At 41.8% G+C, this 72,089-nt stretch overlaps 1 gene segment (V, D, J or C); it reads right to left on the bottom strand.

The window, feature by feature from the left end:
- Positions 1 to 36,094: 36,094 nt before the first annotated feature.
- On the bottom strand, positions 36,095 to 57,208 carry LOC132808841 (Ig heavy chain C region, membrane-bound form-like). The segment is given in 9 exon segments: positions 36,095 to 36,485; positions 36,625 to 36,752; positions 39,586 to 39,915; positions 40,371 to 40,679; positions 42,378 to 42,689; positions 45,780 to 46,088; positions 56,224 to 56,279; positions 56,647 to 56,950; positions 57,079 to 57,208. Coding segments are annotated over 9 exon segments (1,806 nt in total).
- Positions 57,209 to 72,089: the final 14,881 nt, after the last annotated feature.

The raw sequence follows: 72,089 nt of genomic DNA on the forward strand, positions 1-72,089 counted from the left end.
ACATCATGTGGTACTGGTTGTGTGGACTCAACAGGCCAAATGGCCGGCTTCCGCATTATAGAGGTTCTATCAAACCTTAGGTTGCTCTTCGGCAATTCTCCAGATGCCTTACCATTAACTGTGAAAGTCTTGCCTTGTCCAGCTAAGCAAAATGGAACATCTCACATTTATTAAAACTAAACTCCATCTGGCCCACTTGATCAGGATACATTTGGAATCTTTGATCACCTACTTCACTGTCCACTATACAGCAAACTTGGTGACATCTGCAAAATCACTAAACACAGAGTTACAGAGATGTATAACATGGAAACAGGCTCTTCAGCCCAACTCAATATGCCAACCACATATTCTAAATGTATCCAGTCCCACTTGCCAGCACTTGGCTCATATCCATCAAAACTCTTGCTGTTCGTATTTCCATCCTGATGCCTTTTAAATATTGCAGTTGTACCAGCCTCCACCACATCCTCTGGCAGCTTGTTTCATACGTGCAACCATGTTTCCTATATTCTCAATGCTAATCCATTTACAAAAATGACAAATGGCAATGGACCCAGTGCCAGTTCTCTTATTCATCACAGGTCTCCAGTTTGATCAACAATCCTCCACTCTTCTAAAACCAAAGATGTAAAAGGAAAGAAACCAAGAACACCTGATATTTCCTGCATCAGATAATCCCAAGACAGGCACAGCACCAGGTGAAACACTCTGCTCTTTCAAGACTAGGTGGGGCCCAGTGTTGGAGTGGGTTCAACAAAGCTAAAAATCGCTCAACACATTATCATCCACCATGTTCATTTGGAAGAACTACCAGCAGCGTTCCAAAAAAATAGAATTTCCAAACAAACATTTGGATGAACCTGGTGATTTTTTTAAACTCTGCTACTTCAAAACAAGAATTAAAGCAACTATCAGTGTGTCAACCAAAAATGAAGACACAATGACTCTAGGGAACGGCAAAAACAAACACACACACAAAAATTGGCTCACTGTTGACAATGTCTGCAACAACCAGTTTTAGGCAGTGGCCAAAGGGGGGCCAAAATAAAAATAAACTCAAGCAAATATAAGAAAACAAACGATAAATGAACAGCTCTGATGAGGAGTCAGCTAGACTCAAAGTCTTAGCTTGCTCTCTCTCTCATGGATGCTGTCTGACCTGTTGCAACCTCCAGCATTTATTCTTTTCAACTGAATAAATGAATCCTCTCTGCGCTGTCATGATTGAACACTCCATGGAAAGGAACACTGATGCATAAAATCGAGAGGAAGTACAGCTGTACATAACTTACAGCTCACACTGATCCCCATCAAGAGCTTCTGGGACAGCGACAATGTAGGACTACAATTAAAGTCCCCTTGGGTCAACAGTTGTCAGCTTGTCGGCATTGAGATCCTGCAGCAATAGTTTCAGGACAGTGTTCAGGTGATGACTTGGCCCTGTTCGACACTGGTTCAGAGGGGGAAATGGGCAGGTGGTGACCCTGTTTGCCATTATAATGATTTACACTTTGTTGTGGTTCAGACCAAAGACCGCAACTAAATTGGAGAAGAACACTTCACAAATGCTTCTCAATTAATTGTGTCAAAGGGCTTTGTAAGCTCCATGAGGGTCCAAGACAGCAGTGAAAAACATGTCCATTGTAACTTTCTGGGGCTAAAGCCACACTGAGACTCCAGAGAGGAGTTCCTCAAACGCAGGGAGGAGCCACTTGAAAAGGACCTTGGCGATGAGTTTTTCCAATGGTCGACATCAGGGATTTTACCTTGCAGTTACCACAATTTGACATGTTCACTTTGTTGACAAAGCTAATAACTTTGGCATTTGCGACCGACCCCCCTCCCCCGCCACCCACCCCCGATGAAGGGCTTATGCCCAAAACGTTGAATTTCCTGTTCCTTGGACGCTGCCTGACCTGCTGCGCTTTTCCACTAACACATTTTCAGCTCTGATCCCCAGCATCTGCAGACCTCATTTTTTCCTCAGACTCTAGCTTGGTTACTGTCGCCACGTGCTGGACTGTCAACCACCATTTGCATCTCAGCAGAAATGTGTCTTCTTCTGAGGTTGGTAATGACATCAAGGCTGCCACATTTGCCCTCAAATCTTCTACACTGGCAGGATGAGGAGAACCCACAGGCAAGAACATCCTTGCCACATGTTCTGAGGAGCTGGTTATGCCGTGCTCTTGGCCACTTGCGGGTTACAGCTATCATGAGATCCTCACATTTGTTCAGGACCGCCTCTCCGACATCATGGGACCTGCCCTTAACTTCGACCATGAGCTGAAAAATGTGTTGCTGGAAAAGCGCAGCAGGTCAGGCAGCATCCAAGAAGCAGGAGAATTGACGTTTCGGGCATAAGCCCTTCTTCATTACTGATTCCTGAAGAAGGATTATGTCCGAAAGGTCAATTCTCCTGCTCCTTGGATGCTGCCTGACCTGCTGCACTTTTCCAGCAACACATTTTTCAGCTCTGATCTCCAGCATCTGCAGTCCTCACTTTCTCCTTTTACTTCGACCATGCCCCTTCCCCATGCATGCCATTCCAATGGTTTAAACAGCACATTTTGTCCAATGTAGTAAACTGCCTCACGCGCAAAGAGGGGTCTTGTGGCCGGCATTGAATTTCCTGATGCAGTTGAACATTCACATTCATATTCACAATCCAATCCATTACCGAAATGAAAAATGGCATTACACCCAGCACCAATCCCTGCATTTGTCACAGGCCTCCAGTCTGCAAAACAACCCTCCATTCTTTTCAAACCAAAGATGCAAATGAAAAATAAAACCAAGATCCCCTGATACTGCCTGCATCAGACATTCCTGGAACAGACACATCACCAGGAAAAATGGTGTGCTCATTCAAAACAGAAATTAAACTGCTTTCACTTTGTTTATTTCTTTCTGGCTTTCCACAGAGCAATAGTGCCTTTTTTGTTTAACAAGCAAAAATTGGCTTCCCCTGCCCCACCAACCACTTGTGGGCAGGGGCTACAGGGGGCCAAAATAAAAATATACTCAAGCAAATTAAACAACACATGAACAGCTCTTAGGAGGAGTCATTTGGTCTTGAAATACTAGCTACCCTCTCTCGTGGATGTTCTCTGACCTGCTGTGATCTCCAGCATTTGTTCTTTTCAACCAAATAAAAAACTAAACAATTAAACGTTCTTTTCAATTAAATAAATCTCTGCTCTGTCGTAAATTGAAAACTCCTGGGAAATGAAGAATAACGGTTTAAAATTCAGAGAAAGTACACCTGCACATTTCAACTAAAAATAAGATATCACTCACACTGATCCCCACTGAGAGCATCTGGGACAGCAATGGTTCAGAACCACAACTAAAGCCCCCTTGGATCAAACATGGGCAGCTTGTCGGAAGTGAAGTTGTGCAGCGAGGTAGATTCAGAAGTGTTGCGGTGATGACATACCCTGCTCGACACCGGTTCAGAGGGCGAATGGGTAGGTGTTGAAGCTGTTTGTCATTTTGATGAATTATACATCATTGTGGAGCAGGTGAAGGATGGTGACAAACATCATGGTGCAACTAAAGCAACGAAGAACGCTCCAGAAATGCTTCCCGATTGATGATGTTAAAGGCCTTTTTAAAGATCCCAGAAGGCCATATACTGCAGTGAAAATCATATTCAATGGATCACTCTCTGGCCGAAAACCGCATTGGGATCCTGGGGGGGCTCAGCCGAGGGGAGGGGAGGTGAGGGGAGGGCGATGCGATACGTGACGTGACGTGACGCGATGTGCAGAGACGCGAGGCGAGGCGATGCGATGGCATAGTCAAAATATAACTGAATCCAGGTTATATCTGGCCAGTCAATTCTTGTCCCTATTGGCACTCAGGAGACTGCCCCACCAACATGGCTATCACAGCATCCAATCCTGGCCACCAAACATAAATTCTTATCAACATCCTAATTTTGGAAATCACAGGACGACCCTGCTGGAGCTGAAGAAGGGCTTATGCCTGAAACGTCGATTCTCCTGCTCCTTTGATGCTGTCTGACCTGCTGCGCTTTTCCAGCAACACATTTTTCAGCCTTGCTCCCCATATTAGTATGCAGTTTTCAGTGGCCATCTGATCTCACCAGATCCACAAACGATTCAATCCTGCTTATGATGATCTTTTCGTTTCTAACACTGCAGTTGTTTCTTTTTTCTCACCAGTACAGGACCTTGTTCTAATCGGAGATTGTCAGAGATGACTGGAAGGGTGTGCAGAAAGTTTAAAACCAGAACAGACTTTTCCAGTGTATCCATCATTGGGAGTTGGCTTCAGGCATTAACCACTTGACCGCCTGCTTGGTGTTCCAACTTGTAATTGTATGCAGTTAATAACAGCTAACGGCTGAATTTGACCAGAACCTAGAAGTGGGATGGCCCTGTCCTCTTCAGCTCATCTTAACAAGTGTTTGGGTCCATTACTCTTTCAAATGTATGCATAGAAAGGTATTGACTGAACTTTCTCACACAAAGATTCCTGCCAAACTTTGTTTCTCTATGCGATGCATCTTCATTTGGCATCAGCTGAAGTCTGGGAAACGTACACTAATCGGACAGTCCTCCCTGTTGAGCCATCGGTGAGCCAGACACTGGTACAGTATCGGAACGCTGCACATGTCAGCGACACATCTCACTGGGGATTATTCTTTGCCAAGACTTTAAACAATGAAATCCGTGTTTTCACTTGCCAAAAGGCTACTTCTTGGCAACGTCACTATTTGTAAGGCTATCCCTTTCTGAATAGCATACCTAAGCTGCCAAAATGGAGGCTCGGTCATTTTCCGTAACAATTCACTAACCCAAGGAAAGATCAAAGCTCAGATGCTGACATGGGAACAGAGGAACCACAGGGAGGAGACAGTTGAGAAGGATTTTGGCAATGATTGACGTAAGGGATATTCCCCAGTAGTTACCACAGTCAGACATGTTCCATTTCTTTGAAAATATTCATGGTTGTGGCATCTGTGAGCTCCCCTAGGATATTCTACTCTGTCCAGACAGTCTTGTCAATTTCGTCCAAGGCTTGGGTATTGCTTATAAGTTTTGGTCTGCAGACTGCTATGTGGACAGTAGATGATAATGACCTAGTTTTCACAGAGTCAGCTGCTTGAATGAGCAGTCAGGACTCCCTGATTGGACCAGATTCATAGCCCCAACTTGGGAAATTCTGTTCAATGATGTTCAGCTGGCTGACCTCGCTCCAATAATTACTTTCCTCCACCTCGAAGTCCTAAGATTTATGCCTATTCTTCTTCCTGTGGCATCTCCTGGGATGTTTTCCCAACAGGTCGGGTTCCTCAAACTCTGGCTTGGATAGTGCTGGCGCATACCAGACTGTGACTGCCTCTTGCCCCTGGAGCATCTGACCAGACATTCATCATCGTCTGCCAGCAATGTTGTGACAGCTGCTGTGTCCATCTTTCCCCTCAGAGGTTTCTTCGACACTGGGAGGATGGGGAGAATTAACAGGTTTTGACAGCCTTGCCAGATATTCGGAGTGACCGGGTACAGTTTGCTCTTGGCCATTTGGAGAGGATGTGGTACTCTCTACATTGGTGGGACTAAACAAAGTAAAATAAGGGTCAGCCTGGCCCCTACTCACCATCCATTTCAATTCCGCCTCCCACTCCCTCCCTTACACGTTAATTCTCGACCTCCATTGTCGCAGTGAATCAGGAGGAACACCGCATCTTCCACCGGGCAGCCGACAGCCTGGAGAACTCAACACAGTTCTCCAATTTCAAATAACCTGCCCACCCATGCCCCAAATCCCCTTTCACATTTATCCTTTTTGGTTGCAGGGTCCCAAGGCAGAATATGAGGCGTTTCTCCACCAGGTTTCGGCTGGTCATGGTATGGCAGTGGAGAAGGCCCAGGACCTGCATGCCCTTGATGGAGTGGGCGAGGGAGTTGAAGTGTACAGCCACGGGACGATGAGGTTGGTGCATGCAGGTGTCCCAGAGATGTTCTCTGAAACGATCCGCAAGAAAGCATCCTGTCTCCCTGATGTAGAGGAGACCACACCAGGTGCAACTGATGCAGTAGATGTTGCTGGTAGAGGTATAGTTAAATTTTTGACAGATGTGGAAGAATCGCTCGGGGCCTTGGATGGAGGTGAGGGGAGTGGTGCGGCCATAGGTTTTGCACTTCCTGTGGTGGCAAGAAACAGTGCCAGGAGTGGGGTGTAGGCTAGTAGGGGACGTGGACCTGACGAGGGAGTCACGGAAGGAATGGTCTTTTTGGAAAGCTGATAGGGGTGGGGCGGGAAATATATTTCTGATTGTGGGGTCCATTTGGAGGTCCATTAGTTCAGTGGGACAAGTGCAGGTTGAGACAATGGGTCGACCAGTGCAGTCAGGTTTGAGTGTCTTAGGAAGGAGGTGGAATCAGGCAGTGCGGGGTTCATGGACGTTGAGGTTAGAGTCTGTGGATGGGTAATCCCCAGAGATGATGAGATTGTGGATGGTCCGGGGGATAATGGCTTGGTGATGGAAAGTGAGGTCGTGAGCAAGGGGGCGGTCGGAGGCGGAGTCTGCAAGTTGGTGCCTGGCTTCAGTAGTGTAGAGGTCAGTGCACCACACGACTACTACGAACCCCACCACACCCCCACCCGCACGTTTGATGGTGAGGTTGGGGTTGGAGTGGAGGGAGTGGAGGACTGCATGTTGAGAGGGAAAGAGGTTGGAGTGAGTGAGGTGGTTGGACAAGTTGAGGCAGTCAATGTCATGGTAGCAGTTTGAAATGAAGAGGTCAAGCATAGATAACAGGCCAGCATGGGGTGTCCATGGATGTGGTGTGTTGAAGGCGGGACAAGGGGGTCCCCCGTGGATGTGCCGGTGTCTCGGTTAAAAAAAAGTGAATACAGAGGCAGAGGAAGAAACATTCAAGATTGCAGCTTGTGTCAAACTCATTAAACTGGGACCGTCGAGGGATAAAGGTGAGGCCTTTACTGAGGACGACACATTTGTCCCTAGTGAGGGGAAGGTCTGGAGGAATGGTGAAGACACTGCAAGGATGGGAGCTAGGACCCCAACTACCTCCCTCCCTATCTGTAGCACCCCTTACCCCCACCCAGGTCCTGAAGAAGGGTTATACCTGAAACATTGACTTCTCCACCTCCCGATGCTGCCTGGTTTGCTGTGTTCTTCCAGCCTCCTGTTTGTCTACTTCGGATTCCAACATCTACAGGGTTTGTTTTAAAGTCTCTCGCTAGTCACTGAAGCAGTATAAATTGTAATTGCACTGTGGGGTCTATGGAATTTTTGGAGATGTGGCTGAAGCCAAGGGAATTTCCTGAAAAATTGAAAATTCTGTCAGGGTAATCTCTGTGCAACTGGAAACTTTAACTTTCAGAGGATTCTAACTTACTCAAGCTTAATAATTACACAACAAAAAGTTCCGAGTTGAAAAACGTTCTCCAACTGTTTGGTAATCGTGAAATCCACTTTATCTCTGGGCTCCAGAGCAACATTCCCATCCCACTCCCCCATTCCAACTCACACCCCCCACCCCATCCAGACTCCTCCACAACCCTCATCTGATCTGAACCCAACTCAACATCTTCCTCAGAGCCCACACTGACCCTGACCTTCTCTCCCTCACACCCCACCGACTACACAATATTGTGCTGGTTGGAGTGGAAACCAGCCTCCCCCTTGCCCCCTCCTCAGGAGCTCACCCTGACATCTCACTGACTGGAGCAGACACGTTTCCCTCGCGACCACACCCAGCCCTGATGACGTCACTCACCACGTTCCAGAACTTTCCGTTAAACCGTTTAACCTTCCCGCTCTTTGAATAGGGAAAGGTTGAGAGACACTGATGTACATGTCTATAATGCCATCTAATATGCATTGAAGCTGTCACCTAGATAGGAGACAAAAATGTCTGCAAATCAACTTCCCAGCTCAGCGATCATACCCACAACCATGGCAACAGGCACCTGAGCTACAAATCTTTACACAAACCTTGAATACCTAACATTGTGTCATCAGCAAATTTGGATATATGGCCATTGTGTCATTGTCCGATTAATCAATAAATAATGTGAATAACTGAAGCCAAACACAGATCCCAACAGGACACCACTGGTCACATCCTGCCAAATCTGAGTTCCTATCCATTATCCATCCATGTGCATGCGCAGAGCATGCGCAGTAGGTGGTGGCCTGGGAGGGAACATGCGCAGTAAATGCCTTCCCCCGCCTGCCGTTCCTTGCCGAGAACCGGCAGTGGCAGCGGTTGTTGAGCGGCGCTGGGTTTAGGATTAAGTCGGTCAGTTATCAGGAGAACTCTGGTAATAAGGGAGGTAATGGATTTAAAGAGTGGAGATCCCCGGGATTTGCTCGTTACCATCCGAGTGTGTTAAAGGAAATTCCCTCATTATAATCATTGCAGAGTATTCTCGATCGGAAAATAACACCACTCCGAGGAAAACCAGGGACACACTGAGCAGTTAGTCTAAGTGTTGGAGTTTATCATCAGGGATGGGGTCACTGAATATCTTGTACATTTTTAAGTTAATCAATGAGCGTCATGACACGTAGGTCATGCCTGACAAACTTCTGAATTGTTTGACGAGATGACTGAGGTCGGACATGGCAATGTCAACAGAGGCAGTGCTCACATGGACTACCAGGAGGCATTTGATGAATCCCACATAATAGTCTTAGTCAGAAACCTATGAAATTGAAGGCAAATTACTGACATGGATGGATAATGGATAGGAACTCAGATTTGGCAGGATGTGACCAGTGGTGTCCTGTTGGGATCTGTGTTTGGCTTCAGTTATTCACATTATTTATTGATTAATCGGACAATGACACAATGGCCATATATCCAAATTTGCTGATGACACAATGTTAGGTATTCAAGGTTTGTGTAAAGATTTGTAGCTCAGGTGCCTGTTGCCATGGTTGTGGGTATGATCGCTGAGCTGGGAAGTTGATTTGCAGACATTTTTGTCTCCTATCTAGGTGACAGCTTCAATGCATATTAGATGGCATTATAGACATGTACATCAGTGTCTCTCAACCTTTCCCTATTCAAAGCCCCCTTCTTATCCTTGAAATCATGCAACGCCTCCCAAAAGTAAAGCTTGAGTTCACATATAGTACTTTCATCAATCAGTTTCTTTCAATATCAAAAGGGAACATAATTTATCCTCAAGATTTGAGGCCATTTCATCGATGCACCTTCTCACGGAAGGTGCAAGAAGAATATGCTTGATAGTCATTGATAGTTCCTGATGTAGCACAGTTGATAATATTTTGGCAATAGCTGGAAGCACCAACAATTCACCCACGGAATGAGGTTTACCACATTTTGCAATAAGCTTTGCTATGTTGTATGATGCCACAAGGCCATCCACATTTGTGGCTCCTATCTTTGAAAAAGCAATGGAAATCGTTGGTTGTTGATTGAATTTATTCTTAATGCTTGAAAATATGCCAAATCTTCGTCCTTTTTGTCACTATTTCTTTTCCAAATGTTTAATAAGATAGGAACGCTTCATGGCCTCATTGGAAAAACTTTGTTCACAGACAGAGCAAGCACAGTGGTAATTGCTTATTAGATAGAGATTGAATAAAGCCATATCACAAATAGTCCATACTATACTGCATGCTATACTCCACTTTTTCTTACTCAATGAGGCCATTTTTACACTGTCGCTCGAATACCCGAATGTTATCATGGGTATTACCTTATCACAATTATTTTAAGACGCTCAGACAAGTGGCAAAATTTGATTGACTAATTAGCTGTAATGTGCATTCATTCTGCCACCCGAGCAGAATGCCATCTTAGAAACGACACGAGTTAGGTGATATTGATCTCAGCAGTAGAATCAGTGCCAACTGCGAACGAGTTCAAATGGTTTGCTATTCACGGAAAAGACTATCAATAATAGCTCAGGAACCAATCAGAGCGCACTCCTCCATGGGTGCAGGGAAAATAACAGACTCGTGTTATGCGACTGTCCATCTGCACCCAGCAATGTCCTTCAAGGACATGGCAGTCTTCCAAGTGATTGGTAAGCTCTCTACAAAGTCGTTCAGTGACCCCTTGCCGTCCCCTTTGACTTCAACGCCGACCGAAGGAAGGGAAACGCCCCTCAGGAGGCACTTCCACCCCCGTTGAGAAACACTGGTGTACATGATGGCATAAAATTACAAGGGGATATTCATAGACTAGGTGGACGGGCAAAACTGTGATAGAGAGAGTTCAGTGTGAGTGTGAGGTATCAATTTTGGACTGAAGGAGGATAGATCATGATGTTTTCAAAATGGTATGAAGTTAAGTATAGTGGAAGTCCAAAGAGACTTTGGTTTTAGGTGAATAGATCTTTAAAATGCCATGAATAGATGCAGAAAAAATTATAATCAAACAAATGCCAGCTTTTATAACGAGAGGAAGACAGTACAAGGATGCAGAAGTTACGCTGTGAGTATTCAAAACTGTTCGAACCTTACCTGGAGTACTGAGAACAGATTTGGGCATCAGGTCTTAGGAAGGATACATTGGCTTGTAGTGAGTACAAAATATGTTTACAAGAATGAGACTTGTAGTTTATTCACTCATGGGATGTGAGCTTTGTCGACTGGTGAGCACTTATTATCCCACCCGGGATGCCTTTGTGAAGACGGTGGTAGTATGCCTTCTTGAATTGCTGCAGTTGATGTTGCTGGTTCATCCATCATAAGGTCAGAAGTGGAGATGTTCACTGATGATTGTAGAGTGTTTGGAATTGGCGACTCCTCAGGTACTGAATAGTCCACGTTCAAATGCAACAAGATCTGGACAATTTCCAGAATCAGGCTGACAAGAGATAAGTAATATTTACACTAAACAAATGCAGGGCTATAACCATTACCAATAAAGAAAATCTGACCATCATCCCCTGGTATTCAATTGTATTATCATCACCAAATCCCCAACTATCAACATCCTAGGCGTTACCATTGACCAGGAACTCAACTGGACTTGTCACACAAACACAGTGGCTATCGGAGCAGATCAGAGATTAGGAATCGTGTGGCAAGTAACTCAGGTTGTGACTCCCAAAGCCTGATTATTATCAATATGGCACAAGTCCAGAGTCGGTTGGAGGGCAACTTGCCTGGATGAGTGCAGCTCCCACAATGCTGAGAAAGCTTGACACCATCCAGGACAGAACAGCCTGCTTCATTGGCTTTACATCCACTCCCTCTGCCACTTATGCTCAATAGCAGTAGTGTGTACTGTCAACAAGATGCACTGCAGAAATTCACCAGAGATCCTCAGACATCACCTTCTAAAATCATGACCACTTCTATCTCAAAGGAGAAGAGCAGCACCATCACCTTCGAGTTCCCTTCTTAACGTCCACTTAATAGTCTGACTTGGAAATACATTGCCTTTTCTTCATTGTCATTGGGTTAAAATCATGGAATTCCCTTCCTCATGTCAGTGTAGGTCAACCTACAACAGGTGAACTGCAGCGGTTCAAGAAGGCAACTCACCACCACCTCCTCAACGACAACTAGGGACAGGCATAAAATGCTGGCCAGCCAGTGATGCCCACATACTGCAAATGAATAAAAGGTCCATAAGCTGTTGGTGAATCCACAATGCACTTAGGGAAGAAATTCCAGGGTTTTGATCCAGTGATTGAACAAATAGTAATATTTTTCCAATCCTGGATGGCGAGTCGTTTGGAGGGGAACTTGCTGGTGTTGGTGTTCCCATGAATCTGCTGCCCTTGTCATTCTGGATGGAAGTGGTTTTACATGATGAATCATGTTAGGCACATATGAATTTGATTGTGATTGTTGGAGGCCAGTCACCTCAGCTCCAGGACGTGTCTTCAGGAGTTCCTCAGTGTAGTGTCTGAAGCCCAACCATCTTCAGCTGCACCATTAATGATGTTCCCTCGATTGTAAGTGCAGACTAAGGATCTTTGGTGAAATTGTGCAGTTCATGTTGTTGCAGTGTATCCTGGGTGCCTGGTATGACTTTACCCAGCAGAGAATTTGCCACCCACCCCTCGTATTCCAGTTTTCCTACAGCTCCTTGATGCCAAACACAATTGAACATAGTCTTGATGTCAAGGGCTATCACTTTGGCTTCACCTCCATGTTTGAACCAAGGTTGTAATGAGGTCAGGGACCTATGTGGCCCTAGTGAAACCCAAACTGGGCTTCATTGAGCGGATTATTACTTGAAATTTTCTTGAGAATTTAGAAGGTTAAAGGATGATCTGATTAAGGTCTTTATGATATTACCAGGAAAAGACAGAGTAAATTAAGATAAACTATTTCTACTGATTGGGGATTCTAGAATTAGGGTACATAGTCTGAGAATTAGGGCCTGACCACTCAGGAGAGATGTTCAAAAGCACTTCTACATACAAGGTGGGAGATATTTAGAACTTTTTTCTCAAATGGCAGTGAATGTTAGATTAGTTGATTTTCAATCTGTGATAGGTAACATTTTGTTATGAGGGGATCTTGACCAAAGGCAGCTTTGGCACTTAAGTGTAGGTAGGCTATGGCTTATCACAATTAATACGATATTAACAAAATGTGAACTAACAATTTACACTATAAATCTAATGAACTGTCTTGTGCTTTAGCTTAACTCTAATTAACCTTAGGATGCTGACGTCAGCGTGTACAAGGGGGCATAACTACAAATTGAGGGTGATAGATTTAAAACAAATGTCAGAGGCAGGTTCTTTACACAGAGAGTGGTAAGGGTGTAGAATGTCCTACCTGCTAATGTAGTCAACTCAGCCACATTAGGGATTTAAACAATCCTTCGATCAGCACATGAATGATTTTGGGATAGTGGAACGAGCTGAGAATAGTTCACAGGTCGGCGCAACATCGAGGGGCGAAAAGCCTGTTCTGCGCTGTATTGTTCTATGTTCTATGTTCTCTATGTTCTATAATCTACATGATGATGATCATCTAGTCATCTTCTCCTGCTGGTTTCAGGCATGTCTTCACGTGGTTGGTCTCAGGTTACCGCTCCTGAGGATGGTCTTGCAATGATCCTTACACTTTGAGGATTCTCCCAAAAGGGTATAAAGACTTCAGCATCCACCAATACATTGATCAGGAAGCCATCTCTAAGTAAGGGCTAAGGCGCCCCTGCGTATGGTAAGCAGCTTAATTTTTCCAGTTGTCCTGGGGATGATATTCAGGTAAATTCAACTCAGTTGAAATTCAAGTGTATATTGTATTGTCTACAGCTGCTGAGTCAATTGTATACTGTCTGTCTGTAGCTGCAGTCTCCCTGGATTCTGCACTTTTGGTTAAAGCTTGTCTCAATTTCCCAGCATGCCTCACTTATTGTCCATTTCTCATAAGTCCACCATTTTGAGTGGCCTGCCTGGCCACAAGGTCCTTCAGCTCTCCAAGTCTGCGCCAACTCATTTCGCCCTTCTATACTAAAACCGTCCTCACAGAACATAGAACAATACAGCACAGAACAGGCCCTTCGGCCCACGATGTTGTGCCGAACATCTATCCTAGATTAAGCACCCATGCATGTACCTATCCAATTGCCGCTTAAAGGTCGCCAATGATTCTGACTCTACCACTCCCACGGGCAGCGCATTCCATGCCCCCACCACTCTCTGGGTAAAGAACCCACCCCTGACATCTCCCCTATACCTTCCACCCTTCACCTTAAATTTATGTCCCCTTGTAACACTCTGTTGTACCCGGGGGAAAAGTTTCTGACTGTCTACTCTATCTATTCCTCTGATCATCTTATAAACCTCTATCAAGTCACCTCTCATCCTTCGCCGTTCCAATGAGAAAAGGCCGAGAACTCTCAACCTATCCTCGTACGACCTATTCTCCATTCCAGGCAACATCCTGGTAAATCTTCTCTGCACCCTCTCCAAAGCTTCCACATCTTTCCTAAAGTGAGGCGACCAGAACTGCACACAGTACTCCAAATGTGGCCTAACCAAAGTCCTGTACAGCTGCAACATCACTTCACGACTCTTGAATTCAATCCCTCTGCTAATGAACGCTAATACACCATATGCCTTCTTACAAGCTCTATCCACCTGAGTGGCAACTTTCAAAGATCTTTGTACATAGACCCCAAGATCCCTCTGTTCCTCCACCTGACTAAGAACCCTACCGTTAACCCTGTATTCCGCATTCTTATTTGTTTTTCCAAAATGGACAACCTCACACTTGGCAGGGTTGAACTCCACCTGCCACTCCTCAGCCCGCTCTGCATCATATCTAAGTCCCTTTGCAGCCGACAACAGCCCTCCTCACTGTCCACAACTCCACCATCCTCACTGTCCACAACTCCACCAATCTTCGTATCATCTGCAAATTTACTGACCCACCCTTCGACTCCCTCATCCAAGTCATTAATAAAAATTACAAACAGCAGAGGACCCAGAACTGTTCCCTGCGGAACTCCACTTGTAACTGGGCTCCAGGCTGAATATTTACCATCTACCACCACTCTCTGACTTCGGCCGGTTAGCCAGTTTTCTATCCAATTGGCCAAATTTCCCTCTATCCCATGCCTCCTGACTTTCCGCATAAGCCTACCATGGGGAACCTTATCAAATGCCTTACTAAAATCCATGTACACTACATTCACTGCCCTACCCTCATCCACATGCTTGGTCACCTCCTCAAAGAATTCAATAAGACTTGTAAGGCAAGACCTACCCTTCACAAATCCGTGCTGGCTGTCCCTAATCAAGCAGTGTCTTTCCAGATACTCATAAATCCTATCCCTCAGTACCCTTTCCATTACTTTGCCTACCACAGAAGTAAGACTAACTGGCCTGTAATTCCCGGGGTTATCCCTATTCCCTTTTTCGAACCGGGGCACAACATTCGCTACTCTCCAGTCCCCTGGTACCACCCCTGTTGACAGTGAAGACGAAAAGATCATTGCCAACGGTACTGCAATTTCCTCTCTTGCTTCTCACATAATCCTAGGATATATCCCGTCAGGCCCGGGGGACTTGTCTATCCTCAAGTTGTTCAAAATGTCCAACACATCTTCCTTCCTAACAAATATCTCTTTTAGCTTACCAGTACGTTTCACACTCTCCTCTTCAACAATACGGTCCCTCTTGTTGGTAAATACTGAAGAAAAGTACTCATTCAAGACCTCTCCTATCTCTTCCGACTCAATACACAATCTCCCACTACTGTCCTTGATCGGACCTACCCTCGTTCTCGTCATTCTCATGTTTCTCACATAAGCATAAAATGCCTTGGGGTTATCCTTGATCCTATCCGCCAAGGATTTTTCATGCCCTCTCTTAGCTCTCCTAATCCCTTTCTTCAGGTCCCTTCTGGCTATCCTGTATCCCTCCACTGCTCTGTCTGAACCCTGTTTCCTCAACCTTATGTAAGCCTCCTTCTTCCTCTTTACTAGACATTCAACCTCCCTCGTCAACCAAGGCTCCCTCACACGACCATTTCTTTCCTGCCTGATAGGTACATACATATCAAGGACACGTCGTATCTGCTCCTTGAAAAAGTTCCACATTTCCACCACATCCTTCCCTGACAGCCTATGCTCCCAACTTATGCTCCTCAAATCCTGTCTTACAGCATCGTAATTTCCCTTCCCCCAATTGTATTCCCCCACAGGATCCATATCCCTCTACAGTGGAACCTCGATTATCCAAAGTCCTTGGGCGAGCAGGTTTTCATTCAGGTAATTGGTCATTCGGTAAATTGATTTGACGTTAAACAATTGAAGCTGCATTGCCCATAATTGCATTAAAAAGCATGCTAACAGTGTGTTTATTTCATTTGATTGCTAAAATCTGCACAAACACTGCATATTGCTTAGAAATTGATGACATTTTACAACTCAGATCACTTTTTATGTACTTGTACAATTAAAAAAAATCATTGAGGTGGAGTTTATTTATTATTTCCGAAGAAATTATCCAGTGGCTGTTGTTTGAGGAAGTGCTGTCTCTTTTTTGTTTCCAAACAATAACATGTGACGAAGATGCATCAGTTTAACAGCATCAACTTCATCTTGTGTTTCATACCACTCCATGAAAAGTCACAAACTGTCAATAGCTTCATTAACTGGAGGTGGTGCCGGTATCAGAATTTCCTTACTATCCACACCATTCATACAGTCCTGCTGTTCCTCTGTGACTACGTTGACTATTTGATCATCAGAGAATGTGTCTGTTTCAATTTCATTGTCAGAGTTCACCCAAGCATCAATCTCTGTCTCTGCAAAGTCTCCTAAACCCAGGTGTCTGCAGTTTTCAGTGATTTCAGTGGTTATGCTTTGTTCTGAACGGGTGTCCACTTCACTGGCACGGCTCCCAATACACAAGCTATTGTACCAACAGTCTGCAATTGTTGATGGCTTGATGTGGTCCCATCAATACTCTCCTGATGTTCTCTCTCTCTCCTCTCTTCTGAACCTTGCTCTTTTGGTTTTTAGTTAGAGGAGGAAGGGGGCTGACCATTCCTTAACACCAGGTTGGTCCACGATGCTCTGCAAAGTCCACTCCCAAAATAGTTTTTTTAATTTCAAAAATAAATTTATTCATAAGAAATCTCATAATGTCTTTATAAATACATTGGCACAAGTGCGGTTCAGTTCTATACAGTTGCATATCAAATAAGCAAACAAAACATTGGACTTTGACCTGTCCAAATACCCAAAGACTTCTCTTATATATGCAATACTAATAGTTACATAAATGAGGCAGTTTCTCAAATATATCTACCTATTAGTATTTGCACACAAGAGTGGATTTTGCTTCTGTTTTTTGGCAGAATCCAAGTCCAATGTTTTGTTTGTTTATTTGATGTGACACCGTACAGTCCACTTCCAGAATGCAAATGAGAAATGTCACAGCTCCTCCAGTTAGATGCACTTCCTCCTGCTGGTCACCTGGGGTGGTCTTCCACGATGCTCTCCACATCCATGCTGATTGTGAAGTCCACTCTCAGAATGCAAATAAGTGATGTCTCCACACCTTTAGATTGAACATAGAACATTATGGTGCAGTACAGGCCCTTCGGCCCTTGATGTTGCACTGACCTGTGGAACTAATCTGAAGTCCATCTATCCTGCACTATTCCATTTTCATCCAGATGGTTATCCAATGCCCATTCTAATGCCCTAAAGGTTGGCAAGTCTACTCCTATTGCAAGCAGTGTGTTCTACGCCCCTACTCCTCTCTGAGTAAAGAAACTATCTCAGACATCTGTCCTATATCTATCACCCCCAATTTAAAGCTATTTCCCCTTGTGCCAGCCATCACTATCTGAGAAGAAAAACTCTCACTGTACACTCTATCTAACCCTCTGATTATCTTGTATGTCTCAATTAAGTCACCTCTCAACCTTCTCTCTAATGAAAACAGCTCAAGTACTTCAGCCTTTCCTGTTAAGACCTTCCCTCCATAACAAGCAACATCCTAGCAAAGTTTCTCTGCATCCTTTCCAAAATTCCCACGTCCTTCCTATAATGCGGTGACCAGAACTGTAAGTAATACTCGAAGTGCAGCCGCACTAGAGTTTTGTACCGCTGCAGCACAACCTCATGACTCTGAAACTCCATCCCTCTACCAATTAAAGCTAACACACTGAGTGCCAACTTAACAACCCTATCAACCTGGGTGCCAACTTTCAGGGATCCATGTACATGGACACCGAGATCTATCTGCTCAGCTACACTACCAAGAATCTTACCATTAGCCCAGTACTCTGTTTTCCTGTTGTTCCTTCCAAAGTGAATCACCTCACGTTTTTGCATTAAGCTCAATATGCCACCTCAGCCCAGCTCTGCAGCTTACGTATGTCCCTCTGTAACCTGCAACATCCTTTGGCACTGTCCACAACCCCATTGACCTTAGTGTCATCCATAAATTTACTAACCTATCCTTCTACACCTTCATCTAGGTCATTTATAAAAGTGACAAACAGCAGTGGTGGCAAAACAGATCCTTGCGTTACACCACTGGTAATTGAACTCCAGGATGAACCTTTCCCATCAACCAACACTTTTCAGCTAGTCAATTTTCAGTCTTTCAGCTAGCCAATTTCTGATACAAACCATTAAATTTCCCTCTTTTCCGTGCCTCGCTATTTTCTGCAATAGCATACCATGAGGATCCGTATCAAACGCCTTACTGAAAACCACATCAACCACCTTACCCTGATCCATCTGTTTGGTCACCATCTTAAAGCACTCAAGAAGATTTGTGAGGCACAATCTCCCCTTCACAAAACCGTGTTGTCTACCCCTAATCAACTTATTCCTCTCTAGGTAATTATAAATCCTTTCTCTTATGACTTTTTCGGACACTTTACCCACAACTGAAGTAAGGCTCACTGATCTATAATTACCGGGGTTGACTCTATTCCCCTTCTTGAACAAGAGGGAGTTGTCCTCCAGTCTTCTGGCACTATTCCTGTAGACAATGACAACACAAAGATCAAAGCCAAAGGCTCTGCAATCTCCTCTCTGCCTTCCCAGAGAATCCTGGAATAAATCCCATCCGACCGAGGTGACTCATCTACTTTCACACTTTCCAAAATTGCTCACACCTCCTCTTTGTGAACTGAATTCCATCTAGTAGCCTGTTTCTCAGTATTCTCCTCGACAATATTGTCTTTTTCCAGTGTGAATACTGATGAAAGATATTCATTGAGCAATTCCCCTACCTCTTCAAACTCCACCCACAACTTCCAACTCCGGTTCTTGATTGGCCTTAATCTTTCTCCAGTCATTCTTTTATTCCTGATATACCCAGAGAACGCTTTAGAGGACACTGGTGGTTCTTAGCCTTCTCTTTAGGTCTTTTCTGGCTGACTTGTAAATCTAAAGTGCCCTAAAGTGTCTCATCCTAATAGAAGCCTTTTTCTTCTTCTTGACACGAGATTCAAACTTTTTAGAAAACTATAGCTCTATCGCTCGACAATTTCCTCCCTGCCTGACAGGCACATGCTTATCAAGGACACGCAGTAGCTGTTCCTTGAAAAAGCTTCACATTTCAACTGTGCCCAACCCCTGCAGTTTCCTTCCCTATCCTATGCATCCTAAATCTTGCCTAGTCGCATCATAATTGCCTGTCCTCCAGCAATAACTCTTACACTGCCGCATATACCTATCCCTTTCCATCACTAAAGTAAACATAACTCGAATTGTGGTCACTGTCACCAAAGTGCTCACCTACCTCCAAATCTAATACCTGGCTGGGTTCCTTACCCAGTACCAAATCCAATGTGGTCTCGCCCCTTGTTGGCTTGTCTACATACTGTGTCAGGAAAACATCCTGTATACATTGGACAAAAACGGACCCATCTAAAGTACTCGAGCTATTGTATTTCCAGTCAATATTTGGAAAGTTAAAATCCCCCGTAACAACTATCTTGTTACTCTTGCTGCTATCCAGAATTATCTTTGGTATCCTTTCCTCTACATCACTGGAACTATTCGGAGGCCTAGAGAAAACTCCCAGCAGAGTGTCATCTCCTTTACTGTTGCTTACCTCAGCTCGTGCTACCTCAGTAGTTGAGTCCTCAAATGTCCTTTCTGCCACCATCCTTGACTAAGTGCACATCTCTCCCTCTTTTAGCATCTTCACAGTTGCATGTGAGTAGTTTTGGACCCAATATTTAAGGAAAGCTATTATTTCATTGGAGGCAGTTCCAGAACATTGATGTGGGTGATCCCTGATCAAGAGGAAAAGGCTAAACAGGCTGAGAATTTAGAAGAATGCGATATGATCTCATTGCAACATATAGGGTTCTTAAGGGACTTGACAGGGTAAATGCTGAGAGGATATTATCCCTCACGGGAGAGTCGAGGACCAGAGGGGATGGTCTCATAATGAAGGGTTGACAATTTAAGACTGAGATGCAGAGGAATTTGTTCCTAGGTTTGAGAGTCTTTGGAACTCCTCATTACATAGAGCTGTGGGAGTAACGTCCCTGTCTATATTTAAGGCTGAGATCAATTCTTGAGCAGTAGGAGAATTGAGGTAATAAGAAAATACAGAAAAGTAAATAGTGTGGAATGTCGTGTCAGCAATGATCCTAATGAACGATGGAGCAGACTTAATGAGCCAAATGGTCTGTTCCTATTCCTATTTCTTATGGTTTAGGACCTTGAGCTATAATTAACCTATATCATGTTCTCCTTTCCCACAACATCACTCACATTTTCCATTGCTGTGACCTCAGGCACATTAGTCGAAAGTGGATGCAAGGAGAACATCTACAGAAGTCTGTGCCTGGCATTAGGAACCTATTGGAAGTAGATTGTTCCTATTGGACACTGGCCTATGTTATATCTCAGCAGGGGCCAAGTAGCTGGTGTCATGGAAGTTAAATTGACTCGACTCAAATGCTAGCAAGAGCATAGACAAAGCTTTATTGTAACCTCTACAGGGGGCTAATAGATTTGGCAAAAATGTCTTATATAAGGGCCCTGAACAAGTTTCACATATTCTCTTTATACTATTTTTTGCTTATTCTTATCACAAGCTCAAGCACAAGGGTTGGGAACATTCAAGCCTCTTCCTGCCCACCCCCCATTCTTCACTCCCTCCAAAATCATTGCCATGGGTCTCCAGAGTCTGGTGACATTTGATGAAATATGCCTACATATTTGAAGAAATATGGCTATGGATTAGGACCGGCTCCTGGTCTCCTCGCCTTGGTCTATCTCCCATACAATGTCGCTATTGAATGCTTTGCACTTTTTATAATTTAAGTTGGCCAGAGGTCATGTAAATCCACGGAGTCAGGCACATTCCCTAGTAATAGGTATTTGTTTGAATCAAGCTTATAAAGTGTTTTCATGGCAAATTCAATACAGGCAGCATCACATCCACACCGTTTCACTGATGTCATCAATTAACAGAAGTCTAAATACTGAAGTGATTACACTGCTCTGGGTCAGAGACCTGTAATTATTCCTGGGTTTATTATGGTCAGATCTTTCAGTAAACTGCAAATGGATGAAGGAGCAGGAAAGGAAAAGGAATAAAATTCTCTTTTCAACAAAACAGCCAATACTGACTAATATGACATGAACCTTCAGTAAATTTGAATAATGAGAAATTACTATGTTTGGATTCTGAATCAAACATTGAGTTACAAATTGTGCTTGTAAGGGTTAAATTAGCAATCGTGTATAAAGACCTTGAGCTTCTTGTTCCGAGATAAGGAAGTTAAACTTGAATCCTTGCATTTGCGATGTTTTCCCTCTGTCCGAGTGCAGACAAGTCTTTATTTGACCTCCTTACTCCCCACCCACCAGCTCCTGCCCTCACAGCCAAAACTCTCGATGTTGATAAGAAGTGCCAAATATTAACTTTGTGATCATGCACATATTTAAAATGATTTAACTGGTATTTTATGACCAGTTGCGGCTGTGAAAATGTTGACACCTCACACTGTGAATTAAGTGGAAATCTAAGTTTGTCAGAAATTAAAGGAAACAAATTGGCAAGTAAGTTTGGTCTAATATCAGATTAAATCTGCTATATTAGGGATCCAATAATGAGAAAGGGAAGTGCTGGCAGTTGTTGTCAGATTATGTCAGGATTGCCTCACGAAGGCATCCCACGGCAGCGTGGTGAACACAAACACAGATGAGAACAATTACAGAAAACAACTGCTTGACTGGTTCAGAAATGCTTGGCTTATTTTGAGAGACCAATCTTAAATCAGCATAAAACATCCAAAGTTTTTCAATGGTCTGTTGAATTTTGCCTGTCTTTCAGTATAAAGGTATTGCATAGCCCAGAAATGGCTTTAAACAAGGATGACGTACTGTGACATACTGAAGAAATGGTTTTCTCTTTTTTTCGCTCTGTGCTGTCTCTTCCACACCCCAACCCCTGCATTCCCTCATTGTGGTGTACTGTAGACATCCTGTGGAAGTCAAAAGAACCCCATACCAACACGACCAAGATGGTTCATGATGCATCTTGAAAACAAATAAAATCCCAGCAGCATTTTTTAGATCATAGGACAGCATTGTCAATACACTCCAGGGGGATGGGTGGTGAAGACAGCAATAACTAGTTACATTAGCAAGATTACAAGACTGGGATACAAGGTATACTGCTTTGTCATTACCCCCTCATTAACTTCACCATTGCAAGGCTAAAATCGGGAGCATTGGAATCCTCACTGCTCACCTGGTGATTTGTTTAATTGCAACAATAGTCAAGAAGCTCAATATGATCAAAGAGAGAGCAGTTTGATTGACTGGCAAAAGAACTAACGTACCTAATTTCCACTCCCTTCACCATCACTGAGCTACGATGTTGGGCTACCTAGCACTTACACTGTACGGAATGAACTGCAGCAACTCATTAGACTTACACTGAAAGGACCTTTCCTGTCTATAATCTCTATTTCTGAACAGAACAATAATCAGCTAAAGGTCTATTCCACCTGATTCTGACTTTGCATGGATATCTCTGTTCTTTTATTATCACTATGGCAAAATAATGCGATTTATTAAAATTGCAGTCATTGACTAACTTAGGAAAACTAGTCGACCAGGCTTGGAATATTGAATCTCAAGTCTGTGATTTCTTTTTTTGTTAAATTGCTTTGGACTTAATTCTGAATAAGTTTACTGATGTTAAATGAGTTAATTTGTGCTCTTTGATGAATTGCAGTTCTGGAAACATTGTCAGTGCAAACAGTGAGGAAAATGGGAATGCAGATTCTCCTGGATCAAGTGAAGTAATTGCAAAGTAAGCTTAGTTGCATGCATGACTAAGTTAGTCATTATATCAGAATATGACAAACCATTAGGAAATAACTGGTGAGCTGGTAGTTTATGCAATGTTATACAACGATCAATGGTAACAACTCGGAGGCAATGATTTGATCAGCTCTCAAAGAGGAACTTGCCGATGTTCACTCCCAAGTCCTTTTACTATGTGATACTGCAAAACCTCTCCTTATGAAAATTGTAGATTCCTTTTGAAGACCTCAGTTGAAGCTGCCTCCACCACTAAACTATCAGGCAGAACACTCCAGTTTCCGAGCAATGCTGTTTTTAAGAACAGTTTTCCTTGTAACCGTTGTTTTCTTTTTTTTGCTGATCAAGTTAAATCCACTGATCCTTTTCTTCTCAAGCCTTTTTAAAATATAATCCGCACAGTATGGAAACAGGCCACTTGGCCCAACAAATCCACACCAACCCTCCAATCCAAATGCATTCTCCTACCCTTTTACGCTACTCTATCCAAATCCCTCATGATTTTGAACACTTTTAAAATGAATTCTTCATCTTCTGTTCTCAAACTATCCACATAGTTCTCCAGTTGCTCATCTCTGGTACCATTTTTGTGTACCTTTTGTGCACCTTCTCAAATCCCTTCCTGAAGCGTGCTGCATAAATACTAGACATGAGGGAAAAGCATGTTTATAACTATTTGTCATAATTTCCTTCTTTTGCATACCACTGTCTTATTTATAATGTTCAGAATCCTAATGATATCTTCAATCTGCAATCTGAGGAAGTTGACAATTTAAGTTCACGAGAAAAGAAAGTGACAGTCAACAAGTAAGTTTGATCCAATGTATGACCATGTTATGCTTCAACATGTGTTCAGTCTCTTTCTGAACCTGTGCCACCCTTCAAAGGTTAAGTCCATAGGATGTTGCTTGATTGGAACAGCATTTCCTCAATCAATATTATGTGCAGTGAGATTAGTAATTCCCAGGTTATTCCCACATATCTCCCCATGTGATTATAGTAACTCTTTCAGGTCATTTCGATTTTCATCTGGAAGGTAACTCAGCAGTTTATCCCAGTTTTCCAGAACTTCCTCATTATTCAATTTAATTTGAGGAATGTCCAATTCACAATCATCTGAAATTGTTTCGTCACTCTGTGTTGTAGCCAGTAACACATTCTCTTTTGTTTTGCTATCAAAATAGCTTTTGAACAAAACACATCTCTTTAAGCCACAGAATGGTCACAGAAATAGGTGGAGCAGTAAGCCATTCAGCCCCTTAAGCATGCGCTGCTGTTCAAAATGACAATGGCTGATTATCCAACTCAATATCCTGTTCCATCATTCTTTCGATAAGCTTTGATCTCTTTAGCCAGAAAAAAAACTATTATGTTTTGGACTCAATCAATTTCTATGACTGTGAATTCTAAAGAGTCACCACTGTCAGGGTGAAGAAAGGTTTCCTCATCTCAGTCCAAAATGCCCGAGCCAGTATCTGTAGACCGTGACCCTGGTTCTGGACTCCCCAGCCGTGGAGAGCATCCTTCCTGGTTATCTAATTCTGGATATAAACACTGACTTGTGCTGCATCTTGTGATCTTAGCCTGGGTCAATTTGGGGAGGGTTATTCTCAGTATTGCCACACTTTGACAGTGCAAGTTAACCTCTTGCTGACAGCAGGCTGGAAGCAAGGTAGCCATTTGTTGCTAAGGAAGAGAGAGGGCTGAGTGCTCACTGCCCATATTCAAAAGGGAAGAATGACCCATTGAGGAGAGATTTTAGAGGACTTTTTGTAGCTGTAACGGTGGACACTGATAGAAATTACTGACTCCCGTATAACACACAGAGAATCAGCAAAGGTGACTCAAAGTGCTGATTCCTAATTAGCACTTTCCAAATGACAACAGCCCATTGGTTGAAGAAGCTTTCCTTTTTAACATTAAAATGTTCAGCAATGTATGACATGCCTCTGGAATAGGTAGGACAGGAACTTAAACCTACTAAGTCTAATCTAGGAACTTAAGCCTACTGATCTAGGGGTAGGGAGACTATCATTCGACCATAAGAGACCTGTTTTGCATCTCATACAGAATCAATGCAATTTCCCTTAATTGCTTCATTAATTCCTGGGGATGTAAATAATAAGCCGCCTGTCAGAGTATTGGGTGTTGCTCAGGTGTCACTGAGTAGTTTGCTGATCTTTGAGTCGGAGGGTTCAAGACCTACCATCGGGTTTAGAATAGACTAATTGATGCTGCCACAACAGTGCAGTCCTGAGATAATCCTACGCATCAGATATATATGAGGCATTAAACCAAAGCCACTCTGCCCTCTGAAGGGACCCTTATTTTGAATTAAAGTGAGGAGATTATACCTGGTGTCCCGGCCAATACTTATCGCTCAATCCCGATGAGCAGATGATCTGGTCATCATCTCCTTCCTGCTTTTCTCATGGTACACAAATTAGATCTCACATTTCTGACATGTGACTACATGATCAAAAGTACTTCAGTTGTTGGAGAGAACATCTCTGATTGAAAATTGACTTTGTCAGAACCTGCATGGATTGTTACTCAACTTGGTTGTTCATGTTTCACTCTCTGCTGTAAGAAAACACTCCTTCCCAACTTCCATCAAATGAGAATGAGATAAAGCTCAGTGCTGTAATATTTCACTTTGTACTAACATCTGGATCAAACTAATATACCATTCAATGCAAATATAAAATAAATGGAACCAGTTTTAAAGTATCAAAGCAAATTATATTTTCCACCAAAGGAGTGTATTGAAATATTTCAATAGTTCTCATTGTGTCAAGTACCAGCAAACCGTGGAGTCTGTTCTTGTCTTTTATCTTGTCTAAAGAATAGGCTGACGAAAAGAACAGTGCATGAGGAGAGCAGTACAGTGTGGATCAGTGATTAACAGCAGGAGAATTATTCTCCAGATTAGAATAGATATGTAGTGGAATATACTAAAATGATAGAGTAAGAGAAGCTAAAGTGAGGTGTTGTCAGCTGAAAGTTTTATAAGCTTGTTAAAATCGGGTCAGCCAGGATCTTATTGAATAGTGGAGCAGGCTCGAAGGGCCAAGTGACCTGTTCCCATTTATTGTTCATGCCGCGAAACAATTTTGCTAGTTACTCAAGCGAAGGTATTAAACACACATTTTAAACTGTTGCATGGGCACATGCTGACATTTCCATCTATGATTCCCAGGGTTTGATAGCATGTAGTTGACAGTGGCCCCAGGGGTTCTGCACTTGTTTCAGAGATCTGGAAAGAGATGTTTAGGATACTGTGAGATTGCATTAAGATGTTATATAAATGCACAACTTTTCTACTTGCCTTCCTGCTGGGGTAGAGGGTGTTTTGCTCTTCATCAAACCTGTGCATCATTTGACTTCAATTTGCTTTTCTTTGTTGCATTATTGTATGGAGTTTATTCTCTTAAGTCAATAGCCTGGATTTTGCCCAAAGTTTAAGAGGATTTTACTCACATTGGTGAGTTTCTGTATCCCATGAAGTAACTTCATTGCAGTCAGTAATGGGAAATAAAGCAGATCAAATATAATGTTGTTAATTGTTATTAGGTCAATTAATAGGGATAACTATATGCTGTTCTATGAGCCTCAGGATTTAAAAGCCTTTTCAGTAGGGCCACTGCTGATTTACCCAACGCGCTATATTGGTGAACTCACTGATACTGAAACCTCTATAATCTGGGACAATGATGAAATACAAACTGACTGGAACCGCAACTTATCAGAAAAACTAGGGAACAGAGAGAGATTGGGGCCGAAGCTCAGAACACAGAGGCACTGCAAACCCAAGCACTCATTGACACAGCTTCTCGAGATGAGTTATGATGTGGTTCTGCACTATTCAGTTCTGATCTGTGATCGCAACCAATGCTTCTCTGTCAAGCAGATGTGGTTTATTGATAAAAATAATGTCTGCTAGAAGGTAACTACAAAGCTCTCTTGCGATAATGTGACACAGACTCAAGTGAAATGTGGAGTATCTCCTTTTCGGTCTTCTTGCATCCTTTCAAGTGGCAGCTGAATTTGGTGATCAGGTATCAGTTACTATCGAATTGAATGAAATCTTGTCAATGGTTCAGTTATTTACATTTCCCTATCTCTGAGGTTTGCTCCATTTCGTTATTAAAGAGCCAATGTGTGTGAGATCTCTTTAGTGCTGTCCATAGGATAGCCGTACTCCTGCCACTGTGCAACTGCATATTGATAGCTGCCTTTAAAAACAATCTGAATCTATGGTCGCATACTGGTGTAGGAACTGAGCGGGGCCCAGAACAGAATGAGCAACTCTTCAACTGCTGCAAACCAATGTCATTATCACAAGGGTGCTTTTGGTGCCATCTTCACTATTCAGAATAACAATTAGTTTTCCTGCTGGTGCAGCATTTCTCTCTATTACTTTACATAATAGTATGCTGTGTGTATGTGCATGTGGTTTGTTTCTATTTATTTCTGTTCCTCAATGACTTTGAAATTGTTGCTGTATAGGATCAAAGGTAAAGTAATGTCTCCACAAGGACATTGTTGCTGGTTTCCCTCTGAGACCAGTGCAGAACTTTACCAGTTCATTGTCGGCCTGATACATTATAGTGATGTTTCCCCTCTGCCAGCTGGGACAGCATGGACATTTGAGTATTGATGGAAATAAAGGTTTTTTTATTTCGGTCTTTAGTATTGTACTTATCAGGACACTCTCAAGAATACCAATGGGAAGGGAGAAAGCATTTAATCTGTCTGGGTAATGAGTGCTTATTGGTAAAGGCATGGAGAATGGACCAGGTGATGATTGCCAGTTAACAGCCAATGCTTGTTGTGATTTGACTAAATTGGTGATGGCCATTCTCGGACTCATTTGGCAGGGCAATACCTTGACCACAAAGGCAACCTACCAATTGAAAACTTAACAATGTTTAGCTGTTAACTGTCCGTCACCATCTGACCAGTCCATTTCCATTGGGGACATCTCGGTCAATCATTGTGCACTTTCCAAAGCATCAGAACTCTTTTCTTGTTCAGTGTAAAATGTTGTTTCCCTTCATATCAAAATCCTTGCAGCTATCCTGATGTATGCAAGACAAAAAAAAAGAGCATGTCCTATTTTATAGCAATATCCAATTTCTATTTAAAGTCTATTTAAACCCAAACTCTGGATCAGATACGTCGATGACACCTTTGTAATCATCAAAAACACAGAAATAGAAAAAACACACCGAATCATCAACGCCACACTCACAGGAATACGATTCACGAGAAAAGAGGAAAAGGATAGGCAACTCCCATTCCTAGACGTGTTAGTAGAGAGAACAACCAACGGAGAATTCACCACAAGGGTACACAGGAAACCAACACACACGGACCAAGTCCTAAACTATGAAAGTAACCACCCCAACACACACAAACAAAGCTGCATCAGGACACTATTCAAAAGAGCCACAACACACTGCAGTACACCAGAACTGCGAAAAGAGGAAGAGGAACACCTATACAAGGTATTCGCCAAAAACGGATACCCATGCAACTTTATCACCAGATGCCTAAGAGATAGACCACGGAACGAGGACATGCCACAACCAAAAGGACTAGCCACACTACCATACGTCAGGAGCGTCTCAGAACTGACAGCCAGACTACTGCGACCCTTAGGACTCATAACAGCACACAAGCCAACTTCCACACTCAGACAACAACTCACTAGAACAAAGGACCCAATAGCCAGCACGAGCCAAACTAACGTAGTTTACAAAATACCATGCAAGGACTGCACAAAACACTATATAGGACAAACAGGAAGACAGCTAACAATCCGCATCCATGAACATCAGCTAGCCACAAAACGACACGACCAGCTATCCCTAGTAGCCATACACTCAGACAACCAGGAACATGAATTTGACTGGGAAAACACTACCATCAAAGGACAAGCCAGACAGAACAGCCAGGGAATTCCTAGAGGCATGGCATTCATCCACAAACTCCATTAACAGACACATAGACCTGGACCCCATATACAAACCACTACAGCTGAAACTGACACCCGGAAGCGGCAAGAACATCCATCAACAGACACATCGACCTGGACCCCACATACAAACTAGTACAGCTGAAACTGACACCCGGAAGCGGCAAGAACAAACCACTATAAATACTGGAAGAAACATCAAAGCAGCGCTTCACAGGAGGCTCGAATAGCACTGATGATGTTCCCTAGCCAGGGAACGAAACGTTTGCAGCAAAAACTTCCAGCTCGGCGAACAGAACCACAACATCCAATTCCTATATTTGCAAACAACCGTTTAATATGGGAACCTTTTGTTAATGGAGTATCCAACATCCAGCTGATATCATTAAAATGGAATCTAGTTTTCGAATTTGAAATGATTTAACCCCCTGACACGCCCACTTTGTGCATGCAGATCCTTTTTGAATATTGTATCAGTCTGGCTGTTGAAAGACAGCTTTGGAAAGTTGTTTATTTCTGTCAACTTCTATTTAATGAATTGCTGAAACGGTAGATAATGCATCCTATTGCATTTACAAAACTGAGATATCGTGTGAAATCAGGAGATGTGCACAGTGCAAATAAAAATCCCATTTAATGCTGTCCCGGACAAGACTGGTAAACTTAAACTTGTGCTTATAGAGAAAGGACTGAGATCTTAACTGGCTCATTATCATCTAATGTATTGAGTTTAAACTTATGTCTATCTCTAAATTCTTGATCCACGCTGTCTCTTGTACCCCTTATATACACACTCTGTTCTCTGGTTCTCTGATTGCTTTTGTCCGTGAGTCTGGTCAAGTCCCCTGAATTAGCTGTACTTTACTGATAAACTTCCTTACATGCCCTCTGTACTCATTCTCACTTTGAAAGCTTGCTTAAAAGCCGGTTTCATGTCATTGGTCCTAACTCTTCTGATACATGCCAACAACCTTCTCCTGTTTGGCATTCGGTGCATCCTTTTCCAGTTTGGAAGGTCAAACTCGAATGCTGAATATAGGGTTAAAGGCAGGATTCTTGGCAGTGTAGAGGAACAGAGGGATCTGGGTGTGCAAGTACATAGATCCCTCAAAGTTGCCACCCAAGTGGATAGGGTTGTTAAGAAAGCAGATGGTGTTTAGACTTTCATTTACAAGGGAATCGACTTTGAGAGCAGCGAGGTTTTGCTACAGCTCTACAAGTCCCTGGTGAGACCACACCTGGAATATTGTGTCCAGTTCTGGTCACCCTGCTATAAGAAATAGATAGAGGCTTTGGAGAGGGTGCAAAGAAGGTTTACCAGGATGCTGCCTGGACTGGAGGGCTTGCCTTATGAAGAAAGGTTGAATAAGCTCAGACTTTTCTCTCTGGAGAGAAGGAGGAAGAGAGGAGACCTGATCGAGGTATACAAAATAATGAGAGGAATAGATAAAATCAAAAGCTAGAGAATTTTCCCCAGGACAGGATTGACTGGTACGAGGGGGTCATAGTTTTAAGATATTAGGAGAAAGGTATAGAGGAGACGTTAGAGGTAGGTTCTTTATGCAGAGTGTTGTGAATGCATGGAATGCTTTCCCAGCAGTGGTGGTGGAAGCAGAGTCATTAGGGACATTTAAGTGACTGCTGGACATGCAAATGTTTAGCAGTGAGTTGAGAGGTGTGTGGGTTGTTATTATATTTTACATTAGGATTAGACCTCGGCACACTGTCGTGGGCCAAAGGGCCTGTTCTGTGCTGTATTTTTCTATGTTCTATGTTAAAGCATCTCATAAATGTGAGTATTAATATCCACTTTGGCAGATTTAATTGATTCTCATTGGAATGTATCTGCCAAACCTTTAGCAAAACCGAATCAGCAAACAGCTTCAGACTGTGCACACGTCCAACACAAAACATTGCTGCTCCTCATTCACTTTTCAAATGCACTGCTCCATTCCAAATAGCGGACCACCCATTCCCATTCATAGACATTTGTTTCTGATGGATGGAAGTGGTTGTTTCTGTACTTCTGCCATTTTTATTGAACTAATCTCAAGTTACACTTTAGAATTTGACGGTCTGGCCAAGACTGTTTGTGTTAAGCTTTATCAATTTTGACCAGGTTGCCAGCTCTTCATGTTCTTGAATATTGGAATGGGACTGGGTTCTATCAGCCCTCTAGGGACAGGCTGCAAGGTCATTAGGTGGATAGTGGAGTGGAAGATGATAAGGGAAGGAAGGAGTTTCCACCTCCGTAGTATTTTATTGATCCCAAATTCGGGAAAGGATGACCACTCAGGTGGCCAATGCAGAGTCTGTTCCTGCCAATGCTGGCAGTTTATTAGCAGTAAGGTCCTCCGTTGTGTGGGAGACTTCCCCCTGCATCCTAGTGACACACCTGGAGGATGTCCCTCCTAATGGAGTACCTTATGGCTCACAACAGGGTATCCCATCTGCACACTGGAACAGTCCCCTATCCATGGTGGCGATCATTACGGGAACTGGAAATCAGAGTAAGTGAGTGAAAGAAGCCGTGAGGGCTAGAGTGTTCACAACATTCCCAGGACCAGGTTGGCAGCTCCTACTGAGGCCATTAATAAGTCATTGAGATCCCCCAATTGGTGCATGGACAATGGGTTACTCCTACTCCTAGTAAGAGTACTGTGATTACTGCTTTTTCAGTCTATCAAGCAAATAGTGAAGTGGGGCCATGTGATAAAATCATTTACTTTCAGTGCTGGATACTTGAGACTTTTTTGTGAGAAACTTTATAATTCTTCTAAATGTTCTTAATGCACTTTTTGTTTCATACAATGGTGATTTTCTACATAGGATTACAGAGGAAAAACAGACCGTTTGGCACAATCAGTTTATGCCAGTGTGTATGTTCTACTCAAGGTGTTTCACATCTTTCCTCATCTAAATCGCCCGTTGTAATTCTCTATTCCCATCCCTTCCAAGTGCTCCCCTAGTTTCCTTGAAATACATCTAAACTATTGATTTCAACTATTCCGTCTGGTCACATATTCCCCATTCTCATCATTCTTTCAGTGAAGAGGTTTCTTCTGAATTCCCTTTTGGATTTCTTGAGGTACCGTCTTATATTGACAGCCTCGAGTTATATTCTATCCCACAGTGAAATGTTTTCTCTGTACCTTCACTTTTCAAAACCTTTCATAATTTTAGAACTGTCAGCCTTCTTTTCAAGAGAGAAGTGAACAGCACAACAATTCTTCCTTGATATACACAGCCAGAAACTTGTGTATCATTCTCATAAGTCATCTCTTCACTCTCTCTCATACATTCTACAATATGTCAACTCGAACTGCAGGCAATACTCTGAATTATAGTCAACCAAATTTTTATAGTGACCCTACTTTCAAATCTATCCCTTTAGAGATAAAACTTAGAGCTTTGTTTGCATTTTTATGGCCTTTGAGACTTGTGGTGAAATTGTTAGTGATTGATGTAATTGTCTGAAATCCCTTTGTTTGTCTCCCTCACTTAGACGTGCATCTTAAATAAGTGACCTGCACATTATTCCTACCAAGCTGTAACATCTTACGTTTATCTGTGTGGATCTTCATTTGCTAATTATTTGAACATACCATCAATTAATTAATGATCTCTTGCAACTTCTTGTAGTCCTCAGAATTGGCTACATTTCAACATTCCTTTCCAATTTGGTGTCATTGAATTGCTAATTTTTTTGTCGTAATTAGACGCAATATTTAATTTGCAGTTTTACTTTATTTTGTTTTGAATTTTTAGAGAGGTGCAGTAATCCACACGTTAACTATAATAACTAAATGTAGAATGACAGATAGATGAAAATTATTACCAACACAGGACTAATTAATAAACTCTATTAACTTCACGGTCAAAACAGCGAATTATTTTTTACACAAATGATATGGTGAGATGATCTGTAGTGCAATAACTTTTTGTCCATTTTTTTTCTTGCAGTTTATTTCCCCAGGCCTTTCTGTGCTACTGATATGAAATTGAAAAGGCACCCATTCTCCACTTTAAACTAAATGATAATAAAAAAAACAGCATTTATAGAAAATGCAACATGATTTATGAAGCCATCCCTCTAGGCGTATACATTTTCACAGCCATGTAGAGTTATATAGGGAGAGGCTGAAAAGGCTGGGGCTGATTTCTCTGGAATGTTGGAGGCTGAGGCATGACTTTATAAAGGTTGATAAAATCATCAGAGGCATGGATACGGTGAATAGACAAGGTCTTTTCCCTGAGGTGGGTGGAGTCTCATCTAAACCGTGAGTATAGGTTTAGAGTGAGAGGGGAAAAAGTTGAAAGTACCTAAGGAGTAACTTTTTCATGCTGAGGATGGTGTGTATGGAATGAACTGCCAGAGGAAGCGGTGGAGGCTGGTGCAATTTCAACATTTAAAAGGCATCTGAGAGTGTATAAGAATAGGAAGGGTTTAGAGGGATATGGGCCAAGTACTGGCAAATGGGACTAGATTAGTTTAGGATATCTGGTCAGCATGGGCAAGTGAGACTGAAAGATCTGTTTCCAAGTTGTACATCTCTATGACTCTATGATCTACCCCTTTGCTCTTAATGTACTAGTCGAATCTCCTTGGATTATCTTTAACATTATCTCCCAAGGCTATCTCATTTTCCTTTCTTGCCCTCCTCATTTCCCTCTTTAGAATGTCCCTGCACCTCTTGTACTCTTCGAGATTCACTTGATCTCATTTATCTATATCTAATATATGATTCATTCTTAATCTGAACCAGAGCCTCGATATCTTTATTCCTCCAGTGTTCCCTCCTCTTACCAGCCTTACCTTCACACTAACTGGAACATCACGCCTCCGAACTCTCGTTATCTCACTTCTGAAAGCTTCACTCTTGCCGGCCGTCCCTTGAGCTGCAAACAGTCTACTCCAATCAACTCTTGAATGATTTTGTCTCATACTATCAAAATTTGCCCTAGTTAAATTAAGAACTTTAACTTATACATAATGCCAATCCTTTCCATAGATGTTTTAAACTAATCAAATTATGACCCCGGCCCCAAAAAGCTCCCCTACTAACCATTCAGTCACTTGCCCTGTCTTATATCACAAGAGTAGGTCAGGTTTGCTCCTTCTGTGATAGTTACATCTGCATATTAATGAAGAAAATTGACTTTAACACTTACCAAATTCCTCACCATCCAAGCTCTTAAGACCATGACTGTCCCACTTTATGTTTGGAAGGTTAAAATTTGCGATTATTACAATCCTATTATTCTTACGTATAAATAAGATCTCTCCACGTATTTGTTACTCAATTTCACTCTGACTACTGGGGGGACTATTACAATTGCATCAAAGTAATCATGCCCTTCTTATTTATGAGTTCCATCCACATAGCTTCACTGGACCATCCCTCAGAAATACCTTGTGGTAGAACAGCAGTAATGTTTCACCACAAGAAAAATTGACTCCAATCTCCTTCTAGCTCTTCCTACTTCTGCCGTACCTTTGATGGTGGGAGTGGCTTTGAACATAAATTATTCAATTTACTGGTGATGGTTAGTAGCTGAAAATAAAGATACTATGGGGGACTTGGGTGATGGGAAATAAAAGGTTGCATTGTGTGGAAGGAAAATTCTGGATATAATCAAGAATTTTAAAAAACTAACTCCACTCTGTCTGCCCAGGTCTTCCCTACACCGCTGTACCTCCAGAGTACTTTCCTTTTATTTTGATGAGTTCAAGTTAATCTCACCCGCTGTTTTGTACTTGTCAACCATTTGTTAACGGGTGTTTGCTGTTTCAGAATGTAGGTTGCCTTATTGTGTATGTTCTCAGAGTTCAGTGTTTGGAGTCCTTGTTGTTCCAACCTGTGCTTTGGTCTCTAATGCAAAATTACAGCAAAATATTAACAGCAATTTAAGGTAAAATGTTAGGATATTGGAAGAACAGCATAGAGCATCAAGTTTGACAGAGGGGTTGTGGGAAAGGACGTGGAAAGCAGCAGGGTTTCCAGAACTTCTGATCTCTGCCTTCTCTGATCGAAATCAACCTGTGATTGATCATTTTTGAGGATTGTTATTCATTAATATCGGTGTGTCAGATAGATCTCCGTCTCAGGGAGGGGTGACGTGCTCCTTTGTTTTGTGATGAACTCAGGGGAACATACAATAGGAAGGGGGTAAACCCAAAGGGGTGAAGGAGCAGAGGATCCTCCGTGTGTATGTGCACAAATCAGGGAATGGACCATGACACGTGGACAGAAGAGCAAATAAACCCTACTTCATCAATAACACCGCAGAGAACAAACACAAAGCTATTATGTTACACTGAAATCAAACAGTCTCTTGTCTCACCTGGAATATTGCAGCTAGTTTCAGGTGCCACATTTTTGACAAAATGCGAAGTTATGAGATTGGGTGCGTGACTGATTCACAGTACTGTTCCCGGGATGATACACCTCACCAACTCTGAGAAATTGAGAATGTTCTCCTCTGCTGATAGTTCCCAGACTCTGTGAACAGTTGCTATGATTGGTTCTCAATTCCGTCTTGCATCATATAGATCCCAATGGCTGAATATTTCAGGGACTCATGAGCTCTGCCTTGTCTGATCAACATCGACCTCTGATTTATTATTTTTGAGGGTTGCTGTTCAGTAATATCCCTGTATCAGATAGATCCCAGTCTCATTTCCTGGGATTTGACAGGTGTGGTGTGTCAAATAGATCCCAGGAATTCTGCTCCATGAGATTTATGTGTGAGAAAAACACCAGTTCTGAGAATCCGCCCTTGGATTGTGCACATGTTGCTGTCTGACTACCTGACTGAACGTTGACATTTTTGGCTGATGAATGTTTCGTTGGGTGTTTTAGGTGGTGAGTTATGCATTACTAACCCAGGCTGTCCGGACATTGGGAGTACATGTAGTTTAGACGGTGTAGAGTAAACTTTCAAACTCCTTTGCCTGCCTTTTATAGGCTTCTGGTGGAGCAAAGCTCCTAATTTGTATCATTACGTGACCCGAGGCCGTGACCCTTGGTGCATAAGAGGAAATGTTCTCTAATCATTCTGCCTCTGGAGTGTTCCATCAGGCATATCGTGTGAAAGATGTATTTACATTAGTGGGCGGCATGGCAGCGCAACATTAAACTAAATGACTGGATGAAACACAACCAAACAGAACAAGTGAAAGTATTTGGCTGGGAAAGGAGTAGGATGTGGGAAAATGTATGATTACTGACTGGCCTTGAAGAAAGAATGAAGCAAACTCAAGGTTAGTGCATATTCATTCGAGATTTATTAACCATTTCAGAAAGCATTTTCATCCAAAAAGTTGATGTAAAAGCTAACAGAAGTGAATATAATGGCTGGTTGCCACATTGAGATGAGAACACATGCGCTGTGAGGTGGGAATTTTCTGTACATCAGTAACAGTCACAAGAAAGGGAATACAAAGGCTGATCAGAAAGGGTAGGCAACCATTAAGGAACAAATAAAAACAAAACAAATGGGCTTCAAACAACAGGGAAGCTATAAATTCTTCCAACCACAACCATCTCAAAGATATCAAAGTAAAAACGAAAATCCATCAATAATTGTCTCAGTTACACACTGATAAACTGCAGTGATCTCACTGTTAGAGTCAGCAACAGGACAGATTGTAGATTGGGAATTCAGAGACCTTGATAAGCAGATCAGGAAAATCAAAGGGGTCCACAATTCATTCACTTAACCTGGAAAAGAGAGATAAAGCAATGACGCAGATATTTATGATCAGGGACTTTCAGAATTAATGTTTATTCAATGGCACACTTAGAGATTTCACAAAACATATTGGGCTGCTTGGCGTGAGAAAGATGTGATTATTCTCACCTTCACCAGAGTGACGGCAGCGCTGTAGAAAATACTCAGGAAGAACAAGGTGATGAACGTGGAAGCAGTTGTCCAGATGTTGCTGTTATCATCCTCATAGTCTTCAATCCAAGTGCGATCTATTGAATCTATGAATATAAAGCCGAGAGAACACATTTAGATCGTTTATTGATCCAGATCGATCTATGTGCATCCAAGTCATGTAATTAGAGACCATTACATCTTCATAAAGCAGTCAGGTATTTCTCAAGTGTGACTCTTATCTGTATCCATCAGTGCATTATTGACTCTCAGCAAGAAATTACAAATACTAACTGCACATGTTCTTTCGTCATTGTCCATGTCAGAATGTTTTAAATTATTTTTCTTTTAATCTATTATTTAAGGATATTATTATTTGAGGAATGCTTATTACGAATGATTCTTTTAATTATATCATTATATTTTAAGTATAGGCTGTGACAGCACTTTAGTTGAAAATTGTGGCCATCACTGAATAAAAGTTCAAATGTGATTCTCACCTTTATGTATTGGTGACCAATTGCTTGGCAAATCGTGAATATAAGTGACATCACAGTCAGGACATTGCTTCACATTTTTGTTTGTAGGATCTGTATATTTAGGAATAAGTTTTTGTACATGTGTCCCTTAATTTATTTGACCTACTGCTTGGTGTGTTTGGTTTCCCTTTAATGTTTGTGTATGTGGTTATGAGAGTCTCTTACTTCACACTTGCCCATGTTGGAGTCTGTGCATGTATAAACATATTCCTGTTCCTTTACTGCTGGTGTGCTCATGTGTTTGGGCACCGAAATTTTGGTCTTTTCACATTGTGTAAGCATCATCATGCTAATATGCCATTTTGTTGCTGCCTATGCTTATCTTGTAATGTCTTTGTGAGTGTTCACTTTTCATTAGTGCTATCTCAAATGTGCACTTATGTGTCTGTTTCAGGTCCTACCTAAACGAGGTTATTTTCATGTTTATGCTTAATAAATGTTAGCATGCAATGTTATGTTTTGATGGATGTTTATATTTATATGATGATGTTTGCTTGTGTGGCAATCTTTCCCAAACCATCTCCTGAGAAGCTTGTTTGTGTTACTGTGTGTGGATGCTTGCTGATGCTTGTGCCCATTCTCCTTATTTAATAAACGCCCCTCTATTTGTTGATCTATGCACTTGTGTGTCTGCATGTGAGACTCTGAATTTGTGTGTACGTGTGACATTGTATACATGCTGATCAATGTGGTTTAAAAATAACTAATTAAGCTGCCTCTGTCATCGTATGTTTGTGATTCTGAAAATGGGAAAATAATGATATTAATATTTATCTCTGTGCACTTACGTGCCTGTATGAGTTGACATGTGGGAGGACATTTTTCGGAATTTGTATCTGTGTGTTCATGCGTGTATGTCTGTACGCATTGTGCTGTATGAATGTATATGTATTCATGCCCACTTGTGTGTTACCGTGTGTCTATATTTCTCATGGTTATGTGTGAGTACCCCTGTTCATTTGTGCAAATAATTTTCTTTCGGTGTATGTGAGTTTTTGTATGAGCTTAGGTGAGTGTTCAAGTATCACTTGCATGTGTGGCTCTGTGCAAGTATGCGTGTGTGACATCTTATCTATATGCACATTTGAGTGTGCACATAAAAACGTGTCTTTAGGTGAGAGCCCATATATGTGTCATTACGTGTGTATTTGCGATCATCTCTCTGTATCTGTTCTTATACCAGACTGCAATTTTTATTATTCTAATTTATTGTTCTAATTTTAATGGATTGCCCATAATTAGATTTGACCTTGGTGTTGTAGGAAACATTTCCCATCATCGTGGAGAGATAAGCGTTTTATGAGCAACTCTTCTGTTGCAGTGATAGAATTTCTGTCTCTGAGAGAAAAGGCGTGAGTTCAAATCCCCACTGCCCCAGAGATAACATTTCTGAATATGTTTATTAGAAAATGTCTACTTGTGTTCTGTCTGTGAAACAAAATGATATCAGGTATTCGAAAACCAGAATTGATCCCATGTGCTCCAGAAAACTGAGACAAAACTGTGGAATTCAAACCGGGACGATGCAAACACCAGTTTTGGATTATGGGAATCGATGTTAATCATTTGTTAACAGAGCCAAGCATGTCCAACATGTTTCAAAGGTATTATTTTGCATGGAAATGTTCAATCTTTGGACAGTAAGCAAGAAGCTGACTGTTCCTGTTAGTAACTGGGTTACATTACAGAGGACATCAACCATGAAAACTCTGCACAGGGAGCAAGAGGACAGACCATTCATCGTTCCCCTCCCCTCTGCTCCACGACAACTTATCTGTCGATTCTCTTTGGTGTGAAAGTGAAGATACATTCTGTCAACTCATGCGCTGGCGCAAGATCCCTGGCAGTTCCCCAGAAACAAAGGTTACATTCAAACTGTTCTGCACTCTTTACGATTGGTATGTTCCAATCAAATTTAATTTTAAAGTGCCTTAAATTTACATTTCCTATTGGTGCAATGTGGCAGTTGAAAACTGACATGAATTTTGTAAGAATGTCCAATCAGGGGAATCAAGAACACCAAGTTCAAAACTCGTGCTCTACCCTTGACATAAAATGGACAGTGTCAGATTTCGTCACAGAGGGATTTAGGATGGATAAGGGACTTGGCGGAATCCTGCAATGAGTGAGCTTTACTCTGTCTCTGACCCAGGGTGTATCTGAGCAGAGAACATTAACTGCACAAGACACTTGTCCTAGACCTGTTAATAACCCACTTTAACTACACCGATGTAATGTAAGTCAGAGTGAGAAACAACTAATTCAGTATTTACCTCACAACTGGAGGGAAAAGAAACTTTATTACTTCTGTTGAATTATTAAATGCAACTTTGAGATTTTTATTGACATGAATTAACAGTGTCCATCAGTGCAAGTGAAATGTTTACGAAACTCGGTTTACCGCTGGATTTATCGACTGTTCTGTTGATGATCTTCAATGGAATCGCTTCATGTCCCACCACACAGGAGTAAGAAGCACCGCTGGCCCACTCCTCCGCTGTAATGGATAACAGGCTGTAGATGAAGAAGGAAGTGTTGTCACTCTCCGCCATCACCTCGGTGTTCTTGTAGTTACTGGGATTCACCGGCTTGTCATTGTTTGTCCACTTGACGAAGATCTCTCGGGGGGAGAAACCTCTCACTAAACAGGTGAGGGAGAGAAACCTCTGAGCGGAGATTTCTTCTGTTGGTGGCAGGAGGACCGACACTGATGGCTCCAGCGGATTAATCACTGCAGAATATTTGAGACAAATATAAATCAATCAAAAATATCCTGAACCAATATCACAATTTCACTAAATATTAAAATATGCCATTTTTAATTTGGGATTTATTCACTTTCCTTTTCTAAAGGAGCAGTATGGTACACATTCTGTTCAGTAAAAAAAGTAAAGTTTAATGTGAAAGTTGCCTCCATGTTTCCAGCCCACAACAAGGGCATTCTGTCCAACTGTCATTGCTGATGGTGACATCACAACCCAGGTTTCTTCCCACCTTATCTGACTTAATCAGAATACAATATCCTTTGGTCCATCTTTTTCTTAATCAGCTACTTAGCTATCCTGCCTTCAGATGCATCATTAATGCTCCCAACGGTGTTTGTTCATTACCAATCAAAGCCTGCCATTGATGTAACTGGATCTGGATTCCACATGGGATGCTGTGTGTTTTAATCTCACCGCTCACCTTTCTCCTTGTGGATGGAGTCTCTCAGCGGAGTCGGTAGATTCTGATGGTACACCACACATTCAAAAGTAACGCCACTCAGCCAGGCTTCAGTAGAAATGTCTAATTTGCTGATCATGCTGTCGGGATTCTGTCCAGGCTGGTCAGCAATCTCGGATTTCAGAGGCTTCTTTTCTTGTTTCCAGGTCACGTTGACTCCAGAAGGAAGATTGGACACAACGCAGGTTAACGTCACTGTCGCCTCCAGTAAGACTTGTTCTACTGGCGGTGGGAGGATTTTAACGGTGTTAGGGTGGCACTCGGTATCTTCTATGAAACAAAAATCAAAGTCAATGAAAAATGCCCCTTTATGATACAAACACCCAATCTTCAGATTACTTCTTCACAGGGTGAAGACACCACCTTGAAAATGGCAACTCCAACCACTGCTGAAACAATGCTTACTATTGTTGATGTATTTTGATTTGTGAAAGCATTTGTGATTACCTATGACATACCCTGTGTCATTATTCCTAAAGAACACTGGCTTTGTAACAAGTGACACCTGTGAAAAAAGTAAAATCATCGAAGATACCATTATGTAACCCATGGAATTACCTTTCTTTCAGAGTTTATCTCTCGCTTAAGACCATCTATTGATACTTGGGACAAGAGTAATCTGAATATAATGAGCTCAATTCCATGTTCATAACCCTTAGGTGCAAGTGCTGCTGGTCACGCTGACTGCCAAATCACAGCCCAAATTTCGGACAAATTATAATAAATAATAATTATTCTCTTTGCAGAGTTCTAAAGTGTTACAGGAGCGGTGAATATCCATGGAAATTCTGTTCATTATATTTAACGTGATCAAAAGTACTTTGCGTTATTGGTGTGATGTCATTCTCTAATTTATGTCATTGTTCTTCGTGGGCTGAGTTTGGAGTAGATCTGAAAACAAGACACTGAGTACAGCATTGGATATCGAGAAGGACACCCATCTCCTTAAGTCTTTCCCTCCATTCAGTTCGTTCATGACTGGTCTGTACTTTCACTTTATTTACCAAGCTGCATTTTTTAATTTATTCATAGAGCAGGGGAGAAAAAAAACCAAACAAAAGCATCTTAAATTAATCTACAAATGTGATGGAAATGTACACTAATTTTATAGACATCCACTACCCACTGTGTAAACATCGCCACCCCAAACCAGGCTAAATCAGCCTGTCTCGAGTTCCTCGTTCATTCATCCCTATTGGAGCATTCTTACCAGAATTTATTCTCCTCCCTCACCCTCTACTTACAGAGAGCATCTTAAAGAAGCTCAGTGAGATCAGAATGATGCTGGAAAAGCACAGCAGGTCAGGCAGCATCCAACGAGCAGGAAAATCGACGTTTCGGGCTAAAGCCATTCTACTGTCTTCTCCCCACACTAAACAAGAGCCGAACTATCTCTGCCTTGAATATACACAATGGCCTGGTCTCAACAGCCTTCTGCAGCAACAAGTTCCACAGATTCATCACCCTCTGGCTGAAGAAATTCCTCCCCATCTCAGTTCTAAACGGTGCCCCTTTGACCCTGAGACTGTGCCCTTGGGTCCTAGTCTCGCCTACCAGTCAAAACATCTATTCCACGTTCACTCGACGTCAGTCTCTTAGTATTTTTTATGTTTCAATTGGATATCTCTCCAATATCCCCCCTCCACCCCCAAACTTATCCTTGAAGCCACTACCAGGCAAGGATTCAGCACTCTGAATGCCTCTCCCAGCATGGTCAGGCAACAAACTATTTAACAAAGCTCACTGTCTATATATCTATCTTCAACAGAGAGGAAACATGCTTTTCTGACTTGCCAAAATGTTGAATTATGAGCAATTCTAATGTAACACTCAAACTGAAATGAGATACGTGACATGTTGGGAAACGAGAAGCTGTGCCTTGCTGTTTACTACGCCTGATAAATTAGTGTGTTTGATTCACATCAGAGTTCAGAGTGATTTGTAGCTCTCTCAGCATGTGTCTCTTACCCTGGAGTGCGGTGATGTTTTTACTTTGAACGTTCTCTTCATGAGTGACCTGGCAGGTATAGACTGCGCTGTTGTACCATTCACCATAAGGGACCATCAGCCGACTCGTCACCGAGAAGTTCCCGTTCGCCTCACACACGGGAGACGTGAAGAAGCCAGAATCCAAGAGTCGGCCATTTTTCAACCAACTCACGGAGATTGACTTCGGATGGAAATCGATGATTGAACAGACAATGGTTGCAAACTTGCTGCTTGCGATTTCTTCACTGGAGCTCACAGTTAGGAGAAGAGTTGGTGGGAGAGGACCTGTACCTTTAGGAAACACATCGCATAAATTATCTGATGAATTTCATAACAAATACAATCAGTTCTCATATATCAAGGTTTCTTGTGGTTAATGGATACGAGAATCATAATTGTGCAGAGTGCTGGAGAAGCTGGGATCCACACAGAAAGATCAGCAGGACAATGTGAAAGGCTAAAATTATAGGACACAGCAAGGGAGTCAAGGAGGCATAGAAACGATAGGCCGGTAACATCAGAAGGGAGATAGCAACGTTGGATGGTATTCGTTTTAATGACAGAGTCTGATGAACAAGGCAGATGAAATACTGCCATAAATGAGGAAATGATGCGGTTGCTATCACGGAGATATATTGAGAGCGGGGCAGGAGTGGCTATTCAATATTCCAGGATTTAGTGCCTTCAGGCGAGACAGGGAAAGATGGAAAAGGATAGGGGTGGGGGTTTGCGGCACAGAATGTTGCTTCAGTCGCAATTCTGACAAGAGTATTTTAGGCTGTAAAGAGAAATGAAATCATGGATACATCTTCGAACAAAGGCAAATGGACAGTACTTCAAAACCAAAATACAGCAAACATAACTACTGGGAGAGCACGATAGACCTTACTATAGGTTCAAAAGACCAAGTGCAAAGACATGGGCAAATTTCAGAGAAATGTTAATTAAATAGGGGAATGAGAAAAGAGGTTTTTGACTTCCTCAGAATAGGCTTGGATATTCATTGTGTCAAAAGTTTAGAGGGAGCACAATTCTGAAAATGCCCCCAGGAGAATATTGTAACAAAGTATGTGTTAATACAGAGAATTTTAATCCAGACCTTGCAAGAAAGGGGTGAACCTGGACTTAACTTTTGGAAATGAAGTCGACCCAGTGGGTCATCAATGGTGGTGCACTTTGCAGACAGTGATCGTAAATCAGTTGGATTTCAGATTGTACTGCAAAGGAATAGAAATTGTCCCAAAGTTCTGAAAAGGGGAAGGACAATTTTAGTAAGATCAGGTAATGACTTAACCAGAGTGGACTGGAAGCTGACACTTATTGGTAAATCTGAGTCAGAGCAGTGTGACACATTTAAGGAAGAGATAGGAAAATCACAGGGAGGACATTTCCCAGGAAGCCACTGAATGGGACCAAGAATGTAGCGGGCTCTGGACACCAAAGGGCATGGAGGGTGAGATAAAGAGAAACAAGGGAGGCTTCCGGTCTATACTGAAATCTCAAAACAGTAGAAATTAGTCTGGAGTACAGGACGTGCAAGGGGAAAGGAATTAGAAGAGCAAAAAGGGACCATGAGAAAATAATAGCAGTCAAAATAAAGGAAAATATTTTTAAAAGTTACAGGTTCATTCATAATAAAAGAATGATTTGGGAAACAGTAATGCCCATTAAGTGTTATTATTGGAGTGGAGTCGGAGGATTAGGTTGTGGTCAAAACGAATGTGTTGCGTCGGTGTTCACTAGTAAGACGGACAATGTGGGGACAGAAATCATGGAGGGGTGTTGTGATGTACTTTCAGAAATTAGGACACATGACGTGATGTTCTGTGTTGTCTTGCTGAATGAAAAGTGGTTATATTTCCAGGGCAGATGAAAAGTATACCGAGCGGTTGAGTGATGCAAAGGATGAAATAGTTGGGTCACTGACAATAATTTAGAATTACTGTCTGGCCACAGCAGTTGTGCCAAGTGAGTGTAGATCAGCCAACGTTGCACTGTTACGCAGGACAAAGGAAGGGATAAATAATGTAAACACAGATCTGTCAAGCTAGTCACAGTGGTAGGGAAACTATTGAAAAGTGAAATTAGTCTTCATTTGGAAGATAAATCAACAATTTTCAGCACGGTTTTATTGAGAGAAAGTCATGTGTAACAATTTGATAGTAGTTTTCAGAGAGATAACTTGATGTCCAGATGATAGCAATAATCAGAGCCAATGGGATCCGAGTTATTTTGACAGATTGGATCTCGAACTGGCTGAGTGATGGGAGCAGGGGATAATAGTCATCAGCTGTCTGTGTGACTGGAAATCTATATCTCCTGGTGTTCTGTAGGGATTGGTGTTGATTTCCTTGCTATTTCTCTTACATACCAATGATTGAGACTCAAATTTAGGAGGATTAACCAGTGAATTCACAGATGAAATGAAAACTGTCATGTTGGTAAGTCATGAGCATTATGGCTTTAGATTGCAGGAGGATATAAAAGGGTTGGTTGTATGTGAAGAGAAGTTGCAAATGGAAATTATTCTGGATAAATGTAAGGTGATGTAATTCGGCAGAAGAATCTGTGAGGTATGACATTTTGAATGGTGGAACCCTGGAAAGGCCTGAGGATCTTTGGTGCATGTACCCACCGATCCCCTATAGTACTGTGTCGTCTGGATAAAGAGACTAAGAAGGTGGGAGGATATTTGCTTTTATTAGCCTAGACATTGACAATGAAGAATAGGGATATGATACTGGAACTTAATAGAACACTGGTTAGGCCATACTGAAGCGTTGTGTGCATGTTATCGAAGGAATATGATTACACTGAAGGCAGTATTGATTAGATTTGCCAGGATCTTGCCTGGGTTGGAGGGTTTTAGTTATGAAACTAGATGAGATAGACAGGGGTTTTCCTTGAAGCAGAGGAGAATTAGGGAGAAGATTATCATGATGTCTAGAATTATTTTAGGCATAGACTGGGTAAACTGGATCAAACCTTTCCCCTTGATGGAGAGATCAATGCCTCAGGGGCACAGGGCGAAGCTAAGGCCAGGAGGTTCCAAGTGGATCTCAGGGGAAAACAAAATCAAACAGAGGGTGGTGTTAGCCTGGAGCTCAGCACCTATAAGTCATGTAGAAACTGAGCCCCTCATAATAAGTATGAAGTATTGAGATGCATCCTTGCAAGGGCAAGTCACACAAGGCAATGGATCATGTGCTGGCACATGGGACTGGAATAGTTAGGTGGCTGTTATTGATAGGCGTAAACTGGATGGATCAAAGGGCCTTTTTCCTGTGCTGTATAAGGTGATTCTGTGAAAATGGTTATAAATAATGCCTTATTCATATTAATCCCAGATGCTCTGTTTATCTCAGTTCCCACAATACGTACCACATGGCATTTCTTTGCTCTTGTGTGAGTGTGACCCGCTGTGTTCAACCTCACAGTAGATTTTGCTGGGGCAATCTACCGCTGACCCGGGCAGGGTTAACTGGCTGCTCAGGGTGTAGGTTCCCTTCTTGTTTCTCACTGATGGGTAAGTCTTCAATCCATCCGTGATTAGCTCCCCACCTTTCTTCCAGGTTACCTTGGTGACATCAGGGGAATAGTCCATCACCAAACAACCAAAGATTGTCGAATCGGTGTTGTGCTCCTCACAGGAGGAGACCAGGCCATAAAGCGTGGGGGGAGATGGTGTCTCTACAATAGAATGACTAATTGAGCATGTTAGTTTCTATTAATTTGACCTTATCAGTTACTCAAATGTATCCTCAGCTGTCACCATTTGCCAGTATGCTCCCGCTGAAGTCTACAGCATAACTGGAGTTTATTTTTGTTTCCTACCAGTTGCTGATCATGATCATTGGTTCCCTCTTTAGAAACATGCCCTCGACCTTGACCATTGCCATATCATTTAGGAAGAAGAACATCCTGATCCCACCCCAGTAACTGTTTGAAGATCTCACCAACTGACACTTTCATTGGATTGCTGTGAAGAGCAGAGAAGTTTCACAAAATACAAACCAAGGAAATGCAGATTCATCGAAATTCTACAGTGTGTGCGACCAGGCCATTTGGACCAACAAGTCCACACCCACCCTCTGAAAAGAAACACATCCAGACCCATTCCCCTACCCTATTATGCTACAGTTAACACTGACTAATGCACCTAACCTCCCAATCACTGAACACAACATTTGCAATTCCCCCTGCTTGTACAGGTTTGGACTGTGGGAGAAAATGCACACAGATATGGGGAGGAAGTGCCAACTCCACACAGACAGTCACCCGAGCCTGGAATGGAACCCGAGTCCCTAGCACTGTGAGGCAGCAGCGCTAACCACAGAACCAGTGTGCCGCCCTACTAGGTACCCTGCTGCTGGAAATACCCAACAGCTGGCAGTACCCCCGGAGAGAAATCAGAGTGAATCATAGAACATAGAACAGTACAGCACAGTACAGGCCTTTTGGCCCTCGATGTTGCGCTGCTCTGACATACTAATATGAAGCCCATCCCACCTACACTATTCCATGTACATCCATATGCCTGTCCAATGACAACTTAAATGTATTTAAACTTGGCAAATCGACGACCGTTGCAGGCAAAGCATTCCACACCCTTACTACACAATCAGTAAAGAAACTACCTCTGCCATCTGTCTTATACCTATCTCCCCTCACTTTAAAGTTGTGTCCCCTCGTGTTTGCCGTCCCCATACTTGGAAATCAGGTCCAGTGAGCCTTCCTCACTTATCACTGCAAGGCAGAATGTTCTCTCTGGGAGGAAGGTCACTGCAGCAGCAGCAGCAGCAGCAGCAGCAGCACAGGCAGGAGCTGAGCACTGGGACGGGGAGGATGGCTGTCACGGCTGAATTCAGGCCAATTGGCTGGAAGTTGAAACATCTCATTTACAATGATCTGAATTCTGGAGGCCTCTGAAAAATGGAGAACCATTAAGATTCAGAGACTTTGGACTGTTACAGCTGAGTATTTACGTAAATATGATTTGAGAAATGAACAAGTAATCTTTAACTTTAATAACTATCAAATTGATCCGCAGTTCACCACCAAACCTCATCTCTCAGACTAACCACTGCACTTACTCTGCCTAGACCTAAATTTCCACTCACATTGACAAACCCTACCCTGCTATACACCCATTCATGCCCGGAACACACAAGCCCTATCACACAAAACACATCCAAGGCAATCCATATTGGTAGTGTAGCTGAGCAGAGAGATCTCGGTTCCCATGTACATAGATCCCTAAAAGTTGCCAGCCAGTTTGATAGAGTTGTTAAGAAGGCATACTTTGTGCTGGCTTTCATCAATAGAGGGACTGAGTTTCAGAACCACGAGGTTAGGTTGCAGCTGTACAAAACTCTGGTGTGGCTGCACTTGGAGTATTGTGTACTGTTCTGGTCACCACATTATAGAGAGAATGTGGAAGCTTTGGAAGAGTTCAGAGGAGGTTTACCAGGATGTTGTTTGGTATGGCGGGAAGGTTTAATGAGGAAAGGATGAGGGTCTTGAAGCTGTTTTTGTTTGAGAGAAGAAGGTTGAGAGGTGACTTAATTGAGACATAAAAGATAAACAGAGGGTGGACAGTGAAAGTCTTTTTCCTTGAATAGTGATGGCTAGCAGGAGAGGACATAGATGACAGAGGTTGTTTCTTTACTCAGAGAGTAGTAGGGCCATGGAACACACTGCCTGCAACAATAGTACACTCGCCAACTTTAAGGGCATTTAAAAGATCATTGGATAAACATATGGATGAAAATGGAATAGTGTAGGATAGATAGGCTTCAGATTGGTTCCACAGGTCAGCGCAACATTGAGGGCTTGAAGGGCCTGTACTGCACTGTAATGTTCTATATTCTATATTCCAGATGGACATATGATCTCATTTCCTTTCAGTCATTTACACTCCTGCCACCCCGCACCTGGCCCATGGCGAATCTGGCCCTGACTGGACCTGGCACCATCATTTTCACAACCTCTGACAAAAGCCCACTACCCAAGACATGACCTCAGCCCTTGATCACTGACCTCTCATCTTACCCAAGACAACCTGTGCACATTGCATCCTAGCTCCGCTGGCATCTGTGCTTTACAACCTACCATTTTGCCAGACTCCGAGCTTTGCATTTTGACAACACGTCCACCTGTCATTTCATTCCAGTGACCTTCCACCCCCGAAACATCCTGGCACTCTGCCCACCTCTACACAAACCAGCCTGGCAAAGACAGACCTCCTGCATTTCAGCTCAAACTACCCCTCACCTACCAAGCACAATTCGACCAAATTATCCTGTGACTATTACCATTTACCTTGATGCCACCTTTTGCCAGACAGAGTGCACGCAAGCTTACCCAGCAGCCAGCCAACCAGCCTCCCAGCCCAAACTCTCCCACATGCCCAATCTAGCCCCTCACTTGCTCACCACCTTCCAACTTTAAGCCTCCTCCACCATAAAGTCAGTGAGTCATAAAGTCGTAAAGCACAGAAACAGTTCCTTTGGTCCAGCCCAGCCATGCTGACCAGAGTTCCCAAATTAAACTCATTCCACTTGCCTGCCTTTGGCCCATATCCATCCAGACCGATCCAGTTCCTGTAGCTGTTCAAATGTCTTCTCAATGTGGGACCTATCTCTGCACTTACCGCTTCCTCTGGCAGTTCATTCCAATGTTTTGGACAGTTACAACATGAAGCCCTAACTCCTGCACTCAGTGCTCTGACCAATGAAGGTACATGTGCCAAACACCTTCAACACACTAGGTACTTGAGACAACGCTTTCAAGAATCGATGAGTCTTGAATCTATGAATTTCTGTGGTGGAGAATTCCAAAAGCATTCACCATTGTTTTGTTGAACAGGAAACAATCAGGTTCAATGTTATCGAGTGTTGGGAAGACTGGTGAGCAGCAAGATTAATGATGATCCCATGAATGGAATAGCCTTCTAGAGAGGCCGAGATGCCTTCTTCAGCTTCCATTTTGCATGCTGACATGTCCCTTCGGCAGCATGTTCCAAAATTGTGATCCTTGAGGATAAGGGCACACATGCATGTAAAGCTTTCCTCCAAATCAGACTTCAGCTTGACTCTAAACTATTTCCCTGCCCGTTTCCTTTTCCTCAATCACAGCCATGGGACTCACTTCCTAACAGCGCTGTGAATGTGCTAATACCACACAAACTTCAGCAATTCAAATAGACTGATGACAACTGGTTTCTCAAGGCGATATAAAAAGTCTGACACTTCCACACCTGTCTAGAGATTGAAACAACCACTGGAAGAATTGAAAATTATTTGAGGCACTTGTGTGTCTACAAAAGATGACATGGTTTCCTTTTTTAAAAATCACACAACACCAGGTTATAGTCCAACAGGTTTAATTGGAAGCAAACTAGCTTTCGGAGTGACGCTCCACCATCACCTGATAAAGGAGCGTCGCTCCGAAAGCTAGTGTGTTTCCAATTAAACCTGTTGGACTATAACCTGGTGTTGTGCGGTTTTTAACTTTGTACACCCCAGTCCAACACCGGCACCTCCAAATCATGGTCTTCTTTTTGTGTGATTTGACTGTGTTTTCACTGAATGAACAGAGCTATTTCTTCATCATATAATAGGAATGAAGCTTCCCTCATTTTTAACAACTGCTGAAAATGTGTTGCTGGAAAAGCGCAGCAGGTCAGGCAGCATCCAAGGATCAGGCAGCATCCAAGGACCCTTCCTGAAGAAGGGTTCATGCCTGAAACATCGATTCTCCTGCTCCTTGGATGCTGCCTGACCTGCTGCGCTTTTCCAGCAACACATTTTCAGCTCTGATCTCCAGTCCTCACTTCCTCCTCATTTTTAGCAAGGCAATCACACATTATATTTCTTGATTCCAGGGAAGTTACAGTGTTAAATTAATGAAATATGATGATTGGGATGTTTCAATTGGAAATTGTCAGAGATTTAAAGTTTACTTTCATGTGCAATTAATTCCAGCCTCATTGTGTCACAGTACTCACAGGAATGTCTTTCAGAAATGGTGTCTCCCTTTGTTATGGGCAGTCGAATCAGTAAATCTGGGATAGTTTTTGCTTGTTAAACAAAGGTGTTAAAGAGTTTTAGCCAAAGGGAGACCTGGGGATTGAGCTCACAGATGCACCAAGATCTAAGTAAGTGGGGGAACAGCTCGAGGGGCTGAGTGCCCTCCTCTTGTTCCTACCTTCCTATCATTGTGTCATTCATTAAGCTAGCACTGGCCGTGAGTACTTTTTATTAAAATATTTCAACAAATTAATTGTTTGACACATGCTTTAAAAAAAACTTCTGTTGATTATTTGGAACGGGATCATTGACATCCTCTATTTGCGTGATCAAAATAACTTCCACCCAATTACAGCAGCCACTGCACTCTGCAGTGTGTTGTTACTTCATAATAGTTTCTTGTGAAACTACAGCTCGAGATCGGGGCGCTCAAATTCAATAATATCTCTGAACATTCGCAATTTGTTCAAATGCATCTTTTCTCTGAAGAACGTGTTTAATTGAACAGAACTTTTTTCAATGAAACAACAAACTTTAAAGGCTAGAAAACCAAAATAAAGACAGAAACTTCTGAAGAAACTCAGCAGGTCTAGCAGCTCCTGTGGAGAGAAGGCAAGGTTAACCTTTCGCATCCAAAGACCCCCTCTTCACCAAATAGTTTTCATGTTTTTGGTACAAGAGCTCACACCTGTTGAGATAAACAGTGATTACGTTGGCTTGACTCCTGTTGGAAACAGAATTCTTAGCAGAGGTACTGGATGGTCTGAGATAGCAATGGAAGACCAACTGAAAATCTATCACCATCTGCTGCAAGTGTTGGATTCAGCAGAACCCTCACCGTACTGAACTATCAAATTCAGCTACAGCACTGGTTTAATATAAAGTAAAACAGCCTCAGCATAATCTCATCAAATATGCTTTGAAATGATTCATTCTGGATTAGTTATAAATGATATTGTTAGAACAGCAAGTCAAAAGCTGGGATTTCTTTGAGCACTTACTCCATTAACCCCATCTAGCGATGCCCAAAAGCTTGTGAACAAATATTGATCTGGAAAAAGCTGCTAACCACCAAAATTCTGTTTAATATCTAAGAGACACAAGTAAGAACAGCGACTGAATAGATTTCACTGGCCTCTGTGAGTGGAATTCCAACAAACACCCAAACATCTCAATCTGCTTTCTTGCATTGAAGTAACCTGATATGAGATGGTGTTACATACCTCTCTAACAGGTTGTAAGTGAACACAGGCCACCTGGCACAGAATCAGGGACCCTACTATAACTTCACAACAGACCTGAACACAATGAGCTCGACATTATCACGGAGAACATAGCCCACCTGTTTTGACAGTACATAAACCATGTTAGTTATTAACACCTTCCAACAACCAGGGATTGTTCCAGAATGTTTGTACAATGAAAGTAACATTTCAACATTTATCCAAGAATACTTTGACAGCAGCTCCAAATTGTTCAAACTCTATGGGAACTACAGAGGAATAAAACTAGGAATTGCATTGCCATCAATTCACTGTCACTAGATTCCAACCTCGAACTCCCTTCCTCTTTCCCCTGTGATTGTTGCTGCACCAGACGGTCTACTGAGTTTGAAAAAGATTAAAATGTTTTGAAGTGTAATATGACCATTGCCAGTGACATTAAAATCTGATAATAGGTTTTCAAATAATAAGATGCAAAAAAAAATTCTGATTCTACATTGTGCCACGAAACATCTCCTGCATAACTGAGGCACAAAGAAAATATGCAGCATATTTCCCTCTGCCTCGCTCAATCAAATATCTCTTGTTGCCAACAACCAATTTCAGAACTCTTGCTCTCTGCCTTTTGTTCCTGAAACGTTTGTTCTGATTGGAACAACTTAGTCAGGGCTCTCAATTCTGAGGCACCTATTGTATTTCTGGCAGATCAAAGTGGTTTTGAAGCACGAGATGAAATTGAACTGTCTGAGATTCAGGTATCCGAACTGGACAATTTATAAATGGTCAGGACCGTTGACAAGTTAGTCAGAGATAGCACTGAAACAAACTGTACAACAGACTTAATCCTAGAGGATACATTGCTCAACTCCTCACGTCAAATATATTCACTGTAATTGAATATTCATCAGAAGAACTAACCAGTGGATTAATGTGAATGAGAATGTGCTCACAATGAACATAAATAACCACTGAGTTAATAAACTTAATAAGTCATTGCATTTAACAAAATTATTGAGGTGGGAAATATCGCCAATTAAAGCACAGATCTGGAGGAAATGGGTTATTCTCTAAATTATTTTTACATATTCTTAAAATATTCCTCAAACTGTGGAGATTTTGCATGCACTGCATAAACAATACTACATTCCAGTGTGGAAAGCATTTCTGTTGAAGGAATTAGGGCAAGGTTATTTTCTTGTTAACTGCTTTTAATGAACTAAAATGTTTAAAAAGGTGTGAATTGAAAACATGCTTCTGTCTGGAGTTGCCCACTTTAACGGATGTCTAAGTAAATGTGGCACTGCTGCCTCACAGATCCAGGTACCCAGGCTCGGTTCCAGCCTATGTGGAGTTTACACAATCTCCCCTGTGTCTGTGTGGATTTCCTCCCACAATCCAAAGATGTGCATGTCAGGTGAACTGGTCATGCTATATTGTCTATAGTGTTAGGTGCATTAGTCAGGGATAAATATAGGGTAGGGGAATGGGTCTGGGTGGGTTACTCTTCAGAGGGTCGGTGTGGACTTGTTGGGCCAAATGGCCCGATACATACTGCAGGAAATCTAATCTAAATGATTGCCACACTGAACTGATGTGAATAGATTCCTTCTGATCGCTACATTGCAATAAATTGGTCAAGTATATTAATTAAAATAAATAGTACTCTATTTTCAGTGTCTGAATAAACAATGTGCTCTGTTATCCTCTAGTTCATGTCTTCTGCAAATTTGTGAACTCTGCATCCGCCTGAACACATCGATGTAAAATGAATTCTCTGCGTTTGCAACAAGTACTCCCATGGTTTAAGAGGAGAGTTCCTACAGTATGGAAACAGGCCATTTGGCCCAACAATTCCACACTGACCCTCTGTTCAGTAAGTAGCCCACCCAGACCCATTCCCCCTAATTTATATTTGCCCCTGACTAATGCACCCTAACATACACATCCCTGAACACTATGGCTGTGCTCAATTACACAATCACCTAACCTGCACTTCTTTTGGACTGTGGTAGGAAACCAGAGCGCCCGAAGGAAACCCACGCAGACACAGGGAGAATGTGCAAACTCCACACAGGCAGTCACCCGAGGGTGGAATCAAATTTGGGACCTTGGCGCTGTGAGGTAGCAATGCCAATCACTGAGCTACCATGCTGCCCTGCGAGTTCATGAGTGGATTACTTTAATTAATTCAAAATTTGACCTTGGTTACATAACTCACTATAGCAGTTGTTTCCGGAAGAATGACTCTTCAGTTGATATTTTGATGTAAAATGTAACTATTTATTTAAAATGCACAGATTGGGAACACCTAAAGTACTGTGCAGGTTAAATAATTCAGTTAATGTTTTATTTTTATCCTGCAAATCCATTTTAATCAGGGACATAACAATTAATTAACTCAAGTTATGTGTGAAACTGATCAAAGCAGTGAACCTGATCTGTTCTTCATGGAATTGAGCAGAATTTCCAAATGGGCTTTGCCAATGATCTTTTCCAGCCAGAAAAATATGTATGTCGTGTACAGCGGAATTGAAAGGTGTTTCTTGATCAATTATAGCACAGTCATGGCATTTTTGCTCAAGAGCAAGAACTATTAGAACATTAGACTTTTGAAATTCTATTTATATTTCTCTATGACTTGTAAACTGTTTAAAGACAGACGTTGTGATTTAACTAGATAGTTGAGTTTTGAATTTGGATTGTAAAGCATGGATTAGATTAATCCTTAATTATTTATTTTACGTAAAAATAGCGCCTGAAGATATCTGTTTTCCCTTCATTTCTAAAACCTTTGCGATTTGCCTTTCACTTAATAATAGACTCTATGAAATTTTAACTCGCATGCTGATTGCATTGAATGAGGAAAGAGCAGTTCACTGTCACCAACCGTGTTAACATTGCAAAAACAATGTAGAAACCAGAAACAGTTTCCCAAATATAACACATTTAATGTTACCCAAGCACAGTCCCTCCTCAACAGATCAACGATCACCAGATCACAACACGGTGTGTTTGCAGCAGAACTAGCTCTGCAAACACTTTCAACAGAACCAAGAACATGATGTAACCTCACAAAAAAACCAAATTGAAGTCTAACAAAGCTGCTCAGAATCAAGCAAAATAGTGATTAAATTGAATAGAAATAACAGGTCATAAAGCAACCTTGTTGGTGAGGGGACTTAACACTTAAAACTGTAACGTTTCTGGCAATAGTTCAATTTACTTCCAACCTGCACACCCTTCCTGATCATGACAATCTTGTGCAGCGCACAGTCGAGTGGGGTTGAAAGCATATATTGATTAATCACTTCATGGTCAAAGCAAAATTACTGAATGGACAAATATTACCACATTATAATTTTAAGTTAGTTTCAATTATGTAATCTGATCAATTCTGCAGTTTCAGATTTTAGTCCCAAATTTTATTTTGAATGAGGCTACTCAAAACAAAATTCAGTTAGTTTACAATTAGAACGGAGTTTTTTAAAAAAATCAATGCATTAAAAACTCGTTTTTTTTTCATTTCTCACACTTCCGGGTTTCTGCCTTAAGTTGTTTTTCAGACCGTTACAAATAGATGTAATGTTTTCAATCAAGCAGATAAAAATGTGTCATATAAGTTTAACAAATGCAGAAATGATTCATGAAAAACAAAAGAACTTCACAAATATTGGTAATGAAAAGTATTCCAGAGAGTCAATCTCCTCACCAGAAAGAAAACACCAATTCAGAAAGCATGAAAACGCAGATCAATTTCACAAACTGAATAAGAATCCAATCAACTCAATTCAACAGAATCAAGGAAAATAAAATCAGAATCCAATCAACTCAAAACAACAGATTTGAATGAAACATAATCAGAATCCAACAAATTCAATTCAACAGAATCAATTAAAACAATTCCAAAAGCCAATCAACACAATTCAACAAAACCAAGTAAAAACAAAGTCAGAATCCAATCAACACAGTTCAACCCAATCAACTAAAACAAAGCCAAAATCCAATCAACTCAATTCAACAGAATCAAGTAAAACAAACTCAGAATCTAATCAACAGAATGCAATATAGCACCTCAAGAAACTTTTATGACAGTTTCTAACCTGCTTGTCATCAACAAAATTAACAAAATAAATGAGATAATATAATCATGGTAAGAACATATATTCAAGAAATGAATAATGATATTTTAGCATATTTTAGTCATGTTTGGTAATATCTTGAACGTCTTTGAATTCTTAGGGTTTGTTGTTGATAATAAAACTCACAGTCAGGGTGTCACTGGCATTAAACATTATTTATAGCTGACTGATTAAGAGACATTAGGTGTTTCAAGTAACCCAGCCACATAGAATGTCCATCTGATCAAAAAAAAGAGATACACCGAGCAACTGACTCCATCATCACCATTTTAACTATTTGCTAAGCATTAACTGAAGTCTATAATCCGTCTGAACAAAAATCAATCCGAACCAAACCAAACTCAGCACAGAATCTGAGTTTCATTTAATTCAGAAATTAGTCACATGAATAGAAAGTTTTTAAAAAGTCACTAAGAATGTTCAAAGTTCTTACCTGAAGTCACTGTCACCATGGTCCCTTGGCCCCAGTCGCCAACTCCAGCTATATCACTGTGGGACACATTGTGCCAAATACTATGACAGACTGTAAACTGTAAAATGCAAATAATTTCTTCACTTCCTCGAAAGCAGTGATTCAGACTCCTCTAAAAATGACTCTGCATTATTTCAGCTTTTACTATTCATTGCATTTTGAAAGCTTGGAATACTTTTCCAGGTTTGGTCTGCATTTAACTTGACAATCAACACGAAGAAGGTAGAAAAAAATTATACATTTATACAAACTAGCACGACTGGATTGTGTTTAAATTGCATCTCACATTATTTCTCGCTCCTGCCACGGTAGAAATCATCAATTTGAGATAAATCCTTATCAGTGGTTATTGTATGAGGATGTAGCTGTGCACAGCACTGTGACCCACTTGCACAGTAATAGATGGCGGTGTCTTCGATCTTCAGGTTCCCCATGTTCAACGAGAAAATGTTGTTTGAAGTGTCTTTGGACGCAGTAAATCGACCCTTGATCGCTGGTGCATAGTTATTGCTGGATGGATTCTTGTAGCTAACCAGCCACTCCAGACCCTGGCCGGGAACCTGGCGGATCCAGTGCATCCAGTCGCTGCTGAGATCGAACCCGCTGGTTTTACAGGTCAGTTTCAGGCTGCCTTCGGGACGGCCAGTCTTTGCCTCTGGCTGGGTCAAAACAATCTCCGACTGGACACCTTTAAAACAGAAAAGAAATAAACCATGAGCATTAATGCAGATGAAATGATGCCTGAGTCTTTTACATTCCTGAGGTAGACTAACATTGAGACAGTAACAAAGACAGACTTGAACAAAAAACACTCACATGATAAGAAAGTCAGTAATAAACTGAGAAAAATTGTCGACACAATCATTCTGATAACTTCTGGGAAGCGGTTCTGTCAAGATCTTTCTAAACAAAGCCGATCCCGGAGTGTTGAATTACGGTCCAGTGCCTAGGATTTATATGGCCATCGGAAAGGGCAGGCTTACAGCTTCCGCCTGTTGGTTTCCTGCTGGAGGCTGAGACTGGATCCTGGTCTCAGCTTGCGCAGCCCCAACACATGGGCTCATGTATTTACCAGGTTACGCTTAAACACGGATATATACACATCTTGGGATATTTATTTTGCTGAATAGCTTCTTTGGGAGTGTTTTCTTTAAATGGTGGAAGTAAAATTGAGTAGCTTCAGGTCTGTTTCACATGATAGTTGCAAGTATTTTGTTTTAAAAAAAATTCATTCGGAAGTTAGCTCCCTTTATTTCTACATTCATTCACAAGCAGATAAAACTAAAATCAAAGTTCAAACGTATTACTAGCTAGTAAAACAATTGAGCTTTTATTTCCCAGGACACTGCCAGTCTCTGTCCCACTACAAAATAACATGTAATTCATACTAAACATTTCAAAATTCAATTTAGGCAACTGAATACAGAGCGTGTCCAAAGTGATTCTATTCAGAATATTCAATTAGAAGTTAACTCCCTTTAATTCTACATTCCACCACAAGCAGATAAAGCTAAAAAGAACTTCAATCAGTTATTAACCAACAAAATGAGTGACTTTATTTTTGCTGTCACTCAAAGTCTCTCTCACTTTACAAAATAACATCCCATTTCTAATCTGCGTTTCTAAATTCCATTTAGGCAACCTAATATGGAGCAGGTCTAAAGTGATTATGTTCGGAATGTGAGTGGATGTCACTAAACAGCTTGGACCCGGAGATTAGAAGCACCTCCTTACATTGCAGAATGTCTCTCCTTGCATCTTTTTTATCAAATTGCTCCGACCCTAAAATGCATAGTAAAGGAAAGCTGTGTGCCTGCGAAACAAAAAGTGAGTTGGCAGTGATACATAACGCCTAGGTAAACTTTTGAAAGAACATCTAATGAACCAGAACAGGACAGTCCATACGTTTTTTTTTTAAATCCTCAACATCTAAACCTTTGCAGGTAACTGTCTGGGGACATCAGGAGTGTTTGGTTAAATTAGAGAGTATTACAATAATCATTACCACGAATGTAGGTTATAAACAGTACATTTCTCTGTTCACTGATAGCTCTGACAGGGGCAGTTAACTCATAAAAATAAGCAAAAATTCACTGTTACACGACACCAGTGTTCACCATGTATAAAGGGCCCACTCAGTTTTCATGAGATACATGAATCAGAGAATGATGCAACAAGTGATGTGAGTTTGAACCAATTCAAGTTTGTTAATTTACTTTGAGATGATAACAAATGTTACTGCAGTGTGGGATTTTGGATCCATTAACTTCATATTCAGGAGCTTTCAAGATACTCAATAAACAGACTGGACTAACCAGAATGTCACTGCATTCACTGTCCTGTTTCTGATAGTCATACAGTGAATGCTGTATTCTGTGACTTTCCTTTTTAAAGAAGAAATGCCAAGTGAAATGTATCCATTGTGAGTAAATGGGAAAATATAGTTTGTTTGGTAGGATTTTACTTTAGTTGATTCATTTTCCCTTTAATCGGCCAGATACAATAGTTGGCAGCAATTAAGCTGACTGCAGAAAAGGTCCTTGAGTTTCAGTTTCATTTACTGGAAGCAGGTGGAGTTTCTGCAGTGGATCAAAGATATTTTGTCTCACTGTTGACCAGTTGGTGGAAAGCAAACTGCAAATCATAACCACTGCCTCTGCAGGAACACATCTACTCAGCAACAATACTGGAGAAAAGTTTATTTTTCAGTTGTGAAACTTGGAGAACCAATCACTCCTCTTATTGAAGGAAATATTCGCAGAGTCTCAGACACAACCTAAACATCAACAGTTCATTCGAGGGTCACTGTGTAATATTGAGAAAAATTGATAAATGGTCATAGAGTCATGGAGTGATACAGCATGGAAACAAACACTTCAGTCCAACCAGTCCATGCCAGTCATAATCCCAAACTAAACTAATCCCACCTGTGTGTACTTGGCCCATATCCTTCCAAACATTTGATATTCATTTACTTATCCAAATGTCTTCTATAGGTTGTAAGTATCCATTGCCAGATCATCCCACACACAAACCATTCTCTGTGTAAAATGTTGTCTCTGATATCTTTTTTAAAAATTTTCTCCTCTCATTGTAAAAACATGTTCCCCATTGTTGAAATCCCCCACCATAGGGAAAATACGCCATGTCTGGGTCAAAAATTGAAAACAATCCCAGCTCCAAACATTTACAAAATATCACTATGGATCTTCCTTGAGTCCAAAAAAGATTGTCCCCTTTGATCAATGATTTGTAAAATTTATTCGCGTATCTAATGCGATGGACGTTTTCAAATAACTTCTGAAATGCAAGTGGCTCACATCAATCGTATTAAAGTGACATTTCGTGTATTACCCCACACACAAAAAAAAACAAGTTTGTTGACATGAGTTGCTCTGAGGAAGTCTACGATGAATTCTTTTATCAAACAAAATCATTTCCGGTGTTGTGAGGGCTCGACCATCTTCTGTGCAATGGTCTGAATTTTAAGTTGTGTCTGACTGCAGATGAAACCGGCTGCTCTGGGTAAAAGTACAGTTTGTGCCTTTCACATTGTTAATGTATATTGCTGACTTTAGTTGAATAAAGGGATGTTGTCCCAGGCATCGTCTGGCACCATTAATTAGACCATTAATTTCCACATCGCTAGCCAGAGGTTCAGGTGAAGTTTATTGATTTTTATGTTTTTGAAACGAAAGCTTCGTACATTTCCAGGATGAATCATGTAAATTAGAGCCATTCACCTTTCCACTCATGGCTTTATAAACTTATATGAGGTCACCCCCGAACTCCAGTGAAACAAGTTCCAGTCTATCTGGATTTCCAATGGTAACTTTGTTCCCTCACATTCTGCTGTTAAAGATCCTCCTGCCACCCCAGGCCCACAGAGAATGTCCCTTGATACTAGTTCAAAAAAATGAAAGGAATTTGGTCCCACCATGTTGTTTAATTTCATTTGGTTTCAAACACCATAAAAAATAAATGTTCATGTCATTGCTGATTTATGGGAGAATTCCGTTTACACAGTATCTGCTGAAATACCTGCAGTACCATCCTGAATCTGGTTCGCAGGTTCACCTGTTGCTCACAAATGCAACCAGACATCAGGGAACAGTGTGTGGGATATAGGTAAAGTAGTGTTACTTCTGCAATTATAATTACTTATACAACGTAAATGAACTCACACCAGTGTGTAATTGTTTCAGCCAAGAGCTGAGTCAACAAGAATGGAAACTATGTGGAGGAAATACATAATTGTTTTTGTATTAGCTAAAATTGTATGCAAGAATGAAACGGGACTGCAAAACAATGGTAGATATTACAGATGAATAGGCAAGATGCTGTGAGGGGAGGGAGTTAAGCTAGAAACGCCTGTACAAACAGTAGGTATAAACATCTGTTTCCCACTTTTACTGAAACACAGGAACAAACCCCAATTAAAAGGGTCATAAGGATCAGTATGGTAGGGGAAGGCACAGATGGAGGGAGTAAATAATGGTGAGCAACAGATATGCCTAACAATGACCCACTGTGGTATGAGGTCAAATGGCCTCATGATGTCAGAAATAAGCATTTTGTCACAGACAAGGCTGGATAAGGCAAGAGATAAACAGGAGTAATGGGTGCTGGTCTTAGGGAAGTGGAAGATGTAAACAGGGGAGGAGCAATGAAATAAAAAATAGAAACCAAATTACATCAATATCGTGTATTAGTTGAATTCAGTGTGTGGGTCCCTGCCTTGTCGACATGGACATCACACCATCTTGCAAGAGTCAAATAAAGGGCACCACTGATTCAGATTTTGTCTCGGACTGAAATTATTGAAGTGTGTGAGCTTTGTTTCTCACAAGTGAACATCGTCCACACCCAGCCCTCCACCCTTCCCTTCTGTACTTTTCACTTTGTGAAATCCGTATTGTCAATAATCAGTTAAAAGAAAGATTTTTAAAAACTTTCTTAATTCATGTTGCTGATCTTGGCTGAGTAAAGGTATGTTGCTGTCAGCATTTCTGGGGAACATGTCTACATTTTTTCATGTCAGTTTACAATGATATTAAGTCAAGAATTGTCAAAATGTCCTGAGAAACAACGTTTAGAAATAGACGTACGGCCCCGTCTTTTTTCCCCATAAGCCAGGATTTACAGCATGGGAGATCATATCTTTTGAATAGTGTCCTGATGCAGCTTCGTTTGTGTGTGTTGGGGTGGTTACTTTCATAGTTTAGGACTTGGTCTGTGTGTGTTGTTTTCCTGTGTGATGCAAACTCCACACGGTCAGTCGCCTGAGTCGGGAATTGAACCCGGGTCTCAGGCGCTGTGAGGCAGCAGTGCTAACCACTGTGCCACCGTGCTGCCCATATTAAGTCAAGAATTGTCAAAATGTCCTGAAAAACAACATTTAGAAATGGGCGTTCTGCCCCTACTTTTTTCCCCATAAGCCAGGATTTACAGCATGGGAGATCATATCTATATTGATAATGGATTAGACCCTACACAATGTTCCCGAATGTTTACTTCAAGTGCTATCACCTGCAGGGTTATGGACAACATGCTATAAAGTGGGTGTTGGCTGGAAGGTTCTGTTTTCACGTGATACAGGTGTGATGGGCGAAGTGATCTCTCTCTGTCGTGAAAACTTCATCTTTCCTCAATTCATCTTTCCTACTTTGTCTCGTTCAGAGGCTCTAATTCACATGATTCATACTGGAAATATTCCAAGCCTTCGGTTCAATGATATCAATAAACTCCACCTGACTCTCCGGCTAGTGATGTGGAAATTAATGGTCTAATTAATGGTGCCAGACGATGCCTGGGACAACATCACTTTATTCAACTAAAGTCAGTAACATACATTAACAATGTGAAAGGCACAAACTGTACTTTTACCCAGAGCAGCCAGTTACATCTGCATTCAGATACAAAATTCAGATCATTGCACAGAAGATAGACGAGCCCTCACAACATTGGAAATGATTTTGTTTGATAAAACAGTCCATCCTCGACTTGCTTAGAACAACTCGTGACAACAAAATTGCTTGATTTTTTTTGTGTGGGGTAACACATGAAATGTTACTGTATTCCGACTGATGGGAACCATTTGCACTTCAAGTTATTTGAAAACGTCCTTCACAACAGATATGGGAACAAATTTTAGAAATCATTGATCAAAGGGACTTTTTTTTTCAACTCAAGGAAGATCCATAGTGATATTTTGTAAATGTTTGGAGCTGTGATTACTTTATATTTTTCACTAATGCATTGGCATACAGTGGACAACATCACAATTTGCTGTAACATGAAACTCGCAACCACTGAGAACCACCGCCTGATGGTTCAGAATTTAACAAGGACCTCGCAAGGTTCGTGGAATGGACCGACGAGTGATACATGAAAATTAACAAAGGCATTTCTGAAATGATTAATTTAGCTAGGAAGAATGTAGAGACTTCACATCTCTGTTTGCATTTCAATATACTATAAATTACTTTTCTATTATATCCTAAAATACTCGTGTCTTTGTTCATATTTAATACACTCTATCTTGTTCCGGGGTTAAGATAGTTTCTTTATTTATTTCACTCAAGACTGGATGCTGTAGTTTTGCCTCAGTATTGACCAACCTCGGTTTGGTGCCAGCTTATATCACTTGAGCTGCTTTTTCAGGAAGTGAATCTCTCCACCTGTTCAGTCAAAATAATCTGTTCATGCTTCGATCGAAATAAATCCTATTAATATCATCCCAAATTCAGACTCGGTTATTTTGTATTTATTCATTGGAATTGAACAGGAATATGACCGGCTGTTCTTGGTGGAGTGGGAGGGGGAGTTAAAGTGTTCAGCCACGGGGCTGTGGGGTTGGTTGGTACGGGTGTCCCAGAGATGTTCTCTGAAATGATCCGCAAGTTAGTGTCCTGTCTCCCTGATGCAGAGGAGACCACATCAGGTGGAATAGACACAGTGGATGACATTTGTGGAAGTACAGATAAGTTTCTGTGGGATGTGGAAGGATCATTTGGGGCCTTGTCGGAGGTGAGGGGGCAAGTGTGGGTGCAGGTTTTGCACTTCCTGTGGTGACGGGGAAGGTGACAGGGGTGGGGAGTGGGCTGGTGGGGCATGGACCTGACGAGGGAGTCGTGGAGGGAATGGTGTCTCCGGAATGCCGATAGGTGTAGGGAGGGAAATATACCCCGAGTGATGGGGCCTGTTTACGGTGGTGGAAGCAGCAGAGGATGATATGATGTATGCAAGGTTGTTGCGGTGGAAGGTGAGGACCAGGAGGGGTCCCTGTTGCGATTGGAGGGATGTGGTTCAAGGGCATCATCGACCACGTGGGAGAGGAAATTGCAGTCTTTGATAAAGGACCTGGGATGTTTTATGGTGGAACTGGTCCTCCTGGGAGCAGATGCGGTGGAGGCAGAGGAATTGAGAATAAAGGATGGCATTTTTACCTGAGGTCGGGTGGGAGGAGGTGTCGTCCAGGTAGCTGTGGGAGTCAGTGGGCTTGTAGTAAATGTTTAGTTGGTCACTGGAGATAGAGATGGAGAGATCTAGGAAAGGGAGGGAGGTGTCCGAGATGGTCCCTGTAAAGTTTAGGTCAGGGTGGAAGGTTTTAGTAAAGTTGATGGACTGTTCAACCTCCTAGTGGTTGCATGAGGTGGCGTTGATACAGTCATCAATGTAGCGGTGGTAAAGATGGGCAATGATACCGGTGTAGCTGTGGAAGACTGACTATTCCACATATCTGACGAAGAGGCAGGCATAGCTGGGGTCCATGACTACCCCTTTGGTTTGGAGGAAGTGGGAGGATTGAAAGGAAATGTAGTTGAGGTTGAGCATGTACTGCTTGGGTTGGCGTGACAGGAAGAAACGGAGGGCTTCGAGGCCTCCATCATGGCGTTTGGATGTGTACAGGGCCTGGACATTGTGTTCATTCTGGGGCTTATCAATAGCTTGCAGTTATTATGGAACTGCAAGGGCAATGGCTGGGAACTCAGAGAAACCAATGGTTCAGTCTTCTGCTTGAAGCAAATTTTGACCAGAACATTTAAACACCACAAAGCTCACTGTAGGAAATGCCAGTGCTGCAACTTTTAATAATATTTGAAACTTGGTTAAAAATAGGGATTTTTAGTTATAGTTTCTGAAATAATCAAGAAAAGAATTAACCGTTAGAACAAGCTCTATCAAAGAGAGAGGATTTGCAAAGTTTGAAACCACACAGTGCTGTGGTTTATTTGAATTCAATGTCGGTCAGAGTTAGATACAGCCAAGGTGATCTCTCCATATATTGATTCTGTTAATCGGACACACCAACAGACCTGTCTGTACTAAACTGTATTATTTGTTTAGTTGATCAAAATTTAGGAAATAGATCAAACAGAATGTATTCGGCTGGGAAGGTGATGGACACAGAAGACAGAATCAAAAGCTGGGAACATTAAATCTGAAGAGAGAGTAACAAGTAGTACACGATCAAAGACATGAAAAGGTGCATGTCAATGTGTTCCAGACATTAGTGAATCGAATGAGCTTGTTAGATAGTCGAGAGACTCGTCCAACGACATCCTGGAATCAGACCATGAAATAGAGATCGAAAGGTCGATTTGCAAATGTCACTTCAATGTGATCACTTCACACTCTGTGTCCTGATATAGGCCACATTGGCAGGTGGTTCTGCCAGATTGTATCCCCTGGGTTTATTTTCTGATCAGAAGTGAGATGTGTGGCTTGCTGCTGGCACATAGAAACAGGAAGTTGCGCGCCAGCTGAGAATGATACATCAGGCGCTACTTTCCGTATTATCAGCACAAACAGCCTTCCTACCTCTGAGGGTGAACACACTGACAGTGTCAAGAACAAACAGACAGTTTGCTGTTGGTCTCAACATTGCATTCAATTCCATTCCCATTTTCCAGAATGAAACAGAAGAGACACAAGATTATTTCAGCGAGAGTAAATTATCTGTCAGAGAGATAAGAGAGTTATCACCGGGTGAAAGGAGCGAAATGACAATATGTAGTTTCGCTCATAAACCTATGTTTAAAAGTACAAAGCTTGAGGGAAGTTAATAAATAAATCTAAGAGGCAGCATTCATTAAAAGTTAGAATTGTAAGGTTTAAGCAATAAAATTCAGCAGGGCTTTGGTGGAAGTGAGACCATCTGGGAAGTGGTTGATTCTGTTTTCCGGAGCTGAAAATGTGTTGCTGGTTAAAGCGCAGCAGGTCAGGCAGCATCAAAGGAACAGGAGAATCGACGGTTTGGGCGTAAGCCCTTCTGAAGCCTGATTCCTGAAGAAGGGCTTATGCCCGAAACGTTGATTCTCCTGCTCCTTTGATGCTGCCTGACCTGCTGCGCTTTTCCAGCAACACATTTTTAAGCTCTGATCTCCAGCATCTGCGCTCCTCACTTTCTCCTCGTTGATTTAAACATGGACAAAGAACTGAATTCCAGAAATGAGGGAAGAGTGACAGCCCTTCACATTAAGGTCACATTCGACAGAGTGTGATATTATGGAGTCCTAGCAAAACTGGATTCAATGGGTATCAGGTGACAACCTCCCTGCTGCCTGCAGTCAGACCTCACACATTGGAAGGTGGCTCTGCTTGTTAGAGGGCAGTCGTCTCAGCCAAAGCAAATCTCTGTTGGAGTTCCTAAAGAAAGTGTCCTTGGCCCAATCATGTTCAGCTGCTTCAGCAATGCCTTTCTCTCCCTCAGAAGGTCAGAAGTGAAATCTGCATTGATCTAGCACTTTTTTTGGGACTGCTCAGTCCACATTCAAACGCAACAAAATCTGGACAATTTCCAGCCTTGAGCTGACAAGTGGCAAATAGCATTCACACCACAAACCTGCGAGACAATGACCATTGACAATAAGAGACAATCTAACCAAAACCCCTTGACATTCAATAGTGTTACCATCACGGAATCCCTCACCATCGACATCCTGGGTTTTATTGTTCATTAGAAATTGAGCTGGACACTCCATATAAATACAATGGTTGTAAGAGCAGGCCAGAGGCTAGGAATACTGCAGCGAGTAACTCACCTTCCTGACTTGCAAAGCCAATTAACTGCCTAAGAGACAGAAGTCAGGAGGGTAATAGCACAGCTCGCCCTTTGACTGGACAGGAGCACCTTCAACTGCACTCAAGAAGCTAGGCATTGTCCAGGACAAAGCATCCCACTTGATCAGCAGCACATCCACAAGCTTCCATTGTCTCCAAATCTGATGCTTAGTACCTGCCATATGCTGAAAAATGTATTGCTAGAAAAGCGCAGCAGGTCAGGCAGCATCCAAGGAGCAGGAGAATCGATGTTTCGGGCATAAGCCCTTCTTCAGGCAAACCTGCCATATGCACTATCTAAAATACTGCACTGCAGTAACTTAGCCACTTCCTTACACAGTACCTTCCCACTACCCCTTGCATCTCGATGGATAAGAACAGCAGATACATGGGAACAGCACCACTGTAAGCTCCTCTCTAAACTACTCGGCATCCTGACTTGGAAATATATCATCAATCTTTCACTGTAACTGGGTCAAAATCTGGAATTCCCTTCCTCAGGTCATTTTGGAAGATGTTATTTCAGAAAGGCAGCTTTCTGCCATCTTCTGAAGGACACCTACCGACAACTAAAAGCAACCACCGTGTTCCATGAGTCAATAAAACAATCATTGAAGCTAATATGACAGTTTGAGAAAGTGGTTAAGGAGGCATTATGAGTATGTAATAAGCAATCGAAAGGTTTGGAGTAAAGTTCCAGAACCAATCTCAACCATAGTAGCTTCAATTAATGAAAGAGTATGAAACGAAACTGCTGAAGTAACGAATGATAATCACAGACCTACCAAAGTTTTGAAGCATGTTACATGGTTCAGTATTGTCCTTCAGAGGAGGATGTGTGACCTTCCTACCTGGCCTGCCCGACCTGTTCAACAAAAAGGCGATGGTCCCTTTCCTGTGCCGAACCTGACTAAGAAACCCATCAGGAGAAAGTGAGGATTGCAGGTGCTGGAGATCTGAGTTGAGAGTGTAGTGCTGGAAAAGCACAGCAGGTCAGGCAGCATCCAAGGAGCAGGAGAATCAATGTTCCAGCCATAACAACGACATCAGGTATCTTAATGAAGGCCTTATGCTCAAAACATCGATTCTCCTGCTCCTCAGACGCTGCCTGACCTGCTGTACTTTTCCAGCACTACAGTCTCGACTGAGAAGCCATTTGGTTGTAATAAAGTTTCTTAAGAAAGATCAACCATAATTAGCCGAACAAGACGGCAGGCCTTCAAAAAGGGAGCTGATGGCCACCTTCTTGGGATATGTGACTAACGCTTTCATAATTCAGTGAAGAATTCAACAAATGCTAATTACGGTGAGTCAGGCTCTTCAGACAGAGTCCGGTACAGATTTTAGATTGGTGAGTGGATGCAAAGTCTCCTGTGATGTTGCTGTGAACAGCAAGAGAGTTCTTGCCAGTATTTCACTCCAGTATTTGTTCATGATGTAAAGTGTCAGATTTATTGCATTTCTGTGCTTTCTGTACATTGCCAACATTCGGATCACAGGGATGATATCATGGGACCAGTATTCTCGAACTCCAGTTTGATGTTGGATGGCCAGGGTTTGGAATATCATCGTTTGCTCAGGGTGAAATGTGAATTTAAAGAAATCCTGGCATCAGAAAGGAAGGCAAATGGTGACCATGTAACCCGAGTCAATGGAAAAATACAAAAACAGCTGGTTCACGAATGACAAGGCATCTGTCACCTTTACATGGTCTGGCCGACATGAGATTCCAGACCCACTGGGAAGTAATTGACTGTGTTCTAAAGTGGCTTTCGCAAGCTATTCAATGGGCAGTTGGGGATAGGGACTCATTGCTGACCCTTACCATTAAGTAATACGTGTAACGAAACCTTGTAACAACGATATCAATTAAATGTAATTGTGCGGCAGTTCCTGTATTTCACGTGGATATTCTAAATTTGCAGAATTTTCAGCACTGAATTGTTAACCTAAATAAAAGTTTTAAATTATTTATCTTTCAGAAATAAATAAAATCTGTTGCAATTCGGCTTCATAAATTTTTATTCACTTCTGCAAATGGTCAACATTCTTAAAATAAACTTGTTTCGATTTGAAACTTACCACCAAATCACTTCATTCACCTGGCTTTGCTGCCATCATCACTTCCTTGAAGCCAATTAAGCATTTATGTAAATAAACACAGAAATAGAATTCTCAGAATAGATTACAGAACCACAAAACCCTAATTTATATTTCCCCACAAGCACATCACACGAATTGTGGAAAAATGCAAATAACTCAATGGATTCCAATACTAATTGATGTTAGGACTTTTTAATACATAAGTTGTATGATTGTTGAATGACAGAGGTATCAATTGTCATGTTTAGTCAAAAAACTATAAATAAGAGATACATTGGCACAGCTAATATTTCTGTGTCTCTTTTTCTCTCTTCCCCTCCTGCCTGCCCCCTTTTTTCTTTATCTCTGATGCCTTGTTTTGCCTCTCCACAATCGGACAATGTTTTCCTCAATAACATGAAGCCAACACCTCACCAACATTGCCTCTCAGCCAAATTCATCCATTTCTTTCGAGAGATTTGAGTCAGGACAGCAAGATTTTCTCAAAAATCTGTGAGTATTGAGTGATCTGGAAATGCTTGATAGGAATGAGGCTGCAAGACTTTCCTGTGTTAGTGTTTTCATTGTATCTCTGCACTATTATTCTTGTCTGAGGAATGTTTAATGGTTCAGTGTAATGCATATTTAGTCTATAATTAACCTTACACTGCACATCTCATGGAAGGTTTAATATTGTAGAGGTCAATTTATTTTGTGTCAACTCTGGGAGGATTTTTTTTAGGGAATCCTGGATGCAGCTCTACTCTGTGTCTAAACCAAAATATATTTGACATGATTGCATTGGACAACACAATATAGAGGGAGATTTACCCAGCACATTACATGAGCTGTACAATCACGGAAAACATTTGATGTAGCCATGTAAAGGGGCTTGAACTCCTACCCACTGTCTTTCTGGTTTTGAAATGCTTGATACTAGAATAAAAAGGGAACAATACTATGCATCAAAACTTTGTTATACAAGTAGATTATCATCTACAGGCACAGACATACACACACACACATAAGCAAATCATCTCTGAACAACCCTTGCAGTGTATAATGGATGAGTACTGAGAGAGCTTTAATATGCAATGTGTGTGTATTCCATGCAACACATGCCGACAGTGTGCTTGATATGGTAGTTTAAATGTCGTTTTGATCTGTCTTTAACCTTTTCTGTGACAGCTATGGTTGTGTTTGACAAATATTCAACAGAACTGGAGGACTATAAATGTAGTCACTGCATTAGAGGCAGAATGCAATGCCATCAAACAGTGAGAAAGATGATCCCTGTCTTTTTTCATGATGAGGAGGGATTGAAGCAGCTGGGCTTCAAACATGAAATGGAGGGTAATTTCGATGAGACCTATATAATTCTGAAAAGACTAACTTCGAGCAAAAGTCAATGAGAGGGAACCAGAAGCAGTCTGTTCAGCCAATGGGGTTTGGGCTTCCAAACAATGACATCATAGCTGAGCTGATAATCCTCACCTCCACTTTTCAGCGTTTAACTGTAAGCATTGATTCAATTCCCAGATCAAAACCTGCCCATTTCAGCCTTCAAAATACTGACTGACCCAGCCTCGACAGTGTTCTATGGAAACAAATTCCACAGATTCACTACATTCTGGGAGACAAAATTCTGTTCTGCCTGACATTTGTGACCTCTAATTCAGAGATTTTACTCACTGGTCCGAACCTCTCCCACAAGGGGAAACAACATTTCTGCATTTACACCATCAAGTTTCCTGAAAATAATCGATGTTTCAGAATGTCACCACTGAATCTTCTATGTTCTAATGGGTATAGGCCCAAACGACTCAGTCTCTACTCTCAAGACAGTCCCTCCATCCTCAGGATCAGTCGACTAAACCTCGTGTGGATTGTCTCACAGTCCAGTGTACCTTTTCTTTGTGAGATGAGTCCCAAGAACAGTCCACAGTATTCCAGCTGTGGTAAAAATAGAGCTTCTTTTCAGTTTAAACAAACATTATAGTCATACAGATATCAGGCACAGAAACAGACCCTTCGGTCCAACTGCACTGACCAGATATCCCAACCTGACTGAGTACCATTTGCCAGACATTTGGCCTATCTTTCTCTAAATGTTCCCTGTTCATACACCCATCCAGGTGCCTTTTAAATGCAGTAATTGAACCCACCTCCACCACTACCACTGGCAGCTGTTTCCATACATACACGTGAAAAGGTTACCCCTCAGGTTCTTTTCAAACGTTTCTCCTCTCACCTTAATCTGCTGTCCTCTAGTTTTGGACTCTCCCACTCGAGGAAAAAGGCCTTGGCTATTCACCATATCAATGCCCTGCATGGTTTTATAGGGTCTTGTTCAGGCCATTCCTCAGCCTCCTTTCCTCTCACTGTAGGGAAAAGAAAAGCCCCAGTCTATTCAGCTTCACCTTGTACCTTAAACACTCCAGTTCCAGCATCATTCTTGGAAATCTTTTCTACATCCCCTCAAGTTTCACAAAATCCTTCATAGAAATGGTCAGCCAGATTTGTCTGTAATAATTCTAAACGTGGCCTCACAAATGATCTGTACAGCTGAGATATGACATCTCGACTCCTACACTTAATGTTATGACCAATGAAGGAAAGCATGCCAAACACTTTCTTCCCCACCCTGTCTACCTGCAACTCCACTTTCAAGGAATGATGCATCTGCACCCTTTGGTTTCTTTGCTCAGCAACACTCCCCAAGGCCTTACATGAGATGGCACTGGGGTGGGGCTTGCTGAGGAGGTTGATTATGTTGATTCTGGAAATGAGGGGGTTGGCTTGTGAGGAGAGATTGAGCAGACTGGGAGTATATTCATTGGAATTCAGAAGAATGTGGGAGGGGTGTTGTAAAATTATAAATGGGATAGATAAGACAGAAGCAGGGAGGCTATTTCCACTGGTGGGTGAAATTAGAATGACGGGACATAACATTAAAATAAGGGCAACAGATTTAGGACTGAGTTGAGGATCAACATCTTCACCCAAAGGGTTGTGAATCTGTGGAATCCCCTGCCTAGTGAAGCAGCTGAGACCAACCTGTTGAATGTTTTAAAGGTGAAAATAGATTTTTTAACAGTAAAGGAATGGAGGGTTATAGTGAGCGGGTGGGTAAGTGGAATCTTAGTCCATTGAAAGATGATCCATGATGTTATTGAAAGGCAGAGCAGACTCATGGGGTCAGATGGCCTACTCCTGATCGTATTTCTAATGTTTGGATGTTGTTATGTTCTAACAGGCCTCCCATCCAAAACGTAATGCTCTCTGACTACTAAGTAAAAACTGAAAGAACTGTGGATGCTGTGTATCAGAAACAAAAACGGAAACTGCTGGAAATGTTCAGAAGGTCTGGCAGCATCTCTGGTGTGAAAGGCTCACCAGTTTATGGTTCCCTGGCTTTTCCATACAACTTTCTTCAATAATGCTGCCACATTAGTCACTCTCCAGTCTTCTGGCATCTCATCTGTGATTATCAACGATACAAATATCTCAGCAAGGGGTCCACGAATCTCTTCCCTAGCTTCCCACAAAGTTCGGAGAAAACCTAACCAGGTCTCCAGGATTTATTTCCATTTTTCTACTGTAAGACCTCCAACACCTCCTCTTCTGTAAGATGAACTCATTTTAAGATCACATTATTTATTTCCCAAGTTCCTTAGCTT

The sequence above is a fragment of the Hemiscyllium ocellatum genome, assembly GCF_020745735.1.
Source record: "Hemiscyllium ocellatum isolate sHemOce1 chromosome 40 unlocalized genomic scaffold, sHemOce1.pat.X.cur. SUPER_40_unloc_5, whole genome shotgun sequence".
NCBI classification, from domain to species: Eukaryota; Metazoa; Chordata; class Chondrichthyes; order Orectolobiformes; family Hemiscylliidae; genus Hemiscyllium; species Hemiscyllium ocellatum.